At 44.0% G+C, this 69,173-nt stretch overlaps 2 long non-coding RNA genes across 5 annotated transcripts; both read left to right on the top strand.

Moving 5' to 3' along the window:
- Positions 1 to 14,553: 14,553 nt before the first annotated feature.
- Positions 14,554 to 20,992, top strand: LOC115343185. 4 transcript variants are annotated; one of them, XR_003926369.1, is made up of 4 exons: positions 14,554 to 14,617; positions 14,966 to 15,072; positions 19,130 to 19,223; positions 19,834 to 20,992. It is a non-coding gene; the product is annotated as an uncharacterized LOC115343185 (long non-coding RNA). The 4 variants fall into 4 exon arrangements; XR_003924682.1 differs by having other exon boundaries at positions 14,562 to 14,648; XR_003925250.1 differs by having other exon boundaries at positions 14,562 to 14,648; positions 19,786 to 20,992.
- Positions 20,993 to 58,319: 37,327 nt separating this feature from the next.
- Positions 58,320 to 62,449, top strand: LOC115347769. Its single transcript, XR_003925604.1, has 2 exons — positions 58,320 to 58,401; positions 62,010 to 62,449. It is a non-coding gene; the product is annotated as an uncharacterized LOC115347769 (long non-coding RNA).
- Positions 62,450 to 69,173: the final 6,724 nt, after the last annotated feature.

Raw genomic sequence — 69,173 nt, 5'->3', positions numbered from 1 at the left:
GGACTCGAGCTGCTCTAAAAAGCACAGAACAAAAGCTGATCTTAAAAGTGATCCGCAAAGGAATAAATGGCAGGCTCACTCTTTGTTATTCATGTATGGTGCTCAAAGAGCACTTGAAATGGTTGGGATTTTCTGCTGAACATTTTCTTTTTTTAATTCTGCTTGGGTTTTGGGGGGTTTGGGTATTTGTTTTAGCAGTGGCGCAGGCATATGTCCCTCCTGAAAATCATTATAGCTGGCTGGGAAACCCATATATTAATGACGTCAGGGGACACATGTGAGTGAAAGGGGCAGAAATGGGAAAAGCTGGGTGGTTGGGGGGGTGATACTCTCCAAGAGGCAGCCTGGCCTTTGTCTTGTACTTAATTTTATTCCTGCCTGCCCTGTGCTCTGTGCCACACGATTTACTCACTGAATCATGCTCAGCAGCGGTATTGACAAGCTGGCATAAATTTATTTTCATCTGCTGGCCAATTACACCAACTGCCTCAACTGTTGTTTATTTTCTTCTGTTGCATCCTCTTGAGTTACTGTTAACAGTGCCCCTTTTGAGTAGAGATGGGCTTTTTGGCACGGGGGCCTGTCGGCCTGCCAAACTAATGGACCATATCTGTTATCTAACTAGTTGTAAAGGCTCCAGTTTCAGGACAGCTTGCAGTTGCTGTGGCCACCTGTAGTGCATTGGCAGGGTTGGAGACCACTGCCCGTGTGGCACGTGTCACCCCAGCTCAAGAGTGTCCTTTGGCATCGACCTGCCCTCGGGGGGACACGTATGGGCTTTGCCTTGGAGAACAACTGCCCTTCTGTGGCTGAGAGTCTCACGTCCCCGCGGCTGGGTGACATGAGTCCGGCTGTGCCAGGGGAACCTCGCTGATCGTGCAGGGGACCACGATGTCCCCTGCACGCAGCTGCTCTGGAGGCTGCTCCTCTGGCCAGAGAGGGACCTGGTCATCGGGAGGCTGTGGGCAGGACGAGCCCTGCAAGGCGACAGCCCCTGGACTCCCAGGGCTGGGGAAGACGTTAAATTAAATGAGGAATTAAACAGCCTGAAAAGCAGATTAGGGTAAGGATGTCTTTCATGCAGTGCGACTATAACCCTGTCCCACTTTGAGTAGCACCCTCGTGTACCAGTGGTGTCAGCAAGGATGGGCTCCTACCAAAGCAGGATTCTTTGGGCGCACAGCACTTTACACCCTGCAGGATCTCCTCCGATTTCTTCTCCTAGCCTTGTAGGATATGCTGGGTTTTGGCCAACAAAGGCTATTTGTGCCTTGCCTACATGCAAACCTGGGGCCAACTCCACTTATATCACCCCTGGCTTGCGAAATACTCCGGCCATCTGAAAATGGCTCTGTTGCTTTACTGTCTCTCTGGTTCCATTTGCTGTGTTTGCTGTGGGTTGTTTACTGCCGGCTTTGGAGACTCATCTGGGAATCGGAAAGCTGAGCCGTCTCCTTTCTTTCCCAACAGCCAGGGTGTCCCTGTGCCAGCAGACGTAGCGGGGTGCTGGAGGTCGACGGCCTCCGTGAGCCACATCTACAGCCCAAGGGGCACTGCACTGAGAGCATGTGCTAGTGCTGGACCCGGAGGGGGGGTCCAGACCACAGCCTGCATTTGCAGGGCTGGCAGTCCGGAGGAAAACATTGTTTTGATGGTCGACAGAGTGCCTTTGAACTGTGCTTGCTCACCCACGCACTCCTCGTTGTACCACGGGGATGGTTTGCGTGTTCACATTTTACGTTAGGGCCCTCAGAAGGGCTTTTCCCGGGCATGGCAATGAGCATGTTTTAGCTGGTCATTTTGAACAGAAGGGTCCTGGGCAGGGTAAGGGTCCCTCAGCTACACCTGGGGAAAAGCCTTTCCTTCTCTCCTGGGCGACGGTTGTTGCTGAAGCTGTGGGAGCGAGGCAGGGGCTAGTCCACAGGGTCTCGACTCTCCAGGCTTATGCAGCAGCAGCTTTGCTGTTAAGCAGGGAGATGGGACCAGTGCCATGGCCCATTTCTGTTCCCTTGGGCAAAATCTATTTTTTACCTTTTTCTCCCCACCCAAGCTACTTAACCTTGTGTTCATCACCCTGACATCCCTGTCGAGAGCACTGGTGTACATGTGCAAGTTGTCTGTGCATCATCTTTTGTAGCATCATTGGTGGGTCAAATCCTGACCTGCCTCTGTAGAGATGGAGCAGCTTTGCACTTTCTCCTAGATTTCCTCCCATACCCTGAGAGAGAGGGATGAAAGACATAAGGTTTGGTGGCCAGGTTCTCTCCTCTCCAGAGGCTCTTGTTTTTTACCTCCCAGTTGGGCAGCCCAGATAGGTCCTTCCTAGGACACTGATGACGGTCGTGGCAGTTTCCCCCCGGCTGTGCCCATTGTCTGGGGTTACAGCGAGAGCAGACAGCAGAGCTGCCCCAAGAGGGGTTCCTTGCTGGAAGGTGGTGCCGTGGCCCCTTACTCCATGGGGGGACACAGTCCAGCCCGAGGGGGAAAATGTTACTTGAGCCCTGTGTCTCGCATGCTGGTGGGGCGAGGGTATGGATGTTGATGGCTGGCTGGGCTGGCATCCTTTGCGCTGAATGAGCGGGGACCGTGTTCCCTGAAGGACTTCATTGTGCCAGGCCTGGAGGGGAGGGTGGGAAGACAAAGAGATTTGGTTAACATGTGGATCTCCTTGCAGAGCCGCCAGATCCCTGCGCATGCTTCAAAGTCTGCACTTGTGCTCATAAGCCAAGCCACCATGAGCAGATTTACCTGTTTTGAGGGCAGAGTGGCTCTTGGGTTTGCAAACCAAGGTTTGGCTCCTATTAAAAAAATATCTAAACTCAGAACCCTACGCACATGCCTTTACTGCAGGAACAGGGGCTCTGCAAGCGCCACAGCAAATACTAACTCCTTGCAAATGCAATCTGGACAGGGGAAAGTGTTCCCATAACTATTTGGCAGCACGCCTGAGGTTTGTAGGCTGAAAGTGTTCACGCGTGAGCACGACAAGCAAACTCAGCAGCCTTGAGGTGCGAGATCTTCACTCCCTTTGAGTCGCTTTCATGAGAAACCCTGTGGGATCCCATGGCAAACCAGCCTCATTTCTAGGTGTGCTGTTGGCTCTACGACATCCATGACTCTGCCGGACCTGGGGGGGGTTCCATGTATCCTTTTAAGCGCCGTGGTTTCAGGGTGCATTTGCCTTCACTTTGAGGGCTGTGACGAAAAGCGGTGCTCTGCACGCCGCCTCCGAGAAGCTTTGCTTTCTGCTCTCCAGCGAGCGGCAGGACGTGCAGGCAAAGACGGGCCTCGCGTTGCCAAGTTCGGAGTCATTTCCTCCTCCCAAGTGCTCGAGGCTGTCTGGAGCAGAGGTTGTACTTGAGGCTCATCTGTAGCCCTCAGCAAACTTTTCATAAACAGGAAAGAGCCGCGGGGAGGACGACAAGACAGAAATCAGTCCTGCTCTGATCTTTTGTTCTTCCCCTCCCCTTTTGTCTTAAAACTAACAATGCGTCGCTTGATTTGTTGCACCGAGAGCTGCCAGATGGAAGTAAAACTCTTTCCTTCAAGGGCGCGTGGCGGTCCTCAGCGAGGCCTGGGGCCCGCAGCTCGCTCTGCGGCCATGGCCAGACCCTGTTTCCAGCTGAGGAAATGCCACCTACCGGACCCGCTCCCTGACTGCAGCTGACATGCTTCCAAAATTGCTGTGTGTAAGACAGGAAAGTAGGTACAACCACAGCCGCTGCCTGGAAGAGGGCTTCAGGGTACAGGGGTGGTACCACGGCGCTCAAGACCTTACCACAGCAAGTTTAGCAGAAATTAATTAGGGGTGTAGCGTCCTAAAGATGCTAGCAAGGGACAAGGACCTCGGGCTCTGCGGCTGGGGCATGTTCTCTTTCCCAGGCTTTCCGGCCTGGAAGAGCAGAGGGAACCCTACCAGAGGGTTAGACAGGGTGCAGGGTGTTATCTCAGCCCTGTGTCACTTTTTGTTTTGTTTCCTTCCGTAATGTCACTGCTGTGAAGGGGAGGGAAACCTTTTGTTTATCAAATGTTCTCTCCAGCTTTTCACTGCAGCTACCCCCCATGCTTGCTGGCAGCCTCCCGGAGTGCCAGAAGGTGGTCGGGAAATCCTCCCTTGTGCTAACGAGGCACTTGTCCTGCTCTGAGGGGGCAATGGGCCAGGGGCTCCATGGCAGAAAGCAGCTCTCTCAAAGTAGATCTCTTCAAAATCAAACAAAAAGAGCTGTTCCTCTTCTGCGTAATCTATTCCTGGCCCTTCAAGATTTAGCGGGCCGCTGAAAGTATGAATGGATGAGGAAATGAGTGGTGCAGTGCAGAGTTTGTCCTGGAGACAGGAGTCATGGTCTAGTGATAAGGATACCCAACTGGATCAAGACGTATGAGCCAGGTCTCTGCTGAATGTCTGATTTACCAGGTCTCATTTCTCTCCACCTGGCATCTTTCTAGCCCCACAAGACTTTCCTGTGTGGCTACCTGTTGGGCCAACTTCAACAGGACATGCCTTGATCCAGTAGTGCCAGTACCCCTGCGTTTAAGACACCTACCAAGCAACATGGGGATTTGAGTCTTTTCCAGGTGGGGGAGGAACTCTCATTTCTCACATCCCAGGTGAGCTCCTGCCAGTGAGTGGTACCGCACAATGCGGCTTCTAGCAGCTGTTCTCAGGTTCTGTAATGCCTCAGCTGACTTTCTGTAACTCACCTTCATCACTTGGGGCTGCACCCACAGAGGATCCTGACTCCTCTTTGGCAGCTAGAGTACCACTGAAACCATCATGAGAGTTTCCTGCCAAGACTCCTTCCTTTCACTCCTCCCCAAGACCCCAAAGGGGTGTGTGAGGGTCTGGACCCATTACACGTCTGCAAAGCACTTGGCTCTAGAGAGCCACATCATGTGGTTCTTAGACACTGTGTGCGCCTCAGTGGGGGTGAGGTGGTTAATGACTAACTTGTAAAACTGCTCGGTGCATGGGTGAACTGAGTAGGTGTTTTCAGAAACAGCTGTGCCAGTTTCCCCTGTCAGGATGGGCTTGGGTGCTGGCCAACTTTCCTGTCACACACTGTTTGCAAAGCTCTGTGGGGGTAGAGTTTTGGTTTCTGAAACCTGTCAGGCACAACTGAAACTCAGAAGTGGTACTTGGTTTTGCAGGACTCTATAATGGTCCTTTAGCATTCTGTAAGATGCTGAAGTCAAAATACTACTGCCAAGAAGCTCCAATCTGTGACTTATCCATTGATTATACCAAGAGGAGAAGCCCAAATCCATTTGGATGATGCTCATCATACCAAGAGCTTGAGGGTCTGCACATAGTGTCTGGAAACCTGGGCTTGTGTATGGGTGGGAGCTACTAACTTGACCACTTTGGCATCCTAGCTTTTAATGTCCTACATCATAAATCTTCCAGTGAATTTAGCACTTTGTATGAATGTCTTTCTAGAAAGGGCTGTCCACCAAATATGAATTTGTTCAGCTGTCACAAAAACATCTGGCAGTTCAGGTCCCTGCCTCTTACAGCAACATCTGGCCCAGATCTGGAGAAAGCTCTTGTTGATCCAAGGGGCAGACTGCTTTTCCTTCACTGGACTCATTACCTGGTAACAGGCGAGTCAGATTTTGTGCACCAGCCCCAATCTGGCCCATGCAATATAGTGTCCTGTCCACCGCTCTTGGTGCCTAGACCTTGTCTTCCAGGCTGTTGAACCTGTCATGTGCCCCAACGCTGATATTTCTGGAGAGAGCAGAGACTTCTAGAGTGATTTGTTCCCTTACAAAACTGGAAATAGGAGTTTCCTCCCACTGATACTATTTATAAGTAAATAGTAATGGCATTAAACTGGAATCCCTGCCATTGCTGATGCCACTCAAAGACCATGTGGTGGTTACAGTCCCATCATGGGGCCTGCAGGTGTGAAAGATGCAGCTTGTTTTGAACCGTTTCTCATTTATTCTTATCACACCCGAGCAGCTGTGAGTCAGAGGTCTGTCTCTTGCTTTCTTTCCTTCTCTCAGTCTACCTCCACAGACTGAAATGGGGGGTTTCTGCTAGACCTTGTCACACGTGTGTCATTAGGCCATTGCAGAATGACACAGCTAAATGGCCTCAGGCTGCTAATTGGCTTGTCCTCTGCACACGTTATGGGTGGCATCTGGGTGCACTGGTATGAATTGTGCAGTTATGCTTTTTGCAAGGAACCTAAGCCAGGGCTAGGGTAAATTAAACCTACAGATGGAACAGCCTGTTTCTGGTGTCATTGCATCTGGGGACCCATCCCTCCATCAGCTCTTTTCAAGCTGAAGAGTTGATGCAGTCACTTGGCATACAGATGCCACTACAGGTCTCTGATCGGCATTGCCCTCCTCTTTACCTTTTGTAGTTTTGCTGTTGAGAAATACTGACCAGGGCTATCTGAAATTTCCAAAATTTGAGGGTGTGCAATGGACTTCTTATTTTGTTGTCTGCCCTTTTCTGATAAATCTTATCACTCTCTTTTTCAAAGCTACTGAGCTGGAATTTTCAAACCATTATTCACAATTACTTCAGTCTTTTTCCTGTGTATGGCTAGGATGATTTCTCCCACATACATTAATCTGTGCTTATTAACGCTGAATTTTAACTGTGGTTTCATTGCCCGGTTACTCAATGTCATGAGATCCTCCCACAATTACTCACATTCAGACTTAGATCTGCAAATCCTGGATAACTTTTAGTACTTGATCATTGGTCATTTCATCACTCATCCCTTTTCCAGATCACTCTGATTGCATCAAAAAGCTGAAATTCCAGCACAAGTTGCAAGGTCTTTGGGGACTTTCCAGAAACTCTTCTTCTATTACACGTGTCAAAATATGCATATATACAAAAATATACACGCATATGTACACACACATATGTACGTGTGCATGCATATCATTATTTATGCCTAGTTTTAACTTCCTGTGTTTTAATCTGATATGAGTTTATGATAATCCATGACAATAATTTCTTTAGAGCCTTTACCTGCTGTCAATGCTTTTTGAAACCCAAGTGCAGTGAATCAGCCAAACTGCTCTGGCCCTCATGTATGGCAATCCTTCAAAAATATCTAATAGATTTTTGAGGTATGACTTACCTTTTAAAAAGCTATGTTGACTTCCATTGATTGATTGATCCAATGATTTATCTATTTACAAAATCATAGGCACACTGGTTGAAAGGGATCTCTGGAGGTCTCTAGTCCAACCTCCCATGCAAAGCAGGGCTGTTGCCAACAGTAAGTCAGGCCAGCTCAGCCATTCTCTGACCAAGTCTTGAAAACCTCCAAGGGTGGAATTTCTACCCCCTCCCCAGTTACAGGTCCCAGAGCTGCCAGTCTGAGCCTCCTGAGCTGCAACTTGGGAACCTCTTCTGCTACCCTTTATTACTGTACCGTGCTCTACCCTCTACCACTGCCAAGAAGAGTTTAGTTCCATTATTTATTACTCTTCTTCCAGTAGTTTGAGTTTGGGGACTCTCCATCCTTGAAGACACTCAAAACTGGAGCAGACAGCTCTGAAGCTGACCCTATTTCAAGCAGGGGTTGGAGGAGGGGTCTCCAGAGGTCCCTTCCAACCTAAATTATTCCATGATTTTGCAGTTAGGCTGGACTCTAATAGTAGGTTTCTCCTCAAGGGACATCAGTCCAAGATGACATATTAGGAGGTGTCATCTATTAAAGTACAATTCTGGCATCCCAGGTGTTGTTTGGAAATTCTCCAGGCAGGTGTACTTGAGAATCCTTGGCATGTTGGAGCAACATGAACAAAACAGCACAGGAAGTGTTTTTCAACTATTTCCTTCATGTGTTCAGTTGGTGTTTCAGGGATGTGCCTGTCTTGAGAAAGAGGCCATAAATTGATATTCTGCCATTCTCTTATCTTGGGTTGTCAGTCCATTTTTTGATCCGGTGCTTGTTATAATAAAATGGTGACTGGAAAACGAAGCTCGTGTCAGCCCTTACCAGCAGGGCGTTGTCTTGAAGATAAAGAGCTGGAAGGCAGCATGGTAGGAGCAGTGAATCCTATCAGAGCCAGCAGCAAAACACTTAAATGCTGAAATAATTCAGCATCTGCTCAGAGCAAGAACCAGCCATATGAAAGACACTAATCTGTCATAGACTTTAAGGCTGGAAGGGATTATGATGATCTTTCAGTCTGACCTCCTACATGATTCGGACCATAAGACATCATTTTGCATCAAGCTCATAGCTTCCAAATGAGCTTGAAAAAGGCATCTACTCTTGACTGTAGGACTGAAGGACCCCATTTTTGGGAGATCGTCGTAAGGTTATCCTCACAACTGGGAAAAATACTGTCTATTTCAGTGCTTTATTTCAGCTTTCACCCACTGGGATTTGTGATGGTGGTTTTTTTTTCTGGATTAAGCATTCTTCTACTGTCAGGGGAAGTTTAGCTTCCAAGAACAATTTTGACCAACTTTTTTACCTTTTTCAATACCTTCAGTAGGACCCAGAAGGACTATTTCTGGCTGGGTTGTAGACATTTCAGATAACCTTGACCTTAGCTTGTTTCTGCTAACAGTGATCCTCTGTAAAACAGAGATAATACTACTTCCCTCCCTCTCACAGGTGTTGGCTGGAAAAAAAAGACCGTTAACATTTCTCAAATGCTATAGTGGGAGGCAAATATTAAGTCAGTCAGAGATCAGAGGCTGGATATTGCATTCCAAAATATGGTTTAGTGCAGCAATCTTATCTACTGGAAACCAAGTCCTCTGATATTGCTAGAAGATGTGGGCTGCATTTTCATATATGGATATTGGTGTTCTGAATCAAAAGACATCATCTGAAAACATTTGTGTACAGCAATAATTGGATACACATGAAAGAGAGAAGGTATTTAGGGACAGTAGGGATTAATTGTTTCCCTTGTAAGGGACCTTGGGATAAGCCAATGTAGACCTTGTTAAGAGTATTTCTCATAGGAAAAGACTTATAAAGATGTAAAACCAGAAGCTGGTCTATTTGATTCAGTTCATCTGTTTACTCTAGATGGGGCTTTTACTTGTAATGGAGCCAGTGGTCTCAGCTATCACCCACACCATTTACAGTCAAAGGTTAGACCAAAATAGCTCCCAGATCCTTCTGATTTTCTATTTTTGTCAATGATCTACTTAATTGCTGACTACATCCCATTTAGGACACTCAGATCAATCTAACTGGCTAAGCATCAGTTAGCTGCACAGCGGCGGAGGACTAGATCACCTCTCTATATTTAAAATGAACGTATATGTGATGTCCTTGTGGTGGATGGCTACGGGCAGGCCTGGCAGAGCCAACTGCAGAGTCATGGCTGAGGACTGAGGAAGATGCTCCACCTCATTCCAAGGCTGGTGTCTCCCATAGTGGTGCTCTGTGGTGCTCAAGATGCAAAGTGCTATGGAGGGATGGGTGAAGAAAGTGGATGCTCTCCCCCTGTTGCCTCCCGTGCTGGGGTCAGCTTGTCTGCTGAGAGGTTACCAGAGATGGATTCAGCTTTCTTGGTGATGGGGAATGACTCAGTGGTGTGGGAGTGCTCTCAGCCACATGTCAGGGAAGCGGTCTCTGCTCTTAGATCAGCTATGAACCTCTCCTGAAGGCCCAAGGAAGTTCTCCCTGTTACCCACCATTTTCTGTTATTTGTAAGTGATGTAGGTGGATTGATTTATCTAGTGCCCCAAACGTGTGGTGCTGAGCTGGTATTTGGGCTTGAGTAACAGTCCAGAAATCCATCCACATTTTCATACATTACTGGACACGGACTGAAAGGCTAATGCATTTGTGTCTCTCTGCTACCCTGTTGACAAGTTATAAGCAGAACTTTCTCCAAGCCTGTCTGACAGAAATCATTTATCCTCTGTGTCAAAACCAGATACTGAATCAGAAATCTGAGCTGCCTTCCAGATTATTCTGGAGTGAAGGCTTTGGTCAGCCTTGTGTAGCTGCTCTGGATCATTTGCAGGTTCACAAAGAGTGGTTCAGCATTAACCTGCTGAGCAGAAATGCAGAAGTTGGGTCCAGCTATCAGAGCAATTACTCTGCACACTTGCCTGTGTAGTGCCAGAGTCTCACCTTCTGATTTTCAAATATTAAATACCATGCAGGAGGAGATTTTTTTAAATCCCCCCCCCCCCCGTCCCCCCTTGTTGTTTATAAGGCTAGCTAGACTCTAAAGAAAACAAATGAAAAAGGAAATTTCCTCTCTTCTCTATCTATTTTTAAATGTAATCAGCTAAAACAGATGAGTCCTGGGATGGAGTCATCCATGGGGAAAGGATTGGCCAGATGTGTGTTTGGGAGCTGTTGGGCACATCAGGGGGATTGTGCTCAGTGGCATTGGGTGCTCACAGCCTTGGCTTTGGTTAGAGAGCACGTGCAGTCCATATGGCGTTACTTAAAAAAAAAAATAAAAACAAACCCCAGCATCACAGGACCAGACACAGGAAAGTCCTGGTAGTTTGGCCACAGCTTCTAGGACAGGCCATAACTGACCATGGCAAAACCAACAAATTCTTTAGTGTTGTTATGTATTACTTTAATTAACAAAACACTGGGAAACCCAAGTTATAGCCCAGGTCTCTCCTGGGGTAGTAATCACAAAAACTGCTTTGACAGGGTCATATGTAGCTAGAATTGGTTGGTGGTGATTTTTTCTTTTTCTTTTTCTTTTTCTCTTTTTCCTTTTCTATTTTTTTTTCCCAGTGAAAAAGGTTTGTAAATTATTATTTCCTTTCAGAAATTTTTGAAGAAAAAATAAAAGGGCCTGGCATTTTCCCAGCCACCCATATTGGATTTCATTCAGAAATGCTGTGAGCATGACAATATTTTGGCTTTGACAAATGGGAAACTTTTGGATGCTAGTGTGGAATATAGGTGTGTTTTCTCTCTTCCTTCTGCTGAGGACATGCCCTATGTTTTTTTGCTAATGGTGGTGTTCCTGTTTTGGGCTTTTCTGGTATCCTATTAGCAATATACCACAGAATGTTTTAACTAACAGTGTTAGTTACAGGCGGTATGCAAACATGTTGTTTCTCAAAAGCTCAAAAGCTCTGCTTTAATACATGACAAAAGAAATATATTAAATGGATAATAACCCCCAATCCATGCAGTATGCAAACTAGACCCCAGGTGCTTACTTTACAGCAGTAACTTTCCTGGTGTTACCCTACACGTCATTCCAATGGCATTAGTGCAGTTGAAAAGGAATGGACATTTCAGTTTTATTTGATTATATGATACGGGGAAAAATCGTGTGGCATCGCTGGTTTAAATTTAATAGCATGGGCTTAGTTGATGGAGTGTTTCATTGCTCTTTACTGACCTGTTGTGCAGCTGAGGACACAGGAGCTCTGAGCAGGCGTTTCCTCCATCTCTCCTCTCTCAGAGAAAGGAAAAGCATTTGCCAAGGTGATCGGCTCGCAGAAAAAAAAACGCATTTGTGAAGTTAGCCTCACTTTGGGAATGGCTTTCATTCAAATGCAAGCCTTATTTTTAGTGGAGAAGGTACGTTGCCCCATGTTGCGTGAGAGCTGGACAACATGCAGACCCTTACGCTTCCTGGGGATTCTGGGCGCACCGTATCAGCAACTTCACTGCACTTTTCCATCCTTTCCCATGCAGCGGTGGCTGGGTGCCCCTGAGGTCATGGGATGTTCTGGAGGGATGGGTGGTCACCAGCTGAACCGGCTGCAAATAAATAAATAAATAAATAAATGCTTGGAGGGTGTATCAGGTTCAGGTCGCCTTGTTTGACAGGGAAGAGCACAGCATGCAGAATGGACAGGAGCAGATTTTGTTTAAATTTAGCAGCAGTGTTGTGGTTGGAAAAGATGAGATGAGAACTGATGAGAACTTGGCACCTAACCCTTCACCTCGTACTGCTCCCTCAGTAGGGCTGTCAGCCTCCAAACAGAGCATTGCTGGTGCATAGCCTGGGCAAGCACCCTTTAAATAACCTATTCCCTTCTGTGGACTGTTTTGCTGAGCCACTCTGGTTTCTTAGCATCCACAACAGCCTTTATGTGCCAGCGCTCCAGCGTGTGGAGGGGTCTCAGTCCCACACCGGGAGCAAGTCCACCGCTAACTGATGTGAACCTCCCTGTCAGGCCACCATCACCTACATTTTCGGGTATGTGCCGTCAGCCCTCTCCCACCCCATGGTCCAGGTAGGAGATGCATCTGATTGGGCTGATCTGCCATCTCTTGAAGCCGATACCTCCAGGTACCACGAAGCCACCCTGCGATGCACAGGAGCTGGTCCCACCTTCCTCTTCTCCTTGCTCTCTCCCAGCCCTCTCCTTGCACGGGGCAGGTGGGATCTGGGCTTGTTGTCACCAGCTGTTCATCATCTCAGCACCACTTCTAGGCTTGTCCCTCCCATACCAAGCCTCGCCGTTTGTCTTCTGGGATGTGATGCCTCCAAGCTGCTCTAACGCAACCTTAGGTCAGGGCACGCTGGCACAAGATTTTGGCATCTGGTCCCAGGTCCCCCGTGACTACCTCCTCCGTGCAGACTGTGAATTTTCTTAACTCAGAGCAAGTAAGGGTGCCCACTGGAAACTGTGCTGCCATCAGCTTCCTGTCTGTAGGAAAGTTGTGGATTCCCCCAAACCGGTATTTTGCAAGAAATTTACAGGGGAAATTATATTCCCTTCCCCAAAACTAGGAGAGCGCCATGCTCATTTAAAGGTCCTGCGAAGCAGCTGGGAAGTCAGCAAAGAGAAAAACATTATGCCCTGTCCATCCTTCCCACCTCAAAGGAAATAGCCCTGTGCGTTTTCTTATGCTGGCACATCATAAACACCAATGATGTCATGTTTTCTAGTTGCATCTTGAGCCTCTGACTTTTCTCCACAAAGATGCCGGTGCTGTCCTTGTCACCGCCTTCTGGTGCTGCGAACCTGCTGAACATGGCTGGTGTCCCCATCGCTGGCAGGGAGACAGGGCTATCCAATTCGTGGAGCCCTACAGAAAACACGTGCTGGCTCCAGTGGAAACAAGCAATGGATTTCACTGGGGAGGAGTGCTGCAGACTGTCAGCTCATCACAGCTCTTTTCAATGCTGCTATGTTTGCTTTATTTTGGGTGGCAGAGTTAATGACCCCTTAAACAAGTATTTACAGCGGCCTTTTTTTCAGCTTAATTGGAAAAAAAAAAAAAAAAAGCCGTTTCAAAAAGTTGAGTGCCCCTGTTTAGTGAAGCAACAACCTGGCTTTTTCCCCCTGCCCTTCCAGATTACATCCACCAGGCTCAACCTTTGTTTTCCACCCTTGGGATTCATTTGCAGAGTACGTTAAGCACCCTGAAGAAAGAACCCTCACTCAGTGTCCATGCTGCTTAGCTTAGGTCAGCAGGGTTTGTAATACAAGTGGACTTTGAATGCCCTTAGTGCTGCAGGTATCTTTGGACGCTCTTCCAGGGATGGAAGGAGAAAGCTTGGTCTCCCCTTTCTGTGCTAAGATGAAATCAAAATGGTGCACTGAGAAATCCAGAGGTGAACTTCTGGATGGAAGTTTTCAGAAGCCTGATGCTGAAAATATGAAGGTTTAGGCCAGTGTTTGTCTTCATACTGCAATGGCCAGGAACTGTGTCCACACTGAGGCTGTAGGACTGAACACCAGTAAACTGTGTATTACAGGGGCTGGGGGGAGCTGAGGATGTTGCTGCACTCACATTTTAAGGCCCTTTTCCCTATCCTCCTCCCTGCACAAGAGACTAGCTCAGGCTGCCTGGGGAGAAGACCTCTGTCAAAGCATACTCGTTGACAAATGAAAGCCCCCTGCGCCGAGATTAGGAGGAACTTTCTGGTCGTGGGAACCTTTAGAGAAGGATATATGAGCCTCCTCCTCCTGCCCTGGCAGTGACCCCAGCTCCATTCCAAGTCCTGCAATGTGCAACCATGACCGGGGCAGCTCGTGACTCCTCTTGGCCATGGACCTTAGAGCCCAGAAAGGCGAAATGTGAGGATGGAGCTCCAGAGGTAACCTCGCCTTGTGTGGTGGCCCCCATGAACGCAAGGTGGACAAAGTTGCTGGAGCATCCTCATGCCATGCGTCTGTTGAGGAGCAGCAGCATGGTGCAGTGCCTTGGTGCGGTGGGGAACGGCATCGAGAGCTGTTGGCCACCAGGAAGGAGACAAAGAAAAGGCGACTGTCTTTCCAAAATGGAGCATGTTGCAGCTGCCGGTGGAGCTGCCTTGCAAAACGATGGGGGGGGGGGGGGGGGGGGGGGGGGGGGTGTGCGGGGAGAAAAAAACTATTGAAAATAATAGCATAATTGGCTGTCTGACAGGCTAAAACTTCAGCAGAAGCTGTGATTATACTTGTCACTATATGTTAACCTTCAAAACAGGTGTTGTGCGTTTGAAGTGCCAAAATGGTGCTCAGGCTGCAATCTGTGTGTGTGCAGGCTGCGGTGATAGGAGCACGGGCTGGGGGGAGGGCCGGGGGGCTTTGCCAAATGGGCACAGGCACAGAAAAGGGACGGTCCTGGGCAGGCAGCGCGTGTGACGCAAATGGATTTGGCTGGCTTTGAAAGGGGGAGCACCTCCCGGCGGTGTGGGACCGAGCAGGACATGTTCTCAGCTGATGGCAGACAGTGCTCCAGTGAGGACCCCAGGGAAGGGACTCCTCTTTTGTAGGCTGATTTAACTGTTGAAGAGTTTGGGCCAGGTTTATTAAAGTTCTCAGGTTACTGAAATTCAGCTGGAGGAACCTTGACGACTGCCAAGATTCTGAATTTTTACTTGGTTTTAGGATTTAGGACTATAATGCTTTGTTGCACTCTCGATCCAGCTCAGTGACTTTCTTTAATATATTTGGGGTTTGTTTCTTTTTTATAAAAGCCATAAAAAATGTTAAAATTTTGGTTTTAATAATTTTTTGGGGGAAAAAATTAGAATGCAATATTTCAGTAGAAAAAAAAAAATAGTAGTACTTTTTTTTTTCTTCCAGGGAGTATTTATATTATCAAACATTGTGAAGACAAGTGTCTTGGGATCTTGCAAGGCTGTATTGCTAAGTAAGTCAACAAGCAATGTAACGCTTGGCATGTGTGGAAGGTGAGTGAACGACGTTCAAATGGGAAGATTAGGTAGGGCTCTGAAGAACACCTAAAGAATCTGAAATAAAAGGCTTTGACGAAAAATGTCAGGGGTGAAGATCAGAAGATTGTAAGGTGCTAATAATTGGCAATTGGCATGGCTTGCAAAGCAAAAAGACTGTCAACGCACTTAAAAATCTCCTCATCTTGTCTAACTAAATGTAATTAGCTTTAAAATGCAAAATCAAACTGGGATGAAAATGTGCTTACACCATATGTATGAACAAGATAATCTTGTGTCTGAGTTCCAGCGTGAGATTCCTTTTAATGCAATCCATAAGTCAAGCTATCTGATTGCTTTTTAAAATTAGTATACACCTGTATCGTGCCCTTGTCCCAAATGAGAACAACTGAGAAACATGTCTCATCCAAATGTGCGTGACAGTCATCAAGCAGAAATAGCTGATTGTTGACAGACTAACAGGTTTTATCTAATTGTTGATGAAACTCCAGAGTCGGTAATTTTTTCTCCCCCCCCCCTAGTGTTTATTAAATAGACGTTGGTTTGGTTGTGAAGTCGGCAGGTGTGGAAAATATGTTTCTATCATCAAAGGTGGTGCTGCAGGGTATTGTCTCTGTTTAGGGTCTTTTTTCATATTATATTCTGGAATATTGCAAATCATGATGCGATAACCAAGTACCTATAAACAGTCACTTGGCAGCATATCTTGATTATCAGAGATGTGATGCAAATGCGTCTTCACACCTTGGGCGTTCTCATACTGTGCACCTCCCACCCTGTTCCTGCAAGCGGGGGGAGTTCGCACCAAAGGTTACGGCTTAGGGTGACCTGAGCAAAATTGCTTGGCTTTTCTTAGCTCTCTGCTGCAAGACAGAGATGGCTCTAGTTTGGCTGTCTGGGGAGGGCAGTCTCGTTACAAGGGATTTGCATCCCCTGCAAGCCTGGCTCGGATGCAGTGTTATTTCTCAGCTGGAGCTGGAAGAGCACATGCAGCATTTGGGAGAATGCTGTCATTTTGCTTCCTTTGAAAGAGTCAACAGGCACATCCAGAAGTCAGGAAGAATAAAATCTCAAAGAGAACAAAAAGCAGAGAGAAATCAATGCAGAGCTTTGGTTTGTACTTAGTCTTGAAAACTGGCATGGTGTTTGCAAAAATCTGGGGGTAGCTGCAGCCTTCAGACGTCATGCATTAAGAGGACAGAGCTGTGAAGCAAAGAAGTTTCTATAAAGTTGAGGAACAATGGGGTCTTTGAAAGAACATTTGCTTTAAAGCAGCAAGCAATGCCTTCTGTATGGTCCTGAGGAGAAATTTTATTACAGAGAGAAATGTATGTTGAAATATTTCCTTGGAAAAGAGAGCTCTGTTTTCCTTCTGCAAAGCGCTGGATCCATTTCTCTGAAAAATTAGATATTAAAGGGGTTTGTGTGGGATTTAACCTGCTGATCAAAGTGGGTGTCTTCTTCAGGCAAATAGCTCTCCAGAAGTCACTGACTACTATGTTGACTACCTTTCCACTGACTGCAGCGGGAATTTGGACACCTCGCTATGCTCCTGTGTCCTAATCTGGGATTCTAATCCCATCCCTTGAGTTATGGACAGTTTTAAAGCAGGTGTGATGGTTCGGAGATTGAAAGTGAGTTTCATCTCCATATGGTAAAAGGGCTGTTGTAAAATGCAGAAATAACTGCACAAAGCAACCAGCAATGTGAACTCCAGTCATTCCCTGAACTTGGTAACCTGCCGTTGCATGCTCCATCTGGGAGTGGTGAGCATGTGCTGAGAGTATTTCAGAAAGTTCAGGACAAAAAGGGAATTTGTCTCTTCACCTCAAGGAATTTGATGTGCCTTATTTCAGCAAAGAAATGACAGATTACAAAAAAAAAAAGGCATTTCAGTTATTTACAGAGACCATGCTTCGTGCCTCTTTCTGATTTGGGTAGAAATTAGATGAAGTTTGCTGTTTCTCTTCTACTTCTTTCACAAATACTTTATTTCTTTATACTGGAGGTTAATTCTGAAACGTATGTAAAAATAGAGGGGAGAAGAGTATCTCATATGAGCTATGGGTTTCTGCAGCTGTTCTGGATTGCACTGCTTCAAAGCTTTATACCATTGCTAAAATATGATACTAACAAAAACTTGTTACTGCATCACCACGACTAACTAAAAAATTTACAGATTACAGCTAGTAATTTTCAATGAAAAATTATATCAAATTGTACCAGCCCTAATTAGGACCTCCTCCATCCTTCTGAGTTTGATAACAAAAGTTTTTTCAAGGAACATGTCTGAATTTTGTGTCACATTTTCCTAACTCCTGAATATTTCTTACCTGGGGCATAAAGTGAATATTTTTCATCTTTTCTGGAGATGAAAACAAGTGAAAACAATGGGTCCTATCTGTCTCTGTCTTTCACAGTGATTATATTAGCAACTGTTAGAAGCTCTGTTTTCCATAAATTTTTGCAAAATATTATTGTTTAGAGTACCTGCTTGAATTCTTTAGCAGTTACATCTTGTATCAAATTTTCTGTTATTACTACCCTCAGTAAGTGTCAGGCTGACAGACACATACTTACTTGATAATTTCCTTTACTGTGTCCAAACATTGCCATAATATTTGCTTTCTCTCAAGTTTCTGCCACGTCTGGACCTGAGTTACTAAAATCAGCATCCAGAGGAGCTTCCTAACTTGTTCTTTCAGTAATCCTGGTGCAAGGTGTCTGGTTGTACTGATATTAAAAAGTTCCTTTAGTAGTGACCATTTTACTTCAGTTTCAATTATGGCTAGAGTGGAGAATATTCATCATTTCCTTATGATACAAACACAATGTCTGGTTTTCTCCTGGGCAAGGAATGGATGTATTTGTTAAACACTTCTGACTTTCTGCATTATTACTGGCTATTCTGATGCTCTTGCTATTCATGAGCTTATAGTATTGGTAGGGTTACTCTGGGTCCCAATGGACTCAAACATCTGCTTCTTACTGTCTTTTTCTTCAGCCATATGTATTTCCTTATATACCTTTGCTTCCTTATTAATTTTACATAGCTCCAGGATGTATTTTCAGTGTTTACAACATCTGTCTTCTAAACATCTATCCATTCATCTTTATTATTGCTCATTTTGCATCCTTTTCTATCCTAGATTGTTTTTTGAACCATGCTTTCTTACTTACAGTCTTAGTTTGGTTTTGTTGTTGTTGTTTGGCTTTTTTACATCTAGCTAAATAATTTTGAATTATTCATTGCAGGCATCACATCTAGTCTTCACTCCTTCCTTACAGCTGGCTTGTACTTGATTCAGCTTTGTGAAACTGGCTGTCTTAGAATACCGTGTGTTTTTGACTGGCTTAGAGAGGAATCAAACATAATCACTTCCACCTTAGTTACCGTTAACTTTTACTTCTTGGTTAGAAAATTGTCATCCATGATTTGTAGAAATTCCAGAGAAGTTAGTACGGCTAGCAGGAGATTTTGATATTTATCATCCAGACCCAAGTTTGCCATGACATTCCTGCACCCATGGTAGATAAATGGCTTTGGAGCTGCCCACCTAATTTTGAGGGTGGTTTAGCATTTCGGGGCAGGCAACTCTTACAACATCATTTTGTACTTTACCCATCTGGACATGATCCATAAGCAGTCAAAATCATTTGCTCTTCAGCCATCACTGCTACAGAAGAAATTAATGCCAGCCTTGGTCTCCTTTGCACACCTGATTCTCCTCTGGAAGGTTACTGCCACTGCCCCCACCCACTCATAAAAGTAGATGTTTTCTCCGGGTTTTATTAGCACAAATGAAAAATAGCAATTTGACAATGAATTTTGAGAAATATTTCACAAATATTGATGAGCATTTTAAATTGTTCTTCAAAGGTTATAGATTTGAACCCATCCCCAAAATACCATTTTGTTCTCTCACCAGCTTTAGTTATAACACCTATAAAAATGCCTTGTCTTTTAATTTAAGTTTTCTTTTGAAAATTGTGAATGAGGGAAATAAAAGTCCATCACTTTCAGAAGGCTACTTTCTGAACTGTGCTCTTGCAGATCTCAAAGAAAACACCTGGTAAAGAGGGAAGCAATGACAAGAACTTCAGAGGCTAAGTCCTAGTTGGTGTGGCTTCGGCGCTCATCAGCAAAGGTAAGAGAAAACTCTCTCTGTAATCAGAAAAATCTTATTAAGAAATTCAAGTGATCCAGAACAGGACACATCCTTTTGCATTCTCCTTCTAGTTATTCGTAAACCCAGGCTCCCACCATCTTTTGGGGTTCAGCAGACCTCACATGGAAGAATTCCCAGCATTTTAGTATCAGTTTTCTGCACTCAAAACTGCTGATCCGGGAGGGCATACACAGGAGAGCAGGTACACCCTTGGGAGTAGGAGGCTCCATGGAGACATCGCTGTGCTCAAGGTGGTATTTCCCAAGCAGCATGCCCAGCACAGGGGCTAAATGTGCCTGAAGGACAAATACTGACTTCTGACAGTTTGAAGAAAATTATGTGGGTGTTTCCAAGAGTTTATGAAATAAACAGAAATGGGGATAAGTCCTAGGCTATCTATTTCATCAGCCAAGATACTGTTGACTGAAGCCTAGCGTGAGCCAAGTACCTACATGCGCAGTGTTTCAAAGAATTAATCATGTCTTCAGATGTGAAGCCTGCTAGTTAGTTTAATTACTGTCCTTTTTTTTTTTTCTTTCAGTAGCTAAATGGATCCAGTGACAATGAATCTTATTTCATTTTTTAATAGATGAAAGAGAAGCAGGCTTCAAAACAGATAATGAATTTCTTCTAACTCGTCTGGAGACTGAAGAGCCATAATTCTGATTGATCAGATATGGTCTGCTTCAGAGAGGCACCAGATGTGATCCAGATTTTAAATAGATGCTACTACTGTCAAAATGCATTCGCTGCCTCCTGGTATAACAAAGTGAAGTCCATCTGTCTGGAGTTGTGCGCTTTTTTTAGTAGTAATAACAGTTAACATCAACAGTAAGCTTTGTCTCATTAGTATCACATAATCCCTTCTACCAAGTCCCCAGTTTCTGGTCCCCATATTATCTGCCATGGAAAAAATAAAGACCACAGCAGGAGCTAAGAAGGTCAGTGCATTCTCAGGGTAATCAGCTGTAGTAAATTCAATTCTGACAAGACAAGGCTTGCAAATGTCTAGGGAATTAAGGGATCATCTATAATTTCATACGTTGAGTGGGAAAGTGTCCTTCCAAATATTTATTAATTACAGATGAGGATGCGTATGGTGGTCATCCTTGGAGAGATTTCTTCTAAAGCAAAGCAACAAAAATAGATTTAACTGTTTGCTGCTTCTTCTAAAGAAAAACTACTGATCTTAGCAATTGGCCTTGCAATAGTTTCAGTCAATATTCTTTCTCTCCCAGTTTTTATTGCTCTGTCTGTCTCAGCAACAGATGCTTGTCACCCTTTATGAAACTTTTTGCATAAAAGTTTCCCACTGTAATCAATGGAGAAGCCTTTCCTTGGCTTTAGTCTGGCTCAGTGCCATCTCTCCAGGTTTTGCAGTCCTTAAGAAGTAACAAGTAAAGAACAACAGACAAAAAAGCTTCGCATTTAGAATTGAACCTTTCACTTGAAGATCTTGGGGCACTTTAGAAACCCTGCTTACTCCCCTTTGAGGTCTGTATTGTCCTTTCTGTTTTACAGATGAGGAAGTTAAAGCACAGGGAGGTTAGTAGCTAACATTTTCCAACTTGGGCAACTGAAGGTAAGCACTTACATCCACACCTTTCTTCCTCAAAAGGAAGTCCTCAACACTTTCAAATTCATTTTTGCACCCGTTTTTTGAAAGTGTGGGCTATAAGGTTACCCAAGAACTCACCGAAAGTCACTAGAATTGCTGACAAGGACATTAAATTGTCTTAAAAAGAAGAGATTCAGAGTTTGTGCCTTATTTATTTCCCTTAGTGAAACCAAGGCTGAGGAGGAGAAATGAACACTAAATCCATCAGGGGGCTAAATATCCAAGAAGGAAAGGAGCTATTTAAGTAAAAGAATAAACTTGCCATCAGAACAGATTGATCTCAATCACAAATAAGCATGGACTGGAAATTAAGAAGAGGTTTGTAACCATCACAGGAGTGAGATCTGGGGACAAATGGGGAGCTTGGGGGCAAATATTGTCACTCGGGTTGAGGTAGAGTTGGATCAGAGTCCAGGAGGGATGAAGGGATTCAGTACCGGCACCTCCAAGGGACTAGATTTGGTGGTCCAGCGTGTCCTTCCCCATGTTGTGTTCACAAGATTGCAAACCAGTTTCCTAACCCCTGGACACATGTAAATGCTGAGACAAACTGGTCTTCCTCCCTGCAGAGGCCCCTGGGTATTTCGTCTTTAGGGTTTAGGTCATTTGGGTAGGAAAATGCTATTGCTGCAGCAGGAAGAAAATGAATACCTGGTGATATCAAATACCACTCTCCTTTTTAGACCTGCAGTGCCTCGTATGCCAGATTGCAGCTATTGTATGAAGAATTTTCAGTTCCTTTTTGTGCCTGGCGGCTGATTGAATGTTCATATTATTTATGGCAGAAAACAGCAGTGTACTTTTGAGCCTGAGGAAGCTGGGAAAGTGCAGTGGGTGTCAATCAATTAAGCTATTCAACTTATTTATGAAACAAGACAAAACAATGTCTAGGATATGAATTCCCATCTCAATAGGATCCTCCCTGATATAAAATGTCAGAGCTGAAAAAGGGTCAGCTCATGACCCTTGAATATTCTTTTAAACTATTTGCAAATCAATACCTCTTCTCTGGGTTTGTTCAGGGACCATCGTTCCCTTTTATTATAAGTCATGGGGCATAGACTGCTTATCAGCGAGTACGGAGACAGATCACTGCACTAAAGGAGCAGCTGGCTTTGGAGACTGGGCCTGATTCTCATTTATAGAGGGGCTCAGTTCACACTACTCCAGCAGTGCAAAGGGTTTTAAAGTTGGTATAATTATGGTTTTTTGCTGACTCTTGGGCTCCTTTATATCTGCTGAAAGAGCAAAGAAGTCCTTCTCTGTGTGTGCAATTGGGATTGTCTCCTTCTTGCTAGTGCCTGCACCAGCCACGAACATCATCTCCCATTTTCTCTTGCACATGCATAGTGTCAGGAGGTCCTTCTGCATCCCAATGTAGCTGAGTGTTGGGTTTGCAGTCCCAAATTTTCTCCATCTCTCTCTTAACAGTTCTGCTAGCAACAACCTGTTTGGTATAGGTAGAACTTGAGTGGACAGATGGCCTGATTCTCAGCTGAGCATCTGGTCTATTAAGCTGTCTAAAAAGACATCATCTTTACAAATCCCAGTCTTAATCTCATTGCCCACTGTGTGACCCATGGGGGTTTCAGATCAGTGCCAAAGAGGGGAAAGAGGAGGAGGAGGGCAGCTGGAGAACCCGTGGAGTCAGGGGGAAGGAGGGAGGTGCCTGCAGGACAAGTCGGCTGGGCTGAGCACTGGGGCTGTTGCTCATGATGAGGAGTTGGAGAAGGTCAACAGTCCTGGCTACCTTGAGCTCTCCTGCAAGGAGGACATACACAGAGTAAATCCTTGAAATATTTGGTCCAGGCCTTTGGATAGGTTTTTCTAAGGGACCTCCCATTGCATCTCCTTGTAGCATTTTCTTTCTCCATGGGAAACCATGATGTCATCCTAATGCCTTTCAGCAGCACTTGGGCAAGCTCAAGTCCAGGCACGTGAACTGAGGATAAAACAACAGAAGAAATGCCCAGTTATCTACTGAGTTTTATCAATAAGAGGAGAGCCTTTTGCAGGTGGGAGACGGGGAAGACAACAAAGGAGACGAGGAAGACAACGGTTTACAAGGGAGTTGTTCATGTCTATGATCCCATCTACTAACAGCATGCTGTTCCTCATAGGAAATCAATATACACATTTTTTGGCTAGAAGGCCAGCAATGTGGTATATCCGTAAGACTCCTGTGAAAAAGGGACTCTTCCTCTCATTTTTCCTGTTATAGAATGAACCTTGAGGCATATATTTGGTAGTGGTAATAACCTGAGAAAAAGTGAAGAATTTCCAAAAATTTGAACTTGCATAGTGCTGAGTGACCTGGAGATGATATTGAATTCGGCTCTGATCCCTCCAGTTATGGACTGGTTTTGAGGTAGATCTAGATTTTACAGATCTGTAATGGACTAACCCAAAACCTCAGGTCCAAATATAAAATAATTTGGAGCAGGCATGGATCAGATTCTTTTAGAATTAAAGATACTAAATTGACTATTTGAGTTCCCTGAGATTGTCCCTTGCAAAATTCAAAGGAATTCTTTAAAAATGAATAAGCACAGCTACATTAAGTTCTTTATGGTAACTAAGTATGGAGATGGTCCCATTCTGTTTTTTAAATCTTTCTTTCTTCAAGCTACTTTAATACCTGAGAAACTGAGTAGTTCTGAGATATAGAATTTGTGCTGCTTGAAAAAAAACTATCAGTGAAAGTCTCCTCCACATCTGTAAAAGAAAATTTGGACACTGCTTCATGTGCAAGTTTGTTTGCACTCAGTAATTCTGGTGCAGGCCTGTACTGATGTCTGCTCAGGTAGGTAACATGAAACAGAAGCCCCCAAAGAGTCTCTCGTTTGGGTTTTTTCTACAGGATTTGCCCTTAATTAGGGAATCTTGGAGAAATTGCTGTTCATTTGGATCTAAGAGGTGCAATGAATTCCTACATCAACCCAAAAGGGTCAAAAGGAAAATTAATCCCCAGCCATGAGCTGGACTGTAACACAAGCTTTCTCTATTTATTATAGAGAGCCACTCTTCAACTTTAAGCCAATTGTTCCAAATTTGTGGTTCGGGCTTCCATCTAGCAAAGTTATTTAGAGGCAGTCTTAAAGTTAAGTCATATAGAGTTTTGTAAAATACCATTCAAAAGGACTATTCACAGGTACAGCTTAACTTTGATATGCATAGGGAGGTGCTACATGCATAATATTTGCCCCGAAATAATCAATCAAAAATGTTTGGGATCAAAATAAAAAACAAGCAGCTCATTAGCTATCAATTTGTAATTAAGGTAAAGAAAGGAAGTCCAAAAATAAGAAAGAAACATCTAAGTTCTAATTATAGGCATAAAAGCAGTATATTTAATATGGCATTCACTGGAAAACTTTCTAGACAGCTCTGTCATTGAAAAGTGAAACAACATTGGGTAAAAACATCTCAAAGAATGGAATGTGAATGTTGAATAAGGAAATTTCCAGTCAGCCCAAGGTTTGTTATTAATAGACATTTGCCACACAATACTTCTTAGAAATAGATTTGGAGTTGAAAGTTCACCATGATGTAGCTATAAAAAAAAAAAAAAAAAAGAAAAAGCTGATGAATCGCAGTTGCTTCCCTCTAAATAAAGAGTAACTAACCAAGGAACCATCTGTTGGTGTATGATTACCAACTTTCTTTTTGTCTTTCAAAACAGCCTGAGAAATCAAGGGCACTGGGAGTAAGGCGGAGAGCACACACGCTGCAGGCTCGCCGGCAGCCAGCCCCAGAGGATCAGATCCGATCCTTGCCTTTTTGTCTTGGTGCACTAATTTCATACTGCTGGTTTTCATCTGGCATGCCTGTATATTTCAAATACATGCTAAACACTAATGGGGTTGTTCTGCAGTAAATGTGGCTAATTTTGGTACAGTTGAGAACTGCAGAGTAAACTTTTCTAAGGGAGGAAAATCCTTAAGTCCTCTCTCTCAGTTTGTGAAACCAACAGAATAATATTAATTCATTTTTTTTCCCTCCTATTGAATAGTAAAAAGCCTGGGATACCCTGAGAAAATATATTCTTAATGGTTTTCTTAAGGCTGAATGCCCTACTAGCAGTAAGAAAGACAAAGCAGTAAGATCTAAGGCCTCTTAGTCTCTAGAAAATTGCATAGGTTTTTATGCTGGAAAAATGAGGGATTTATTCCTTTTTTCGGTCAGATGAGTTCAGGGTCAATGTACAATTTCTCTTTTTGTTTCTATTCCAATGACCACCTATTTTGGGGTGTTTTATTCCCCCAAACTCCATCTGACTCTGATCAAACTCACTACATCTGGCCTTTTGTTGCCAAAGGCGCTTTGCAGTGTCTGTAGCCACGTACCCGCAGCTCACACGAAACCCAGCACCCCACAAACCCCTTTGTGAAGGAAGAGCGATGGACACCAATAGATTTGCCAGTGAAAACCTGCTCACATCCTAGCCAAAATTATATTTTCTATGTTATATTTTTACAAATTCTCCACCCCAGCCCATGACTCCATCCCTTGCCCTCCCTCATCTCCTCCAGCCATTCTCATGCCCCAAATACCTTTGCCCCGGGCTCCCCTCTCAGATTCTTTCTCCGCTGCATTTCCCCTTGTCCCCAGCCCTTAATCCACGCTTCTCATCTCTGGCCCAGTGACTGAGAGCAGGTGGAAAGGCAGGTGACAGTATAAAGATTTATGTCAGGAAGACTGCACCTGGAAGTGTTTCCTGAGGGATTTGTCACCCTAAAAAAAAAAAAAAAAAAAATCTAATCCCCAAATGCATGTACAAATACACGAAGAGGCATCTTTCCTTTGCATGGTCACCAAAACAAGGACTCCCTCTGTACAATCAGTAGTAAATCCGAGGTGCATGAAATTAAACAGACCTGAAGTTGCCAGGATCAGGTATTTGATGTATTTCTAAAGGAGGCTTACGATGGGAAGCCAGACAGCAATAGCTATCCTACAACTACACAAGTAAAGCAACTGTTTACATGTACATCGTGTCAGTTTGATATGTTGGTTTCTGACTCTTGTCAAGTGTAAATGGGAATACTCCCACTGAAGTTTCTATTTTTTAATGTAATATACTGATTTACATGTTAGTGTTGCACCAGCGAGTGCAGCATCTAGGTGCCAGTGAATATCCTGTGGGCACAGAATTAAGCAAATAAAACAGTTTGCAAGCAGCTCTAATAAGCACCATCCCATTGCATGCCTGGAAATTCTTTAAGACTCATTAAGCAGTCAGCAAATTAGACACATTTGTCTCCCATTAAAGAGTAAATTGGAAATACTGAAAGGAAACCTATGTATGGCTGTGATTTGTCAGAGAGCGTATTAACAGGAACAGCCACAGTATGTTTAGCAGTTGGATATGAGTTAAAGCAGGAACTGGAGTGAGAGGAACTATTTTAAATCAGCTCTATTAATACTCTGAAAGTACATTTAAAAGCATCAGCAGTTACAGCCATCTTCGACTCTTCCAGGAGGAAGTTGCCATTTGTTGCAAAGCTGCTGTTGCTTTAATTTGACACTCAATATGTGTTTTCCCCACAGTATTAGATATCTTGGGCTCTATCCAGGACACATTTGGAAATGAACTGATCCCTGTAGTTCCTATGCAACGATGAGATTTACTACTTAGGTCGACGCGTATCTTTGGTGAGTCAAATAAACATAAGGAGCGTTAATTAGGTCTGCTTGCTGAATTTAGATTGCATTCACACAACCTGATATGGGAGCTGGTGGGGCCAGGCTGGTTCACCCGAGGTCGCACGGGGTGAGACAGGCAGCGACGAGGGCCTGGATCAGCTGTGGGCTGAAAAATAAACCAGCCCTGCTGATCTCCTACCCCGGCTCTAGGCTGACTTTGGGAAACTCCTTGGAGTTTACCTGAATTTAAAGAATTAAGGCATTAAAAAAACAACCAAATAACCTTTCTGGGATAAGGAGAGGTTTGAGATCATTTAGGGACATAGGAGAGTGCTTCTGTTGTTAGAACTGATGCTTTGGCACACCACAGTAGTCAGACATAATATGTAAGTGAGTGTTATAGGTGTTAAAAATGCATCTTTAAAATATTTTAAAATCAGGTTTTAATTTAGGAAGTTTGTAAGAGGGGCCCGTAAGGGTTGTTGATTTCTGTTCTAAGACCATCATTAACTGTGGTCTCTAACGAAGGAGGTGACACCCTCTGGAGCTGTTTGCCTCCAGTTGCGCTGAAATAAAACATCCTGGGCTGCTGGTTCAGAAATCACAACAGTTTTCCCTTTCCTTGGCTTCTGAGTGCCAAGTCCTTGCAATCCCAGAAAGGAAGGACTTTGAGGCGGTACATGCTGGGATTAAGCTACTTCCCCCAAAAATGTGCTTGGCCAGTAGAGGCAGCATGCATCAATGTAATTGCAAGCATTTTGCAAATTATTTGACATCTTGTGCTAAAGATGAAAGTTACCTGGTGAGACCGAGTCAAAACTTAGCAGAATCCCTCTTGTTTTCACCAAACCCAAACTGGACAGAGGAAGTCTTTGGTGTCCTACCTGGAAGGTTGCGGTCAGTTCTCTTTGGTACCCTACCTGGACTGGGGCTGTGATCAGCTCTTTGTCTGCATTTTTTTTTTTTTTTATTGCTCCCTTACCCGTGGTTTCTAGGGCCACCTCTGGTGAGGTTACAAGAAATGGGTCTGGGAGCCCACTATCACTCAGGAGGCATTTCACCCTGCTGCTGGGTACGGGTGACAGCGCACTGAAAGGACTTCACTGCAAGAGCTGCGTTGCTGAGCATCATGGAGAGATCAGGTAAGGTTGCAACTCCCTCATGTCTTTGGGAAGTCAAACATGGGTGAACCTCTCTTGTTCAGACATCTGCCTTCTGCAACACGCACAGGGACACATCTAAAGCTCCCAGTACTTCCATTTGAGTTATCCTTACTGTGGGGCAGTGATTGGTTTTGCTTTTTATGTCAGATGTTCTTGCCAAAGGAGATACATGTTTTAAAGGTATAAACATTATTAACAGCTTTACTTTTGCCAGTGTCGTGTTAACTCACTGCTGACTTTCCAGAGGTGGTTTTGGGAAGTGTCGGTTCCTGCGTGCAGCGGAGAGGAGGAGCGGAGCAGGGCAGACCCACAGCCTTTTAACCTTGCCACAGTGGATCTGCATAGGCAAATGCTCGTCCCTGCTGCAGAAGATGACCAAATAAATCTCAAGCTGACACTAAGGTCTCCAGCAGACTTGAAAACTGGGGGCAGATTGCCATGTCTTTCCCTCCCTAACAGGGAGCAAGGACATTTCCGTAGTTTCCCGTTCCCTCTTTCTGGATGCTCCTTTGTCCTTGTGCTGGTGGAAACGGGGCCTGGGATCGAGGCCCACCGTTTCCCACCCATTGCTGTCACAGCGTGTCAGCAACATGGAACAGAGATAAGGGGATTTCATCTGGCATACCCCTGATACGGCCCAGATATGGGGCATACCCACTGTCTGTGGGTGCTGGAAGGACTGGGAGTAATTTAGGTGCCGTGTGGTTGATAAAGACTTGCCACCTGAGTGAGGTCCCGCACCCCGACAGGTTTGCTCAGCATGGCCAGAGGCGAGGAGCTGCAGCATCCCTCGCGGGCAGTAAGCACTTGAGCCAGGCTACATCGCTCACGGTTGAAGATCCACCTCTACCCACTGCGGATAGCCAGAGGGTAGGATGAGGATAGGAGAGTCCCAGAAGAATAATTTTAAAAAGGAGAATGAGGTCACATTACTGAGGATGAGATCAAGGAATAAAATAAGCATGTAGGGCAGAAAGGTTGCTGTGCTAAATGAATTACAACCACCGAGGAGTGTTAGGAAACAAGGAGAAAGGTGCTATAAATACAGTAAAGTAAGAAAAAGACAGCAGCAGGCAGAAGCCCATTACCTAATGAGGAACAGGAGAGGTACAGATGACCTACAGAAGGCCAACATATTTAACGTGTTTTTGCTTCAGTTTTCTCCAACAAAAAAAAGCTGTGATACAGAGATGGCAAGACACAAGACAGAAGAGGAAAAATAGAGACAAGGGAGAACATAGTTAAACTGAACATATTCACCAGAGGGTACAAAGGAAAGCAGGCAGCTTTGGGGTGCAGATATAATCTCTGTCCTCAAAGAAGAGACAAAGGTGGACCTGAGGTTATATAAAGCAGCCAGCCCCACCACTTACTAGGAAAGGCATTGGAATAAAAAATAATCAAACTGTACATACCTAGCAATCAATGCAGTGATAAGAAACAGCCAGTTGGATTTGCTGAGGAGCAAATATTGTCCAACCAATCTTGCATTTGTCTGTAAGAGGGTGGGTGGCTCAGAGAGCCAGGCAATGCAGCCGCACATCTCAGCATGTACAGGTCTGGGTGTAGTAAGGCTTTTGGTGCAATGCCATCCCTGAGAAATGCTTGTCTGAAGTGGGTCTGGATGGGAACCAAGGGCACCTGAGCTCATCCAGTGGGTCTGTCACAGCTTCTCACACAGCTTTGGGTAAATGCAACAGCCTTAACTGCTCTTTGTAGAAAAAGTGTGGTAATGAGCATCCCATATTACATCAGGGACAATGAGATTTTTGTCTCCTTTGACTGTAAACTGTTTGGGTCTGTTATGTGTCTGCAAACAATACCATCACTTGATTTTTAGATGCCCCCAAGTGCAACTAATAGGGATGGGTGTCCCCATGTGCAAGGTGCTGGATGCACTCAAGTGAAGGACCTTCTTGGGGGGTGCTTCTAGTCTGCTACTGTGAGCTGTATGAGGGAGTTGAGGAGGACCGTTCAATTAGATATACCTTGCTTTTATGCATGGTAGGTGTTTCAAAACGCTGAAAAAGTAAAAGAAGGCTGAAAGTCATGGATGACTTGGTGGGAGGGATTTTGCTGGTAAGTTTGGGTAAGAAGAAACAAGGGAGAGGGAGACCTATCAGGGCCTTTGAAGACAAAGGAAAGGAGATGTTTTTTAGGATTCACACTTCCTAGTACTTCTTCCGTCAGCACCTACTAATCCTACCACCAGCCTTCTATTTGCAGGTTAAAAAAAGTTCAAAACATTCTCAGAATTTCATTCCAAGGGCAGAGTGCTGTTTGGGGATTATGCAACAGGAGATACACGCCACAGAAAGACAGGAATCTGCACATTCAATCCTGCGTAGGATTAACGTGTACGTGACACCCTGTGCACGTGACAGCATATATGAGTTTCATGTGTTGCAAAAGCTTTGGTGTACTGATCAGAACCTGATGTATTCAGCTTATGGGCTGGCAGTACTCTTCTATTTATGTGGTCTAAGAAAAGGAAAAGAGAGAGGCAAGCCTTCAGGGGCAGTGACCCTTTCTTTATTCAAACCTGAACAGAAGGAGGGTCTTTACTTCCAAGAACCCATTTTTTTCTTTCTTCTTGCCACACAATGAGGGCTCTGAAAGAATAGGTCCTTGGAGCTAACAAGGTTGATCATCAAGGAAACCTCTGTGCCTTCCGAATCCTAGGGCTGTGGAAAAGATTTAGTGCTTTACTGAACCAACTTTTGGAAGCAGAAGTTATGGAAGCCCAATTTAAAGGCTGATTTTAAAAACTGGTTCTGCACAGACATTTTCTGCTCTTCCTCGAAACAACACAGCATGGACCTCTGTATGCCTTTATCTCCTGAAGAGCCAAATAATGCCCAACATTTCCTATATGATTGCAGCAGATGCCTTCAGCAGTCAATAGTGGGCCCAAGGTTAATGTTTAACATTCACAGGGGGGTAGAAATACAATTGCACTAAATTATGGTCATTATAATGGTAGGTTAAAAGCAGTGTTGCTGCAGAGAGGTCCTGCTGGGAATTCTCCTCTCGGGGGGTGTTAAGTAGAACAGCCTGCCAGAAGGGACAGCATGAAGAAATATAAATAACTGCACACAGGAGGATAGGATGTGCTTCAGAAGAAAGAGCAGTGCAAGGGTAGGGCTGGGCTTTGAATAATGTTAATGTGATGGTTTTATGCCCACTTGTTTTTTACACATGTAACATGGTGGCGAGAGCAAGGAAAAAGGCTGTTGGGTGATCTGCTGGTCCCTGCTTTCAAATCTCTGGGTGAAGGTAGCTATGCTGTGGCACTGGCTTATTTTGTCCTGTCTTGAAAAAAATAGACAAAGGTGCTAAAAAATAGATAAAAGTACTCACGTGACACTGTGTTCTAATTGTCAGATTCAGCTCTTCCTATGTTTCTTTACACAGCGGCTGCCTTCTCGATGCTCTTGAACGTGTTTACCGAAATGGTAGCTCCAGCATGGCAGTTATCTGCTTGGACACTGGTGGAAAAGCTACCAGGAGCCAAAATAAACTAGCTTAGGAAAAGTGTAGTTGAGAATGGCTTTAAATAAGTTTTCCTGATTCCTGTTCCCAGCCTAATTTCTTGCTGTCCAGGTGTACCACTGCTGTTTGAATTGCATAGCTGGGCGCTTTGCGTATCTAAAACCAGCAACCTGATCATCTACCATCTTGTACTCAGCTATAGGAGCGCAAATCACAAAGGAAGCAGGCCCGTGGACTCTGTCTTGAGCAACAGTGTTGTCAAATGTGAGAGACAGTGAGTGCAAAATGCTTGATGTAGTTGCAAACCCAGGAAATATGTCACTGACATCCCTGGAGAGTCAACAGCATAAAACCGGTGTGAGAGGAGAATAAATTCTGTGAGGCTCGCTGGTTGTATTTATTTATTAGTTTTAATTTTTAAAGTTTGCCCTCTGCTAACATCCTGATTCCTGCCGATCCCACTGGAAGAAACGAGGTGAGGTTGGTTAACATCAGGCTATTGCAGCGTCCGTCCTCACTAGCAGTGGGCAATACACCACCACCGCTACACTGGGATGCCAAGTATGTGCCAAGCTGTACCAAAGCGATGTAGCATTGGCATTGGCACATCAAGGAGGTGCCCAGGACAGTGGGCACTCTCTGGTGTGAGCCATGCTTGGTAGTGGCCCACTGTACCAGGGTTGATGTACCCCAGATACCCTCTTCCTCTTCTGCTGGGCCATATTTCACAAATCTCATCTTCCCCCTTCCGTGCGGTGTCTCTAACTCTGTCCCATGGAGAGAAAGGATGGAGCTGACCGCAGGTAGGAGCAATCTCCACACTGACCACTGACCCCAAAGGCCAAGGGCAGGAGCTGAGTTTCACATACTTTTGGGCCTTCTTAACAGCACAGCTCCTCCCAGTGCTGCTCACATTGAGATGAAGCAAAGCAGAGGGTCTGCAGGGGTCGTCGGTGCTATTTGTAGACAGATACTAATGACATCAGATGGGCACTGGGCGGCAGATTTGGTGGAGGCTGCAATAACACACACCTCCTCAGAAAGGTCAGTGGTACATGGGGCTTGACCCCGCATTCCTCGTGCACCCCTGACCCCCACTGAAGTCAATCAGACCTATTCTGCGGCACCATTAACTTAGAAGATTTATGTGCTTCAGCCAGTGGGAGGAGAGCTTGATTTCATTTCCAGCATAGTTTTTGCTTTCCTTACCCACATTCACGTTAATGATAACAGACGTGAATTCAGCTCAAGTAGCCGGGGAAACAGCTCAAGCTTGACTCTGCTCCCAAGCAGATGTGAACCGCTGGCTTATTATTTAACTAAGTTGTTGACAGCTAATAGTCTAACTGGGGGGGCAACTGATTTTGGATGACATTTTAAAACTGCAAACTCAGCTCGACAATTTATAACCCCAGTGGTGGTTTATTGCTTTGGCAAAGTGGATTGATCAGTCATAAACATCCATTGGTTTCTTGTTACCATGAACGATGTTTAATGCTTTGTTATTGATCTGGATCTATCATTTTCTGAAAACATAAGTTTCCTTTAAAAAAAAAAAAGCCCCCGCAGCACTGGGTGTTATAAAGGTGTTCTGTAGCATGCACATGCAGTTTAGCTTCAGGAAGTGCTGGTTCTCATCACACCTGGCCTATTTTTGGATAATGCTAAGTTGTTATGCAGTTTATTGAGCTGAGCACACTTCATTCCTCCTGCAGCAGGAACAGGAGGTGTTTAGCACTGGATGAGCATAAGCCTGCACTTTTAATCCAGGAATTATTTGGAGACAGTCGAATCTGCCTGAAAGACATGAAACAAGGGTGTGAGCGTGAGAACTGACTGTCATGTGAGAGGTGCAGCGAGAGGCATCCCAAGGCAGCCTGCAGTCTAAATCCCCCTTTCCTGAACCCAGGATGATCCAAAGGCAGTCCTTCTTTCAGCTGACTTCCAATTAAGTCCTTTATTTTAGAAAAGGTGGGATCTTTGGCACCAGTAAGAGGAGCTAGAGAAGAAATCCTCTCTGTGGTGAAAGACAAGTCACCCAACTTTGCTGCCTGAACTCTTCCCTTCTGCAAAATAAGGACAATAAAACCCGGCTGCTTCAACATGTTGTGAGGATTAATGGATTAAACAGGTCTGATCCTGCATGAATTGAAGGTTGCCAGTTGCCAAGTGTGTTGGACATGGCAACTCTATGTGTTGGTAAATATCCAGTCATTAATTCTTAATTCTTATTCTGAATAGTGAGGTTCTCCTAAGTATCTCCCAGGATTCACCCCACAGTCCCTGGGACTGGGCACATAAAAGGAACCAGGACAAATGTAGTCCATCCTTTCTGCCATGTGAAAACAGTCGGCACTTCAAACCTTTGGTTGTGTGAATCATCTTCACCACTCCACACCCACTGTAAGGTCTCTGGCAAAGGACGTTGTTGTGTCCCCTGCTTGGGAACATATTCTGGGGAGGTGGCCAGGTCCTTCCTCAGTGCCTCCAGACACAACTGCAAAATAGTCGTCTGCCCAGAGCAACCTGCGTGCCTCCCAGCAGGCTGCAGACAGGGAGGAAGGGTAGGTGGATGGGCACGAGGCATCAAGGTTGTGGGTCACACACACAGCGTGAAGCTTTGCACCCTGAAACCCAAAGAAACAACACAAGGAGAACCGAGGTGGCCTATGAATGAACTAACTCTGAGCCAGGGCGATCTTCGGCTGTGGTGAGTGAAGAAATGTGAAATCTGTGCCTCTGTGCAATATCTTTCCCGGCTAAACCTGCTCCAGCAGTGACTCCAGAAAGCTGATTCCCTGGCAGCTTTAGCTTGTGCTGCAGTCAGCTCTGGTGCTTGCTACAGAGCCCAAGATGAGAGCATGCACACCTACCAGAGCAAGGGCTTATCCGGAGACACACCAGATATTCACTGCAACACTAAATCGTATCAGGCTGAAAATGGCAGGCCAACTATTTTTGGGGTGACTAGTATAACTTTTCAAGTTCTGGTGTATTTTAATTTTAAAGTGCTTGGCACCGTTGAGGCAGGATGTTTTGGATTAACAATTATACAACTCAAGTGCAAAAGCAAAAGGGCCTGCTAAAGTAAGTGAGGGCTTTGCTTTGAAGTTTATTGGAAAAACAGCCAAGTCTATAGGATCTAAGGATATAGTCCTGTAAAACTGGTTTAGTGTGGAGAGTGCATGAGAAGAAACAATAAAATCAATGAGGCTTTACAGAGATCTTGGCAAATCTTGTATTATCTTGTTTTAAAATGCACTTTTCTGGGGAAAAGAGAGAACATATACACAATGCTGGGCCCTTTTCTATTTTGGATATGAATTGCAATCCTAGTCATCTTTACATTCAGAAAGATATAGGAGAACTGGCACAAAGAAAGGCAAAAAGGACAGAGAAGAGCAGAGCAACTTTCATGCATAGGCTGTGACCCTTCAGCTTAGAAGTGAGGTGGCTGAAGGCAGCGCAGTGAAGACACATGAAATCCTGAGCAATGTAGAGAAGGTGAATACAACCCAAAAAGTCAAGGGCACCCAGTCAGACTATCAGGTTTAAAAATAAATTATACGAAAGCACTAATTTTTCACCCAGTGGAATTGTGGAAATCATTGCTAGGGATGCTGTGGAGGCCAAAATTATAAATGAGTTCAAAAAGGCATTTTCAAGGAGGCAGAGTCCACGAACAGTTATTAAACACAATGTTCTTCCAGCTTGGTAAATCCCTGGATGACTGCACTTTGGGAGGGTACGTCATGGAAATACTTGACCTATATGTGCCATGCTTCCTTCCCCTAATGCACCGATACTGGTGCGCATAGGACTAGGTGGGGCGTTGCGCTGACTTGGGGTGGTCTCTTTTGGTCTTATTCCACATTTTTGCCCAGAAATGTCTGTGTAGAATGAGAAATGAATGATTGTATGTATTTTAACCTAAAAATATAATGTCCTGATACTAAGTTTTAACTACCTTAGACCAGCTTCCGCTTTACCCAGACATTCAGGATTGATTTCACACCTTAAACAGAAGCAGGACTCCCATATCTCATTAGCAGTGCCCTCCTTTGCCTCCTAAAAGACATGCAAAATTAAGATCCCTTTTCCAGTACACCCTCTAGAAATATGACCAATTTCTTCTTTGAAAGAACTAAATGTGATTGTCAGTACATCTCTGATCTATGACCTATAGTTTATCTGGGATATTTTCAGATGTGCTGCTCCATTCTCCTACTCTCTCCTTGGGTTTTTAGGTCAGGGAGCCCAACTCTGAACACATGCCTATCTCTTTTCTTGAAGATCTGAAAGCTTTAATGAGCAGGCCAGATCTTCATCTTGTGCAACTGGCAGAGATCCACTGCCTGCAGGAAAGCTACAGCCCTTTATAAAGTATTTCCAAGTACCTACATTCACGGCTCTTTGCATCCACCTCAACCATTTCCTGGAGTTCCTATGTGCAAATGTAGCCAACATCTGTTACAAAAGTGATATTAAACAGCTTTGGGTTAGCGTATTTACCAATGAAAACCTGTTTCTGCATGGCGGAAGCAGATATCCTTCAAAATTATTTTCTTTTTTCTGCCAGTTATCTTAAATCTCTTGGGTGAGAGATGGCTTTTCTTCAGCTGTTTCAGACATTTGCTCTCTGACCTTTTCAAGTTATACTTCTTTATTTTTCCCAGTGTTATATTCTCCTGGAGCTGGTTCTGATATCTAAGGCACTTGCAAAGTTTTTTCTTTCTCTTTACCTTTACTGACAAAGTCTAGATAGACTGTTGAAAACAAGCCTCTTTGAAGCTAAGGATTTAGCAAGGTTCTAGTAGGAATTGGACATTTTATATTGATAGCAAGTGCAGAGAGAACTATAACTCTAAAGCTAACGAAACTAGAGGCTTGGAAATACTATCAGACGTCATTCTTCAGTGTTTAAGTGTTTAAGTATAAAGATTTAGGATGAAATTGTCCTGGCAGGCAGATTATCCCACAGCTGCATGAATTTTCTCCAAAGCATCTGATGCTGGCTTACATGTTAAAAAATGTCTTGCATGGATGTACATTAGGTCTGATCCACGGTGTCCCTGTTGACTACTGCCCGATTCACTATTTTAAGCCTCTCTGTAGGAGCTTGTGGAAAATCACAGTGGGACTTTCTTATAATCTGAGACAGACCTCTCTTTTTAAGGAATTACTTCAAGATTTTGCAGTTGGGATTTTATCTTTTTTTCATCTTTTAAGGTTACTAAAACTCCGTTAGAACAGACACCAGGCAATTTATTATGGTATGATGGCAACAAAAACCCTTTCCTACCTGGAGCTGTAATAGAGCTTGCTCATCTTTTGTAAAAGCCAGTACAAACTGGTCTGAGATAGTTAAAACTGAGATCCAAATGCTAGATACTGCTGGTCTGAAACGTGTAGAATAAGTGACAATGTGAAAGAAACATCAAACAATATTTTTTCAAGTTAGGAAACCTCCTTTCTATCCAGTCCTGCCTTAAAGATGCTCACCCTTATTTTCTCAAATTTCAGATGAAATTAAGATTAACAAAGGGTATTGCAGAGTCTCCAGCACTGCAGATTTAGCAGAAGAGGCCAGACAGATGGAGAGCCATCGGGAATGGTCTAGGCAGATGGATTATCTGATTTCTACCCACAGGACTTTCAGTCCTTCGAAAAACTGGGGCCATTGCTTCCATGGAAAAACAATGTCTAATAGAGGTACATCCCTTAAACACATTTATTTATACATATTATAAAAACTTTAATAAAGAAAGAGGTGTCATGGCAAAGGCAATGGGTGTGGATGACTTGTAGTTCTGATATTTTCATGAACTGGCTCTGTAATCCTCAGGGAGATCGGTCTAAATCTCTGTGCCGTACCTCCGCAGTCATCACGTGAGTGACTCCATCGAAGTTTCAGTCTTCCTGGCTCTGTATGGAGATATTTGTTGTGTAAAGGACTCACTGACAAGGCATCTAGCACATGCTAAAATGGTTGTTTGGGACTTTTATCTTAGTAATAGATTCTCTGCTTCTTTGCTAAAGTACTGAAATTGCTAACAGCAATTCAGAGACCATCCCAGTATAGGGAGAATTTACTGGGCAAGGAAGGAAAGGGAGGAAGATAGGGACAAACACACATCTAAAAGCTCATAAAATGAGTTATCTTTACAGGGTTTCTCCTTCAAATCCCATTCCACTGTACTGTACCTACTTTCCTGCTGAAGGAGCATTAAGTGTTTGTTTCCCATTTGCAAAAATCTCCCCTGTGGCTTGATTTCATAACAAGCTTTGCTCAGTTTTCTCTTATACTTTTCCTACACTAGTAATAGAAGCTGCTGTAGGTTTTGATTGTAGTTGCATGTTTAGGGGCAGAACCTACATTGGCAAAACCTTGGTATCCATCAGCCAGCTCTGGCAATGCCCAGACAATTGGCCTCTGAGCACCATTGTGGCTCCATCCCATGCTGGGCCTGTGCCAGAGAGGCAGCAGTTCTGCCTTGTACAGATACAGTGGTGCTCTTTTAACATTGGCGTGACATGGCAATGAAAACGTGTACTTAAAACAAGGGCTTTCAGCAGGTCATCGGTGCCCCAGGATAAATCGTTTCTGCCACTGTGAGGCAGCCCATGAGCTCTGTCCTGAATGCAGAGGCATCTCTCCTGATGCTCTTCTGCTTCCACAAATGATTTCCTTTTCCAGGAATGAGCATTTTCTAATGAAAAGGATTTCACTGAGAAATATCTATAGAGGTAGCATTTCTCCCCTAATTTCTTCAAAAACTTGGGGAGGTTTTTTTTTTTTTTAATGTAGGTAAGAATTCATATTTATATGGCCATCATCACCAGGTCATCTGCATTTTGGACTATGTAAAGGCCTCATTCATCTTTGACTTGAAAAATTCATCTGCTTTCATTAACTGAACTTTGCCCATGCAGAAATTCTTGGTCCTGCAAGACTTGGCTTAAAATTCCCCGGTGTTGTGCCTATTTTCTACCATCTCATACATTACTCCTCGCTAGTCTTTACCTTTATAATAATTATATATTTTTGCTGCAGGGTCTTTGCACTGAATTCTTGCCAGCCCTCTTTCCTCAGCATTAACAGCTTTCTTCTGCAGACTGCTAGAAAATTTCCTGTTCAGGGCTGATGTAAAGCAAAGCCACTACAGGCTTGTGCCCAAGGCCACTGCTCTGGCACTTACACGACTGCATCATCTTTCAGCCCTCATTTATTAGGAAAAACAAGTGTCTAGCTCTTGTGTTTGTAAAGAAAGGCTTAAAATTTACTCTGAATGAATTTACTGTCATTAAATCTTGACCTGTTTTTTCATCATTAGGGATAGGCTCGGTCCCAGAGTTGTGGGGCTTAGCATCTCCTCTGGGACATTGCAGGGTATGAGGACCAAAGCTGTCCCATGCCTCGTCAAGTCTGACCGCTGCGTCCCCTCTCCTGTGCCACCCTCTCCCCTTCAGGCATAACCTCTTCTTTCTTGAGCTTTATTTTAAAATCTCCACCCACTTGCTTTTATCTGAAACATGGACCCTTATGAGGCTTCTCAGGGCAAGTTCCATGGGAAATATTTGTCTCACAATGGAGTCCTTTCCCATAGTTTTGGGAGCAGAGGGGCAATTTTTTTCTCATAAAGTGGACTATGCACCATTGTGCATACTGTAAACCTCTGTCAGAGGCCTGAAGAAGGACCGGTTGCCTCCAGCTAACAATACCACTGGGCTAATTGGTAGAAATAATTATCCCAAACGCTGGAAAAACTCAATTAGAAGCAAAACACATTAAAATATTGTTCCCAGATACTCTATCTTCATTATAAGAGACCACCCATGTGAGTCCAGTCCTCCCACTGTTATACAGAGGTGTTATTATTTTTAAAAAGTAGCAAATTTCACACAGGGTAGGGAAGAAGGCTAGGGGAGTCTCTGGGAGAGACACAAATCACTCTGTCATTCTGCACTGAAGAGACAGTGTTAGAGGAGTAACAAGCCATTAGTGAAAGCCAAGTGCCTAGACTTCATTTTTTTTGTAATGTGTGGTCCAAAGCCATTGTATTAAATGTAAATGGAGAGGGAAATTATATTCCATATACTCCACACCGTATTGTAGTTTCACAGACAGCTGGTTGCAGCACACACAGCCTGAACCACCTCTCTGGCGGTACATGCCATCCTCACTGAGGTCAGTATTATTTCTTGTCCTGACAAGGATTCTCTGCTCAAAAGACTTTAATTTTTTTTGTCTGCTTCAAGCAACAGCGGGGGGTATGAGCAGGGCATTTTTCTCAAGTGATGAAGTCTGTTCCCACGGCTGTGGGAAGGAAGATGGAGGGAGAGGGAGCAGGAGGCAGGAACAGGCAGAGGAGCAGGATATGCAGAGAGATCCGAAGTTTGGCAGGAAGATTTGGACGAAGGCACTGTAAGTAGGTTTAAACCAGATATGTTGTTCGAGAGCCAGGAGGCAGCTTCCTGCGCAACAGGTCTGCAGTCAGCAGAGTTTGCTCTGGCCTGTGCCTGAGATTCAGCTGATGAATTATTTCTCCTCTATTCCTAAACTTGCATGCCCATGTGAAAGCAAGGAGGCAGGAAGAAATCCTGCCTCACTCTCCTTTTTTTGGGTCAGCAGCATCCGCGGCTCTGGCTGCTCTGTAAATATCACTAGGAGAGATATTTAGGAGCCCTGATGTGCGCGGCGTGAGCTAGACAAGAGGCAGGGCTGCTGCCTGCCCTGACCGCTCACCACTGCTAATCATTCATATTATTGTTGTGCCTGGAGGCCCTGGCTGGGATCAGGGCTCCCACTGTGAGCTCTTATCTGCAAAGCTGCAGCCAGATGAAATCCCTGTCCAAATGGTTGACTAGCCCGGGCAGTCCAGGCGTGGGAGAAGGCAAATGTTATTTCCTCTTTATAGAGGGGGCATTTGTGGCACAGAGGTTTTCCCGGTGTCAGAAGGGATGTTGTGGCACAGCTGGGAGGAACATCCAGGTCACCGCATGCTCATTTTTGGTCAGTAGGACACCCTGACTTTGTACGCTGGTCTGGTCTTGGTGAGATGGCTGCATCTCTTCATCCCACGTAGTTCTACTAGGCAGCAGAAACACCTGGAGACGTTACTGGTTCTCACGTTGCAGGGGCTGTGGGGATGCTCTGCTCCCAGGAGCCCACTTGCTGCTAAAATCCAGATTCTGGCCTTCAGGAGAAGCATCCATGTGTGGTAGGGTGGTTGTGTCCTCGGTTCCTGCTAGACTGAGCCAGGAATGGGCAAAAGGATGTTTCTGATCAATGCCTCTTCCCCTGATCTCAGCCTCCAGGTAACTTCCAACACTGGCATCTTTGCCTGCAGCTTCCCCTTCCCCTCCCGTACCTCCCCCATCAGACAGGTCTGACAACCAAAGCTGCAAATAGCACTGTCCTTAGGTTGTGGATAATATCTGACCACTCCTCCTTGTTCTCAAGGGTCAGCAAAGTTCCTCATTAGTGAAACACTCCTTTTTTTCTTCATGTAACTTGCAACCTCAAAATGCATCTCGCCTGTAGGAACAGCGGTCAAACCCCTGGTCAAAAGCCCTGTAGGATAAGGCTGTGGTCAAATATATTCAGGAATTTGCACATAGCTGGAAGTGAAAGAGGTAGCAAAAAGTGTTGAGTTGGGTTTGGGGTTTTTTTTGAGATACAAGTGGGAATTTAAGAAGAAAACATTCATTCCTCCTGCTTAAACTTGAACTGGATCCACATTTTGGATTGCCATGTTTGCAGATAAAGTGGCTGTAGTTGTGTAATTGCCTCGCTCTGTGACTAGTAATGATATATTGTTATTGCAGTAAAGAACAGAGGTGTTGAAAGACATTTTACAGCTTAGAAATGGGGAAATTCTTCCCTTCTTTCTCCACACGTATATGCCATAATGTGAGCAAATATGGCAAAGTGCAACTATGTGGCACATGTTGAAACCGAAATCTGCCTGGTCTTCTCCCCTGGGACTGAATTTGACAAGGCCTTACTATTTCAGGAGTGCTAAAATGAAACAGTAATATACTGCTGAGTTTCATCCAAACCCAGTTTTATTATATGAACTACTTTCATCTACTGCCTATGCCTCTTCCCATCCAAATATGGACAGAATAAACAAAGCAAACCCACAAACTTCACTGCTCTGCTCAGAGCACACAGTAGCTATCCAGTACACTCATGAAAAAATTAAGATATCTCACCTCTGTATAGGAATTTTTATCTACAGTTCTCAGCTCGCTTTATAAAGGAGAGAAAAGCAATGTCTCTTTTACTGATGAGTAAGTAGGATGAATAAGAAGTAAACCCAATTTCTTTGGGAGTTTGAATCTTGCCTTCAGGATGGGAAGATATAAGTGGCTATAGGGAGAATATAAAGATATGTATTCAAATATGTCAGGTGCTGGAAATCTTTAGTAGACGTGGCCCAGCCTCTCACTGTGGAGGTGCTGCAATTTCACCTTTCCCAGCTCTGGGGAGAAAAATGCATCTTCACCCAGAAACTGGGAATTTTGTTTCAGTAAGGCTGGTAGGAATGCCAGTGGTAGATTCAGTAACATCCCCAAGCCTGCTGAATTCAGTGGGAGTCCTTCTAATGGGATCAGGCTTTAGTTGTAAAACAACTTCTAGGTTGTTTTGAAGAGAATTGTCAAAAAGCTCCCAGTTTAGGGATTTCTAGATCTCCTTCTTTCATGACCCTTCTATAGGACAGTTCTCCTGAGGCCCAGGTAGAGAGCAGCCAGATGAGCTGGTGGCTTTACAGCAAAAGGACAAATATGCTTACAAACAAGTTCTAATAGTGGCTGATAAGTAGTATAAATAAATAAATAGGATGCAACTAACAGTAATATTATGCAGACACGCATTGTAGTCATTTTAGCTGGATGAGCTCATTCAGTACCACGAAGCAAAGTTTTAATTGCCCGGGGGACATAGTGGGTGCCTTTAAGGGGCAAATGATATTAATGATGTTATTCAGAAAGATTAATGCCATCGTATCACAGAGTCCCCCATGACTCCAAAGAGCACATCTATTAATGAACTTATTTATGATTAAAACATGCTGAGCGAAACAATAGTTAATTGAGCAATGGAAAAAAATACAAGGGAAGATTTTATCTTTTCTGAAAGCAGATTTATACAATTTAGCCTGTGACTAAAATTGTCTTTGAGGTGCGTAGGATCATGTTTGCAATCAGAGAATGTCATCGCCTGTTGGACAGGACACAGGAACTGGCCACTGTGGGCTTCTTGCCATCCCAAATTAACCACTGCACATCTGGCATAGAAAAGCTTCACCACTTTCCTCCATTTTACTGTTGCAATACCTACACCATCTTGTCTGCTTGGACAGGCCCACTGAGGGCTACTGAAGCAAAAAGTCTGAGACAAAACGTACGAATATCAAATGTCTGTGGTTTTCGATAACACCCACAATGTGAAATCCAGGGAGTGGTTAACTGAAGGCAAGTCAGGGTGTTGCAGGGCATTTGCTGAGCATGATAACTCCTTGTGTTCCTGCTCCTGCTCCGTGGCGGGGAGGCAGGGAGCATTGGCCATGCCAAAGAGGGTCTCTGCGGACCCCAGCTGGAGGAACCTATCTCAGAAGCAGCTCGGGGCTGCGGACCTTGGTCTTGCAGGGGGACCTGCTGCAGGGTTGCTAGGAGGTAGCTGAGGTGGGGAAAGGGACCTTGCAGGCAAGGTCCTTGCCAGTGTCCCCTTGACAGCAAGCAGAGGAGGAGCCTGCTTCTGGAGGCCCATCATAGGGGACACACATTTCCATCTGCCCTTGCACTCCTGGAAGAAAGGGCTTGAAGAGTCCCAGGGGCCCTTTGGGTCTGGGTCCATGATGCATTTTTCTTGCGCACATGTGGTGTTATGTGTGTAAAGGGTACAGCTGGGAGTTAGTCACGGACTCCCCCGCCATCAGGCAGTTGAAGCTGTGAAGATGTTGGATGGCCTGAGTTTATGCAACCTGCTTTTCTAGGCAAGACCTTTTTCTGGGATCTTTCAACTCTTTTTATGAGTAACAGCCTGGCAAGATCTCCACTTCAACAAGCTACCTCAAGAAACAGTTGAAGATCTTACTGAAAACTTCTGAAATCTCCAGACCTGTCCTAACCTGCAGCTTCTCAAGTGGTTTCTATTATTTCAAGAGCCATGTGGCTGTACTGAAAGTTTTCTTTCACTTCCTGAGGCATAATTCCCAAAAGTCATCAGAGACAACTTGATCAAAGCATGGCTCTGGCCCTCTGGTCTCTGGGAACCTGCTGCCGGAGTATGCTGCCCTCTGCCTTGCCCAGCCCCAGGGCCAGAGGCGGGGTGTCCACATCTCGGGGTGTCCATCCCTGCAAGGGGAACCGTGTTTCTCGGGAGTGGAGCAGGGATGCTGGTGTCTGAGCCTCTTGCTCAGCTCTGTCCCTGGCTGTCTGCCATGGTCTCAGCTGGAGGTCGCCCCTTCTCCATGCCCTCAGCTGGATGAATCCTCTGCCCACATCTTAGCTGCTTTGGTGTGAACTCCTCCGTCTTTGCTCGAGCACTCAGAGCTCTTGGGCCAGCAGAATGCACCCTGTTCTCCTTTATAAGCAAACAGCTGCGGTTCATTTTCTACTTCATGTCCTCTTTCCCCTTATGGGCGACACTGTACATGGCTTTTCCTTTAAAAAAGAGCCCCTGCATGCGCATATCCCTCCCTCCATCCTCTGGACATGCCAAACTCCGCATGCGCTCGGTGTGCTTGCCGAGCCCTGCCTTGGCACCGCAGTGGGGCTCCTCGTTCTGGGGCAGCCGGTGTGATCTCACCCTGGACACAGGCATTTTCCTCCTGCTGGAAAAAGAACATTTGGGCTATTAGCAGAAAGGAAGCTCACAGTGTCATGCAAGTTTATATCAAACAATTGTTGTACCAAAGGAGCTGGAAAAACAATTTTTTTAAGCACCACTGTATCATTTCCCATTTTTTTAAAACAAAAGCTCAAACATTTCAGCTATAAAAAAGTGGACAGTGTATTAACTCTTTGTGTTGCTTACATACAAACAAAAAATATCTGGAGTTTTAAGCCCAGAATGCTGTATCTCTAGTCCTTCATGCTGGATCCTTATCTTAAAGTTGTGATCCAAAATAAGCTCTAATAAAAATTATGCACCAGCCAAGGCAGGAAATACAATACTCGCCCTACCCTTTCTATCTTGTTCCCCATGATTCCGTAATTGAGTGTGCTGTAAGGAAACACACAATAGAATGAGATCAAATAATAAATGGAAGCAATACATCAGCCATATACTCTTTAGCCCAAAACAACTTTCACCTCCAATGTCAGTCCATAAGGCCATGAACAGAACAGCACGTATTACCCTTTATGGGTAATAGGCGTATTACAGGTAAAGGAAAAAATGTCAGTTGATTTTGCCGGTGATCACATAACAGAGTTTCCCAAAGGAAACGTAAAGCTGAAAAGATGTGTGGATTCAAGTTAGGTATCATAACATTGACTTTTATTTAGTAATTTTTTTTTCAGAAGATGGGTATTTTATTGATCTCTGTGGACTTTTTTTAATTGTGGATGTGAAAAGCTGCGGTACCCTGAACCGAGTGTGTTTTCTCATCTCTGGGGACACTTAAGTCTCTACCAAGTATTTGCCCAGATTCTCTCAGAATTGGAGAGAAGCAAAACATCCTCCCATGTTTTTCATCCTGACTAAGCTTTGATGAACTTAGTTTACAGAAGTCTGTGCTCTGTACTGGTCCCCAAACTACAAGAATTGCTCTACCTTACTACAAAAAATCTGGGTTAACCCAAAATTGAGATGAAAGACTAGTGATTTTATCATTGGTTTATTTGCTGAAATATAGTGACATGTTATCTGTTGTTCATAAAACTTAACGGGGAACTGAATTACATGGTGTAAACAAAGTTACCTGATATGCTGATGTTAAACAAATTATGTCTTACACTGAATTTTTTTATGATGACTCAAAAAAGTTACATAAGGCTGTCTCTATTTGTAAAGCTGCAGCATTGTAATGAAACTTTAGCATTCACAATACAGTTTTACTGCTAATACCTTATTAGATTTTGCAGTCTAAAGGTTGATATTATAGACCGGGTGAAACATCATTTTGTCTGTAGAAGGTTTAGCAAAGGCTAAATATCCTTAAATTGCACTCATGGCAGTATAAATGTTTTGAGTTCTTTTGCAATCACAGTTTTGTTAAGCAGCAGAATTACTTTTGTTGAACTTGTAAACTTTCCAGTACAAACTTGCTTTTGTTGACAGTATGTTTTTTGTAGCATTTTCAAGATAAAAAACTATTTTGATGATCAGAAGAACCTGGCACCTACTTATAAGAAAAATAGGAACAACTGTTGACATTATATTTTGTTCTATTGTGGTAGGCACTTGCAGAGGATGAAGTCCATTAATGCATTGGAGCTGATGAGACATAATGTTAATAAGAATGATGTAAATACATAAGTAGATAATTGTCTGGAGTTAAGAGTTTTAAGCAATTATCTGTGTTTATTGACTGGTCCGTAAGCATCTGGGTCTACAGCTTCATGAGCATTACTGGCTAGGAGAGATGAGAAGCTGCTGAGCAACCGCGATGCAGGGGACTGCGGGAAGCTGTGAACTGGGCACTCAGCCTGGGCTGACAAAGGGGTTTTTCAGTGAGCTCTGACTTTAAATTAGGGCTGGGGTTGCAAGGGGAGGACCTGGTTGACTTGATTTCCAGTCATGCCCTTACTCTGAAACTTCATGAACCAAAACTATTGCTATCACCCTCTTTTAGCAAAAGCCATCCCAGTGTGGCTTCTTTGCGAAGGGGATGTGGACGCAGCTGCTGGGCCATGTAACAGTTGGTAGCCCTTTGCTGTGTATGTTGGAGAGGATGAACTAAATGCTCACAGCCTGTGTGCAGGAGGAGAAAATGACAGTAATGCATGTAGAAAAACAAAAGGAGGCAAGCAGGAAACAAATGAAAAAAATCCATGAGAAAATGGATTTTGTGGTGTATTTAACCATGGCTGGGAGGGGGTGCCTATGAAATGAGAAAGTTTGCTTGCCTGCCTGTAGGGTTTATTTGTTTTTAAAGTTTCCTTTAAAAAGAGCAGGAAAAATCGAGCAAAAAGTCAAGTTTCTCATCAGCTGGTGACTCAGACAGCTCAAGCTGCGACGAGCTCTGCAATTTCTCACTAAGCAGCATGTGGTTCTCTCAGCCTTGGTGCAGAGACCCCCTTGAAAAGCCCATTTGGACGAGCTAAAATTTATGCTGGTGTCTAAAGCTAGGCAAGCAGATGGATTTTTATTGGAAGAAGAATGTCCTGAATGAAAGCAGGATTAGCTTTGTGGAAAATCACCTGTGCTAAATAACTAGTTTGGGCCAGTGACTGATTTAGTGGTAGTGGATGGAAGAAGCCAGACATCTGTTTCCCTCGATCCTTTTTAAATGTTTCCCTCATCCTTTCATAGCGCCAAGCCTACAAGTATTTCAAGATCAAAGCGTTCAGCTTCCTGAGCATTTCCTATATTTAGCGAATACCTGAATGAAGCAATGACCTTTCTCAATAAGAGATGAGTTAGCAACTGAACTGTGATTCCTACACGTGTGCACAGCTTTCTTCCCTGTACCCAGCCTGGTCATGAGTGCCACGGTTACACGTCCCCGTAGTGTTAAGCTCATCTGGCTTAAGGTCTCACATCTGTCGATCAATGATGGGCAGCACTAGGATCTCCTTTACTAAAGACGCCATTGATCTGGGATGTGTAAGATTACAGGAGGGCAAGACTTGGGTTTCCATCCCATGTAAATTGCCAAAATTTTGACATTTTTTGACTTTAATTCCTCCTTTAGCATTTAGTGCAGACCACCTGAAATCTTCTACTTTGATCATTTTCAAGCATTTGTGAGTCAAGATACTATTAATTTGCTATATATTTTATAGCTACACATTGTAGAATACATATGCATGTATGAATATGCACTGATTTTTTCTTTCACTGAAAAGGTTAAAATGGGGCATTCTGACAATCCTGAATCTGAAATACTTTCCAAAACATATTTTTCCAGTTTCTGGAGAATTTCCCACCAGTTCCATAATGAAGCCATTCAAAATAGACTAAACAGGCAAAGTATTTGAATGACAATATTCCAAATGGCAGACACTTCAGAGAGAGGCATTGGTACATGCTATGTGTTTTTTGACACATCTAGGTTCTGCAGTACAGTATGTATTAAAAAACATTTCTCTTTTTTCCAGGATACTCTTTGAGGAGGGTGTGCTCCTTGGAACAAACTTGCTATCCAAATGCACTCAGGATGAGGACTATTGCAGTTGAACAAGCTGTATAATTGCCCTTTTGTTAATTATTGGCAATATACCATGCATTTCTTGATAGTTATGTTATGTTATGTTATGTTATGTTATGGGTTGTGGATTTTTTTCTAACTTTATTTTCTATTGCTAAGGCTTTGATTATTTTTTTAAAGAACAAGAAAGTTTAAGGTATATGTACCCATGTGCAGCTTCTAGGAGAGCTTAGATAGATTGAAAACGCATTTCCAAGAGCTGACTGAATTGGATAATTTTTGTTTTCCAGATTTTTTCTCTCTTTTCCCTGTCTCATCCATACTGACATGACTGTCATTTTAGTTACATAATATTGCACTTGTTCAAATTGCATTTCCCTGTTGCTGATGGAATAGCAGTTCTCCCATCAAGATGCATGGAAGTGTATACAGTTGTGGGTGGGGGAAGGAATTTAATATATTTTTATGCAGAACTCATCTATACTCCAAAAATGAGCCAATTTCCATGTGGAAACAGATTTGGCCTCCTTTAAAAACTGGCTGACTTCCCTGGAAAATGTATCCATTTTGGCCAACAACTTTTTAAACTAACAGAACTTTCTTTACGAACATTTTGAACCCAAAATGGAGTACAGAAAACTTTTCAGGATGAGTTTGTTTGCTGTTTTGTACTTCTTCAGTTGTCACCCAGCTATGAAATTGGCTTGGTGTCATGGTGAGCAGCTTCAGTCTTTCCAGAAGTGCAAAACAGCAACTACAGCCACAAGCAATTGAAAACCCAAGTTTATCCTCTCACCCGGAGCATGGGATCGGCCACAGCATAGAGCTCCCTGGTGCCATGCTGGGATATTCATTCTGCATTCATGAAGAGGGATGGCGAGCCCAAGCCAATCCCCAAAAACAACCTAGACCCAATCCTACCTCAGAGTCTGAAACATCATGATAAATCATCCAGATACACTGAAAACAGAGAAAAATGTATCCTTTTACTGCTGTTGTGAAGCTGTGTGAGTAAATTCCTGGGCACCACACTAAGGCTTTACTGTAGAGTTTGGCTTGTGCCAAGGACAGATGTTGATACGTGGCTGTAGGCTTGCTGAGTGCCTTGCCTTTGTCTCTAGAAATGCCCAGCCTGGTGGGGGATGAATACAGCTTTGTACTGTGTCCTCAGGGCTCTTACAAACAAATGATATAGGAGCAGCAGTAAGAAAAAGGGCATTTCTTCCCTTTGAGAAACGCTATTCTGTCAGTGGAGGGTGGGGCAATATATAGCCTAATACCTGATGTTTGTCTTATTTTTTAAATCACGAACTATCTTTCATTCTGGCCTCTCTATCATCCCAGTCCTATTAAATCTCACTCTCTGGGTAAATGGCTTTTGGTGTCTGGCATCTATTTTGCCCATCCCGACCAGCACATATTGGGCTCTGCTGTCAGAGCATGGTGAGGTCCCTACAAGGTACCAAGCTGGAGGATGCTGTCCTAGGAGCCCCACGCTCTAGCAGCAGTGCCCCATCCCTGTCAGCTGGCCCACTGCAGCTCTCCCCCGCTGTGACCCACTGCTCCACGTGTGTCACCCGCCAACAAAGAGGACACAAAGAGGTCCTCTGAGTCCCAGACCCAGCTAAAGTCTGTAGCTTTACTCCCCCTTGAGCTGCTCTTGGGCTGATGGTGACAGCAATGAGGTTAAAGTGGTTTGCTGTAGGTCACACAGCAAGTGAATGGGAGAAGCTGTTTTACGGCAGGTTCCTCTCAGCTTTAAAGCACACTGTTCAAAACCTACTCACTAGCTGCTTGAATAGGTAAAGAAAATACTCTTTGAGGATTTCTACCTTCATGGTGGGTTTTAACAGGCAATCATATCTTTCCCTTTTGAAAACTTACGTTAAAAACTCCAACATCATTTCTTTTCTTGCCAATGTCAGTGTAATAGAAGAATATTGTCATTTGGGTTGCTAATGTGCTATTCTGTGTTGTCATAGCAATAACATATGATTATTCTGTTCACTTTTTATTTAGGAATTGTCTTTAACCTTCAGATTTAAACTGAATTAACCAATTTTCTCAAGCAATTGGTGTCATACTTTGGACAGGAAGATACTTAAATGGAAAAAACCAGCCAGTTCAGGTATTCTTTCATCTTTCTGATAATTTTATGTCTCTTCTTGACTTTACCGTCCTTAATAGAGACATCCTGAAGCCGGTTCAGCTAATCCATATATTTATGCAACAGTCAGGAGCTGCCATATGGTGACATTCTCCTCTGAGCCTGTTCCCGACTCCTGGCTGGGTCTATTCCTGGATTTACTGAGAACCCTCTGACAATAACAGCTGGGTGTAAAATGATAGCCTGAGGGTGCTGTCCAACACACACTTCAGATTTTGGATTATTTATATTTTTAGGCAGATAGTGATAAAGTGGAGCTCACTCTCCTTATGGTTTCTGATTATAGAAAGCAGGTTTTTGTACAGGCCCCCCAAATGCTCTGTGACTGAGGGAGTGCGACAGCTTCCTGGAGGAATGTGGTCTTGGTATAGGCACGTCTACAAAATGAACCCACTGAAACCCATAATTGTGGACTTAAGGAGGTGGTTGTCTTTGGTGCTGGTTACTATTGTAAATACTGAGACTGCTGGAAAGCCCTGAAATCTTTAGTGGTGGATTGAACTTTTTGACTTATCCAAGGGGAATTCCTGGAGAAGATGGTGGAAGTGATGTCCCTGACCTCAATTCTTCACTGTGAGGGTGGTGAGGCACTGGAACAGGTTGCCCAGAGAAGTTGTGGCTGACCCATCCCTGGAAGAGTTCCAGGCCAGGTTGGATGGGACTTTGAGCAACCTGGTCTAGTGGAAGGTGTCCCTGCCCATGGCAGGGGGGTTGGAACTAGATGATCTTTAAGGTCCCTTCTGACCCGAACAATTCTATGATTCTATGAATGACACCAGATTGGGCTCCTCGGGTTTATTGATGTGCACTTTTGGTCTGTTGTATTGGTTCCATGGCTATTTCTGCATGTGCACAGAGCAGCAAAGTATAAACTAATTCACTTTATGTTTGGCTGCACCTGGCAACCACTTATTTCCAGACCTTCTTAGAGCTGTTTGTGTCACTTCCCTTCAGCACATGTTGTTCAGGACTATGGCCAAAGGAAGTTGAAGTCTTCCCCGGTGCAGATTTTCCTTCTCAGTCTGCGTTATGTCTACATTTTGTGGGAAGTGAACTGGTTTACAGTTCACTCTAGATGCAACTCAGCCTGAGAGGTTTGTTCCTACTCTGTGTACATTTCCACAGCATGTCCAGTCTCAGCGCTGGAGGTCCACAGCACATAGGAACCAACAGTCCCAAATGTTTGTCTTTGGTCTGGGAAAAGGTTGTCTGAGTGGGAGGAGTTACTTGCAACTTACTCTGCAAAAGGCTTCAAATAACCCCAAATTACTGACCTTTGGAAAACTTTTAAAGGACCCTACAAATTAGGGCAGTCTTTTTAAGTGGATGGGCAGTGTGGGGTGTGAGGGCATGAAGTAATGAGAAAGAGGAGGAATCAGGTTTTACAGATAGCATAGTAGTTTAGCCTAGTTGATAGGTCACCACAAATTACTTGGTGCTCAGTGGCCGAACAGCTCACACCTCTTCTGTGAGGATGCAAACTGCTATGGGGCACTTGGGATGAAGTGGTGCTAACGGGGCTGGATTTCTGCCCCCTGATGAATGTGTGCCTGGCACAGTGACCATCACTTGATGGGCTTCGTTTTAGTTATACGCTAGCCCCATTTCAGTCCAGGACCTTCTCACACTTGCAATTGTTTTCAAGATTGAAGCTGTAGGCACCACCCATAAATGATTCACATTTCTAGAAGCAATTGTTCCCATAAAAGAATGAGTTATATTTTGTACATAGGAGTGAATGACCCTATGGAGAGTAGAATATTTTCCTAGCCAGCTTATTTCTATGCCGGAAAACACTACCCTAAGATTAACTCATCCAAGGATTTCCAGATACAACTTCCAATTGACTTTAAAAGTAAGATGGATTTTCCAGGCAGACAGAGGCCAAAGGACATTTTTACCTGACTAGTCATTGGTAACAGAGAGATGTGCATGAACTGAAGAAAATAGCCTTTGGTATGTCACAATAGGACCTCGTAGTTCAGTTCTGTGCTCCACCATTAGTGGAAAAAAATGCCTGAAGTTCAATAACATCTACTGCCTTTTCCCTTTCTTAGTGCAGAGGGCAAAAAGAGAGAGTTTTAAAAAAAAGAGCCAGTTTCAAACACAGTTGCATGCAGACCTTTGAAGATTTATGCTGGAAAGTGTTTTGACATTTATAAGGCACGTTTAATCACCACAGGTGGTGTAGGGTAGATAGATACTTTACTGCTGACGCTGAGAAATTGCAGGAAATATTTCAATGTGGTCATGGTATAATGGGAGGTGTTGGTATCTCTTGAGGCTATGCAGTACAGTTAGTAGTTCATGGACATATTCCTGGTATTATTCATAGAACAGAGACAGGGGTTTGAGCTCGGTATTTTATTTTAGCTCTCTGTCCCCATCGCCTCCTGGAATCCAACTGCTGCCTTGACTTGGATGTTGCCTCCTGTCCCTTCAAATAACGCAGCCATAAGGGAGTGCAATTCAGGGCCAGATGGAGCACCTGGATAATATGGTGATCCAGGTTCTCTGGGATTCTCTGGGAACATATGATGAATATGTTCCCAGAGAATGTTACACTTTATACCTTAATCACCTATATGACCCAGAAATGATGCTTTCTACACATGTAAATGAGCAAACAGAATAAAAACCAGCAGCGTGCGGTTGGTTCAGATCCTGTGAATGGGATCAATCTTAAGGTCCTAACTTTCAGGAAGGGATTGAGCCCAGCCCCTGTCTGTCTTCCCTCAAACCACTGAATTATACCACTTCAAGGTGGTTTCTGAATAAAGATTCATTGCTGGTCTGTCCTTCAGTGATGCAGTGACCAGAGAACAAAAACAATTCAAAATGTAATTTAAAAAATTTGTTTCATATTTTAGGTAGCCTCGTATAAACCCAGAAAACACTAAACATCTTGAACGACCAATGCCTGCCCATACTTGGAATGAAGTAGGCACCTTCTCCATATGGGGAGAGGGGGCCCAAGGGGGATGAAGTCCAAGGTCCACCCAAGGGTCCAGTCAGGAGCAAAAGGAAACGGGACTAGAGGCAGGACTACCTACTGCATAAGTGAGGCTGGTACCGATGGCCTGGGGCTGAGCTGAAATGGGTCCTGGGCCATGGGCAAGGGTGTGTGTGGAGGTCTCAGGGGAAGCTGGGCAGGGACATTCACACCTACTGATGTCCTCAGGGCCTGGACGCTCTATGCTATTTCCTTTACATTTCTTAAATTATCTTCACGGGACTAAAGGACAGGGAGCAGCAGCTTGGCAAGGTAAGCGGGAATGTGCATTCAGAAGTGTCAGCTTGTTAAAGACTTCTCTGAGCTTAGCAGCTCTTGAAGGGGGGGTGAACCAAGGAATAGAAATTATTGAACCGAGCCAGTGCCTGAGGAGCTCTCTGCTATGCATAGCTGTTTATGGGCCTCAAGTAGCCTTGAAGATAGTAACCTGTAAATTCTGTAATTGATTTCAGCAAGAGTAAGGTTAAGGCTGTATGTTTAGAGACTCCTGTTAGGAAAAAGATTTTGCAATTCCCTTTGAAAACAGCAGCTTGGTGTGATGAGGACTTTCATCATTGCTGGATGTTTATTCAGAACAAGAACAACAGTTACATACTATATGAGTATGGCTGACCACATAAGAGGGTCTGTCCCTAGCTGTTTCATGGCTAAAATCCAAATATAGCTTCATCCCGTATATATGCCCATATAAACACAGGCACCTTGCTAACATGTGGGAGTTAGGAATGAATTTGCCATAGGCTCTTTTTGTAATAAATGGAGGTAGAGACAAATCTATGACTCAGATCTTGGTGAGTTGAACTAATATCTGGAGGGAGAAGGCAGCTTTGCTTTGCTCAGACTACTACTTTTTATGGGGACAGGGAGACTGACACCTATGTATTTCCTACACCTAAACCAAAGTCAGATGAATTCAGGCTAGAAAGCTGGTTCTTCTTGTCTTCCTTCCTCACCTAGAACTGCAGCAACTGGCTCTCCTGATGCAACTGCATTAATAGCACTGATGGGAGAACACTGATCCGGGAGAAATGTGAGCCGTGGGTGGGAGATACAAGCCAGAGCCCTATAGTTGGTGTAAGCGTAGGTGTTCAGCCTAGACAAAAATGTAGAAGTGTGTCTGTGCTGCCTTTGGATATAGGGCCCTCATGGGGAGTCCTAAGTGAAACACCATCTACCTTTGCTCAGCGTCTAAGTCCATTACTACACTTTGACAATAATGAGACAAAAATATTCTTCCCCCCCAAAGGTGTGTTTTGTTTTCTGACAGTTAAAGCAGTGAAGCAAATTTCCCAATTGGCAGCAAAATGAGATGCTGTAATTTCCGAAGTGTTTGGGCAGTTTGAAGGGCTTGGCAGACAGTGGAAACTTTTCCAAGAGCTGGAGGCCAGAAAGTTGCCTGGCTGCGTAAAAGTCTTCCCCTGCACCCCCACATGCCCCCCAGAACTGACCTTGCACCCAGGAAAGCTGGTGGAGGTCTGGCCCTTGTCCTCTTGGGGAAAAATAGCAGCCAGAAGTGGAAAAACACTACTTCATTGAGCCCAGCCAGCCAGAGTTGCCAGTCTGAATGAGTCCAGTTAGGAATGAGACGCCCCAGCTGACACCCTGTGCTGCCAGTAATATTTCTTTTCAGTCAGACTCTTCATATGAACTGCATTGGGTCTACTAATTTTCATCAATGTGTTGTGTAGGTACTTACTTTGCTGTGCATTTCTGTGAATGAAAAAAACTGCATTGCATCTACTATTTTCCATCAGCGTGCTGTCTGGGTACTTACATTGATACACACTTCTGTGAATGAAATCTCAGCAGAACGCTGATTCTAGCATCCCTGAATATTGGCACTGCTTGTAACTTGTATCCGAACTTAGTCCCAGTCTAGACCTGTCACGTCACCTTTGCCTTGAACAAAAACACAGATCCAAGCACTTTTTGTTCTTGCGGTATTGGATTTCTCGACCAAGGTTTCTTAGCTTAAGAGTTTCTTTTTCTTTCACTCTTTCTTTTCTTTCTTTCTTTCTTCTTTTCTCTCTGAGTTACATGGGGTTTATTTCTCATTTATTAATTTACTTACAGATGAGAAGCAAAGGCAGTCTCTGCTGATTAGTTACATGCCCTCCTTATGTACTTGGTTTTCAATCTTTTTAGTCTAGCTTTGCCATAGTATCCTTGATATTGTTCAGAAAAGATAATACAATAAATCAAGTCACATAGCCGAAGACTTTCTAAAACATTTACTAGCAAATATTTTCCCACTGTTATGACTGGTATGAGTAATGGTAGTATTACTGTTTGTTATTGGTTGTCTGAAATCAGCACTGATTTTACAAAGGGTGTTACTGATAGGTAATCTGTGAACCTGAAACCAGCCTTCATCTGTCTGATCTTCTTCAGCACTGATAGGTTGTTTAGGCTATCTCTGGGCTGGCATGTAGTTGGAACGTGAGTAATTATCTAACCGCAGTGGGTCCATCTTTGGTCAGAGTTGCATCTTGTACTGTAGACAAAGCCATACTTGCAAGCAGAGGGATCTGTAGTCTACCAAACAGCCATGAGAAACAGTTACATGCAAAACCTAGAAGCAAAAATGGGTCTCAGTGGCCTGTATTTCACTAGGAAGGGATCTGGGTCACTTCTGCCACTGTTCTCTTCTGAGTGCCACTGGGAGCTATGGTGTGCTTTGCCACAGTGTAGTTGCTGGCAAAGGTTTGGCATGCAGTGGCATGCAGATGTGCGATCATTTTTCTTCTCATTGTAAGAGATCACATCACCTGGATGAACATAGTTCATTTGAAGTCAATTGATTAGAAGTCAATGAAGCTGCACAGATTTCTGTCAACTGAAGATATGGCAAGTAGTTTCTTCTGCCAACTGGGAGCAAATGCAACTATCTTATGCTGGGCTTCCCAGTGTGGAAGCTCTTGAAAACCTCACTGCTCCCTTCAGTTCAGCATGATATTTCTGTTCCCTTGTGCATAGCGTGCTAAAAAGTATCTGCTGCCTGAGCAAATGTGAGTAATCCAGTACTCATGTAGGACCCTTGGAGAGATTCAGACTAGATTACGGCTTGCAAATGTGAAAAAATGAATCATGAAATAGCACAGCCTTTATTTGGTAATTAATCAGTAGACAAAGTGCCTCGAGGAAAGAAATCAACCAGACTATGTGTGTATATGTATATGCACATGTCTTTCTCTCTCTCATTATACATATGTGCAGTTATTTTAGTCACATAAGCCATATATACAGCTAAATTTATCTTTCTATGAGTCTGATTTGCTCCCTGAGCAGACAGAAGGTCTCAGATTGTGGAGGACTGTGGAACATCTGCAACCTCATTTCCTCGGTGCTTTGCCAGGTGCCCTGGGTTAAATAGACACAGCCCAGAGGCTGGTTTTGGTACCAGAGGAAAAGCGGGTCCCAGATACCTAAAAGCTGCAGTGAAGCAGAACATTTCCAGAACCACTTCCTCAGCAAGGCTTTTCTGGGACTCCGTAAGAGGGTGACAGCATTGGTCCTAATGTTGTCAGCCTTTCCCAGAGGAGAGCCCACACACAGGGCGTGAATCACCAGCCATGGACTGTCCAAAGGAGCACAATGGTATGGCAAACCTTGGGTTACTTTAATGGAACCCCATTAATGTAATCTTTACAGAAAGGAGGGACCACACAGAAAATATTTGTTGGTGGAATGGTACTGGTTCCACTGTTAAGGCATGCACTATCACATTTTGCAAGGATTTTAAAAATCTATGAAATGGGTATTGATAAATAAACAAAAATTACTAGGAAAAGCATGCTAAAAATCCTGAAAGACTTAGGTTTTGTTTATGCTTAGCCAATCAGTCTTTACGATCAGATCACAGAGCTGGGCAATGTGTTTTTAATATCCAACAGAATTGTTAATATATTTCCTTGACATTGTCCTGAGGACCAGGTTGAGGATCCCAGTTTCCACTGGGATTCCACTGGGATCACTGAGAGTTACGGGCACGCAGTAGTCTGTGGACTTTATAGAGTATAAGAACCATCTCACGCTGACAGCTCCCCAAAAGCTGTTGTCAGTGGGGGATTACTGAATAGGAGTGTTTCTGGAAGTGAGACATAGCAATAGGAACCATGTGAGTATTTGTCAGGATTTTTATGAGTGAAATGGAAAAAAAATTAAATTGCTGATAAGATTTGGGGAAAACTCTGAAATTGATAGTGTATCCAGGAATGAGAACAGGATGGTCAATCAGAAATGTCTTGATAAAATATATCGTAATGCAGCTGAATGCAGTACATACAGGAACAAAGAGAGCAAAAATTAATTCAGAATTATCCAGGGGCCATTGTGGAAACACTAATCAGCCTGAGTTCTGCTGTCATGGTTTATCCAAGGGGTTGGTATGGACCAAGAAATGCTTTGAGTTTAGTATGGAGATAATTTGACCTAAACAATGAAAAGCCATACTCAGTTTCAGTGCCTATAATTGGCAGAAATACCATTACACTGATTTGAGGAATAAAACAAATGCCTTCACAGGCAAAACATTTGGGACTTCTACATGTTCAGCCACCCCAAAGGAAGTGAAGTAGTTGAATTGGTCACAACATCTACATACCTCCACATGGAGAAAGTACCAGCTTTTAAAGTGTTCTTTCAGCTTGTGGAGAACATTATAATGAGGGTCTAAATGCTGAAGCCAGACAGTTTCAAGCTGACAATGGAGCATGAGTTTTAACAGTGTTTATCATTAACCTTTGGGGAAAAAAAACTGGCAAGAGAAACAGCCATTTCTCCATCTCATATTGTCTTCAGATCAAGATTAGTGGCCTTTCTATATTGCACAAGTGAAAATTCTTATCCCAGTATCAGATAACTGGGAGAAACGTAGTGCCCTGTGAGTGAAGAAAAGTTACGCAAATTGATTTAAAAGCCCTTTTTTTCCTTAAAAACCTATGGGCAAAATTGCACATTGGGCTACTTCAGGTTGAACTGTTTAAGCTCTCTGAATATTTTGGGCTAACAAGTTTTCCCAAATTGCATCAACTAGACAGTGACAAATACTGCGAAGGAATCCAAGGGCACATCTATGTCTTCAGGTACAAGCAGATGTCTATGAAATGTTGGTGTCTGGCTTTCCAGAGCACACCGAGTGCAATGGAACTAGAAACTCTGCACCTACCCATCGGATGCATTGTAGGTATCCTGGTTCCCCACATCCCCAGAGTAATCACTAGCAACATCCAGTGTAAACTGCTAGTCAAGCCACTACTAATCAAATGTAATTAGGGTAACCCGTTAATCAAGCTCCAGATTTCACAGAACTTGGAAGAGATGTGAGAGGTTACAGAGTAGCCTTCATGAGGGCTATAAAGTTGAATCTTAAGGAAAATTAATGTACTTACATTCATCTTCTATCTGTCTTGTTCCTGACTGGACTATTATTTCAGTCTAATTTTCCATTCCAGTTTCAAAATAGATTATTTGCATGTAATGTTTTGAGCACTGCATTTTGCAAGCTTATAAGAAGACAGTCTCCCTATTGCAAAGAGCATTTTCTGTGTCATCGGTGACGAGTTCAGACAACTTGTTTATTTTAGATGTCTGGCTCAAGCCAAAGGTGACCTCTCACTGCTTTCAAGCAGGATCCATCTTCTGGCTGACCAGTCAGCCTGGGATGGCCAGCAAAGCAGCATGTGCTTCTCCTGGCTCAGCAACAAGTAAAACAATACCGGGATATTGCAGAAGGTGAGGGGACACAGGAGATCAGAGATGGAGTGACGGTGCTGGAGGTATCCTGAGGGGAAAGACAGCGAGCGTGCACTCTGCAGTGAGAGGAGGTGGGAGCAAGATGAGGGATGTGGTGGAGCTGCTGGTTTTGGAGTGGGACGGTTGTACGGGACAAGGCAGACATAACCGTAATATCTGCTGTGCACTGAGACCAGGCTGAGGCTGCAAGGTAATGCTTCAAATGACAGCAGTGAGTATTTAGCACCTTCCCTTGCCGAGGCCCTCGCTGCTGATCCTTGAATATCTTTTCTACCCAGCCAAGTCAGCTTGTGCTTGGGAGAGATTTAATATCAAACGCAGTGTGAAATTCAATCTCTCCTGTTAGATGAGCTCTGACAATGGAGCTGCCATGTGCTTGGTGGGTCATGTCAGCATTAATTTACTGCCCCTGGGTGCTGTGGAAATGTCTCAAGACTGTCACACTCCCACACTGCTGAGCTCTTGGCTTGTACACAGTGACCAGGCAGAAGGTAATCACAGAGATGGGGCCTTTAAGAGGGGAAAAAAAGAATTCAAAAGCGGCCACAGACACCCTCCAGTATTATTAGACCTGTTTAAATTTATGTGGACTGGAACATTGCTAACACAGAAAGCCACCGAATGACAAAAATCAGAGCTGGTGAAAGAGGAATGCATGGGACATTCAAGGAAAAGAGGAGGGAGGGAATAAGTGTGATCTTTAATTTATAATCAGGGGAGACTGAGAGTTTAAAAAGTGTCAGATGACCCCTCCTGAAGTGTCAAATCCACTTAGACAGCAACGGAAGAGATTAACTTCTTTTGCCATCCATAAAGCATACACAAAACTTTAATGTTTTTTGGTGAGAATAATAATAAAAAAGAGAAATAACCAATAGCATCTTTCAGCTGAGCCAGCTTCAAGGTCTTTCTCATGCCCTAACCCAGGCGTTATTGCTGCTGTTTGATTCAGGCTGCTCTTCCCACAGTGTACAGTTACAGCACATCATATGAATTAATTCTGCAATTTTAGTTCTATTTCCCACTGCGCATTTTTTCATGTATTTCAAACAGTGCGAGCAAAGAGACATTGTTTTACTTGTAGAAACTGAGCATAAAGAAATCAGAACTGAAATAGACGGACACCCTCATTAAAGATAAAATTTAGATACTGTATGGTGCAGTTTATTAGGCAGACTGTGCAGAATTAAACTCTCAGACTGTGTAAGCTCAAGGGCCCAGGTGGATTTGCCTGTCCTCACACTGCCCCTCTCTGCAATTCAGAGATACCTTGTTTTGTGCCCAGTTCTTTGGCACTGCATTAAAGTCCATGTACTCCTTTATCACAGATTAGTGGTCTGAATGGGAAGTCAGGTTTAAATAGTTGAAAGACAGAGGAAATCTTTCTTTCTAAATAAATACCACAAAGGCCAAATACTCATTAAAATACTGTTTGTATAGGAAAGGAGCCAGTAAAATCATGCATAAAGGTGATGAACCACACTGTAAGCTTATTGAGTTGTCTGACCTAGACCCCTCTGATGTAGCTTGTGGAGGCTTCCTCAGCAACAGCCAGGACGACCTTCTTCAGCTACATTAGTCTGGGGAATGAAACTATGGTTTTTGTGGTGGATGTCCCAGACGGGTCTGCCAGGAATCCAGCTTTCATCCTCTGCTGTTAATCAAGACAGTGAAGTTTAGCTCAAAGGGGATCTGGTTGGTACACTGAGGATTGCTCTCACCCCTGCTCCCAGGACTTGAATGCAAAATATGTAGGTGGCCCCTTGGACACAGGTTCTTTGTCCTCTCCCCCGGAGCAATACCCTAGCCTCACTGCTACAGGATCTCTCTGGCCGTGTGAATTTTGTTGTCCCTTGTTACACATTAGCACAAGGTCAGTGGAAGATGTGGTGGGTCTGAAAAGCAGCTGTGCCCATGGCTCTCCCACGATGTGAGATCTGAACTGCCTCAAGCAGAGCTGGGAATTGAACCCAGGAGTCCCACAGTCTGTTTTCCCTGCTGTTTCCCAAGTAAAAACACAGTGTTGCTCCCTCTGGACATGACAGAGACAGGTCCTGCAAAGAACAGGGGGAGTCACTACACCCTTGAGAAGCATGTGCTCCTGTGTCTCGGAGGAGTAGCAGTACTCTTCAGCTCACTGATGGCAACTCTGTACTGCAAGGTCGCTGAAGTTGAGCCTATCTGATTGTGAGACTACCTGATGTCTTCCAAAAAAATCACAATAAAGTGACTTTCCCAAGGTTGTGAGGAAAACCTGTGGCCCTAAGGGCTCCTGTTTGGGGTGGAGTCTTACGTCAGCCTCTAGTTTGCTTGAAACCTCATAAAAAATCGTGCAGCACCCTGATCAGTCCTGACATGAAGTTATACTGGTACAACCTCAGGTTGGAAATTATCTCATTGGCCTTTATCCATCTAAACATTTGCCCTTCAACCTAACCTAGTTATGTATGGTCCTGCTATGGCCAGTGAAGATAGACACCTCCAGATGGCAAATCATTCTATCCTAAGAGAAATGTCTAAGCCACTACCTGCCTTTCCCCATGGACTGCAGACAGACTGGGTGACTGGTTTAGGCTTAGGATGAATGAACAGAATCCCAGCTTAAGCCACAGAGTCTTGGTCTTCATTGAAAAGCTGCTTTGGCTAGGTGAAAACAGCATTTTCTCTAATGCATGCACTCACCATGCGCTCACGGCTGCTCTCTAGGTAGCCCTGGGACATGCTTCTGGCTTCTTTGAGCTGGAGCAACCTTTAGATGTAAAGGTTATATTCAAAGCTGCTTTCCAACTTTCCATTTCTGCCACAAACAGGGCTGTACAGTGGTGAGAGGCTGTATTTTTTGTTATGAGATGGCATTATTCTTGTTTTATGGGTTCCATTACTGGGGCAAAGGTTTATGGAAGAGGTGTGTGTATCGCTCATTTGGCACCCGGTGCTGTCAGGCTTGGGAATGGTCTGATCTTTATTATCAAAGTGTTCCCCAGCCTCACAAATTACCGGGTAAAATCCTATTGCTCATGAAGAAAGTCATACTAAACAATCATAATGGTCCCTTCCGGCTGTTCAAGAACTTTTTCCTCCTTACATTAGCTTTATGCCTGTTTGATCCCTCTAACTATTTAATTTCGAAGGAGAATTGGACCTTCTGAAATCATGCCTTTAAAGCTGTCTCTGAGATGGCTGTGCAAAACTAGGAGTCACTTCTGATGAGGGTTTACTCAGAGGATCAAGGTGCAATGTGTACAAGTTCTTCCTGTACAGGAGCAAGAAAGTTATAGAAAAAATAATGTAAATCCTAAATCTATCAGGGAACATCATGCCTTGTTCTGTGTATAAAATCACTTCCTCATGCAAGTGCCACAGCCCTTTGGTTTTCCACCGATCTTATACAGGCAGGTTTTTCCCCCCTAATTTTTTTTGGTGCTGCCGTTCAAATTACACCACCCCTGTATGGCGCTTTCTAAGTATGCAATTCACTGTTGAATGGGAGGTGAAGTCGCAACCCATATCGCGGCGAGTTGACTCACAAACGTCTCTGCATCTCTCCAAACACCTTCTCCCTCTTCCTCTCCCCTCCTGGCTTTCAGCGCATGGAAAGGTTTTGTCACGGAGGACATTCATGGGCAGGAAGGAAGGGAGGACTGTGGGCCAGGAGCCATTGCGGCCACCTGCTTGGATGTTCACCTCAAAGGGCAACCAACCAACAACCCCAATGTGCAGCCAACCACACTGAGCGTATCTGCACACAGAGTTCACCCACTCTTTAAGGCTGCGGGCTACAAGACCTTTGCCTGGGCTGCGTCCAACCCGGGAGCCTCAAACAACAGCAGCAATAGGATGGTGCCAGCGAGAGCCGAGCCAACGTTGTGCTGGATGTGCTCCGCACTGCATTACGTCTGAGGCATGCCATTCTTCCCACATACATTGCTGTACCCACCCAATCATGAAAGAGGCCTTGGCTGCCTTCCCTGCTGCTCCAACATTTGCATCTTTATCCTGAATTAAACTCCAGTCCAAACTCTGCTAATATTCCTTTCCATTATTGCTGTTTGGAAGAAGAGGACTCTAATGGTTTAGCACCCTGGAAAGACTCCTAGGCAAGTGTCGGCACAGCAAGAGGGAGGTGGGCTTGTTGTTCCTGGTTTAGTCTAGCTCGTGCAGGCTAGGACCAGCAATGAAAACGCTACTAGAGAGACATTAACTGACGATAACAACCACGCTACTAAGTCAGGCTCTCTGGAAGATTTGTTTTCTGGCTGCATCCATGTGCTGTGGTCCAGGCCATCCGTTTCATGGTGCAAAATCATATTTTCTGAAGAGAAGGGTCACTCGCAAGGAGGAGGGAGGAAAGGCTGCTCGTGGGGGAGTGCAGTAGCGAACCGGTGGAGGATCCTGGGTCCTCCCAGGGAAATAGCAAAGGGGTCCCTGTCTTTCCTGGGGAAAGCCAGGATGACTTGACCTCCTAAGGTTAAACAAGCAGCCAGGTGCCTGCATGTGCTGGTCACACCTTCCTTTTACCACGCAGATATTTTTCCTTCACGGTTGATTTCTGTGCAGTTGCCCTTATTGTCTTTGCATGCAGAGTGTAACCTAACTCTGGGACCTGGCTCAACATCCTTTCTGTCCGGGGGCCATTTAGATAGAGCTTAGCAATTTACTGCATGAGAATACCAGAAAAATGGCCGATGTGAACCGACCATTGTACCTGGTGCCTTTGTGGACACAACTTCACGTGGATCTACACTGGAACTGTATTATTAAATGAAAGCAGTAAGGAAATGAGAAACGGAAAACAAAAAACCCTCTGTAAATGTTAACTCCTGCACATGTTCAAAAAACAAGAGAAAGATGGCTGTTATCAGCTCTTTTTATGCATTTATTCTAAATAGGGCCAAATATCACTGAAAATGTCGGTTCTTTGTGTTTTTAACTGGAGGGGCTTGTTCTAACACCAAGGTTAGCTAGTATATTTCCGGGACACCCTCTCCGGGGATGTGTTGAATAGTGTTATTCATTACAGTAACTGCTGCTCACCATGGTCTAGAGTGCCAGAAGCAGGTGACAAAGATGTGTAAAACAGGCATGACCTTTTCTTAATATATTTGGAAAGAGAATTTATTCAAAACTGAAGTAAGGTGTTGAGGAAGACCCATATGCTACCCCAGGGGCTGGTGAATGCCACGTGAACAGAGGGTGAAGGGCCCTGCATGTCAAATGAGAGTGCCATGAATTTGTGAGAGCCTATTTGTATTAGCTGGGTGTGTTTGAGTTATGAGATGCACCATTTGGCTCTGGATCTAAAGGTAATTGTTTATTGTGTATTTTATGACTGTTTACAAAAGCGGTTTGAAGAAAATAATGGAATATGTAACACATTGTCTTTCCCCAGGTCTTTAGTCCATTAACTTCGTATTATTTTAAGTGGCTAGACTAGAAATTTAAGTCATTGTTATTTATATTAAAGATGCAACTAAGGTTTCAGCTGAGCTCCAGGGTGCATTATGAGAGTTGCTGTGTCAGGGTTTGAGAATGGGACAGGTGTTGTCTTGATCTGAAATACAAAAGGATCAGGACAGGTTGGTTAATCCTGTGATTAGAGCTTCTCACAAGCCTTGTAAGAACAGGGCTCCACTCCTGGTCCTACTGCAAATTCCTTATGTGGCCATGGTCAGCCTTTTAGGATTAGTTTTTTGAAGGTATTTATGCCCCCCCATTTCCCCCTCCCCCAAATAAAACAAAAAGTATAGCCATTTAAAGTCTTGGCAGGGAGACCTAGATCCCCTGATAGATTTAAATGCCATAATATTGAGATTAATTTTAAGATATTTTCTACCATATGTAGTGTACCACTAATAAAAAGACACTCAGGAGTTCATCTAGGTCAGCCTGCGCCTCCATCCCCTGTTAGTTGAGGAAGCCCTATACAGCACTGCCTTGTACGGGGTAAACTTCAGCAATTCCCACCTGCTGAGATCTGCAGTCTTCAGTTAGTTCACTGAGAGATTTAGCCCGCATCTGTAATGACTGAAGGATATTGTCTGATTGATGTTCAATGGCTTATTTGACAACCATTGCTACTGAAACATCATTCAGGTTAGCAAAAACAGAAAAGAGAGATGTTTATGTTTAAGGAACAATAGAGGGATGCAGAAATTGTGGATGTTGCTCCCAGCTGTCCTGCAGCCTTGCTGCATGACTGGGAGGGAGTCTACTAATCTCTTGGTACGTCGGTTCACCACTTAATAATAATTCTTCCTTCTTCCTACTCTTTGTGTTGTCTATTTAGCTTGTCAAATCTCCAAGGCAGGAAACATCCTTGTGATGTGCCTTGGCTGGCATCATAAGGCCATTGTCAGGTGAGGAACTTTTGGGGGCGAGCGTGTTGGAATACCTCACATACATGATAATTATACTCAGAACCTTTGTCGAGCAGAAAGAAGAGGTGCCAAAGCTGGAATGGGCAGGAAGACTAAACTCGTCATGTTGAGAAGTGCTGCCCTAAGGCAAGATGGGAGAATAGTAGAGGAGCTTGCCTTGCCAATGCTTACACTCTACCTGTTCATAGAAGGTTGCATAACATGCTCTAGGGCTGGCAAGCCAGGACTTGTCTGCTTAAGAACAAATTCTGATAGAGACTGGATGCCATTTCTATGCCTCAGGCTGCTGTAAGCTATTCTCCTCTGGCAGCAATTCTCATAGGATCTAAATCCAAGGTAGGGTTCTAGCTATCCTGAAGTGTAGGATCCATTGCAAAATCTGCAGGCAAGAGCGCTGGCAACGTAGGAGTTGCCTCTGGGGCTGGCATGTGCTTAAGCTACTCATGAGCTATCTGGGCTGCTCAGCTTGATTTCCATCCCTGTTTGACTCATATATTATTTCAAGGATTGTTTGCATTTTTATGCCTCTGAGACTAGGTCCCGTGGGAATCCTTCCCAAACTCTCTACATTGACCTCCTGTACTTCCAGCACATAACCCCTTCTCAGAAGAGGTCATTTGATCCTCCACCATAAATACATGAATCAACACCTTATGCTTTTCTGGGACTTTTCCTGCTAGCTTTCCTTGCTAGTTTTCCAGCACCCCTGAAGAGTTTGTTTTGACCATGAAAGGCTCCCAAGACAACCTTACTTTGCTTGTAGGAGTATATAAGGCTCACAGCAAAAATGATTTGCCTATGCACAAGGGACTGACTGTGAGCAAGTTGAATTCAGTAACCAGTCAATTGGCTTCTCTTGGTACTGCAAGATTCCTCCAGGCTGCCTGGCTAACACCAAGAGATATGTTGTATATCAGATCACTGTGCTATAGTGAGGTTAGAGGGAAGAGGTCAGAGGAGCATTTTGAGAAATCTTAATGAACTCTCCAGTTAAATCATCAAGCAGTTAGTTACAGGTGTCAGCTTAGCCTCAGCCAGTTAATTAACTCAATACCTGTTACCTAAAAGACATCTCATCTAACCAAGTAGTCTACAGAGATGGGCACCTCAGAGTTGGGTAACAGGATGGGGTGAAGGTACTGCTATAGTTCTCTTCTGGCCCTGTGGGGAGGCCAAACGCCTTTCTAGGTGTTTATTTGTACATGACTGAAATGAGGTCAGTCCCACCCTAACTGTAGAGCGCAGTCTGTGAAAGCCATGCCTATGTATCCTTAGAAGAGTGCCCGTGAGTCAAAAAAATCATATATGCGTAGGAATTCATAACTAGTACCCACCAAAGCTCATTTTGACTTATCTGAAGTTTCAAAATAAATAATACATCTGCATGTGTGTACTCGCACTAGTATCCAGGCTTAGTTTTTCAACAGGAACCCCTAATGTCACAGGCTGTTCAGTGGAAATGTCAGTGCAAGTTGCTGACGGTCTTAATTCATTACACTTTCTGGGTAGATGTTACTTCCTATGGCTATGGACCAGGGCAGAGTTAGCAATACCCATAGATGAATAACTAATTTACAGACATTAAAGGCCTTTTTGCTTGTATGTGGTCCACTAGCTGTCTGTATGATGATATGTCTGGGCATGTACCGGATATTATGTGGTTAATCATCAAAGAATACATGTGCCCCTGAAAATAGCCCAAAGAAATTACGCTTCACTAAAATGAGATGGATGTGCTGGCCAAAGTCAGAGTACTCTTCCTGTGCCACTTATCTGTGCGACAAGTACCTTCATCTGTGAAATATATAAAAGAATACACACTTACAATGCTGGGATAATGGGCAGGTAAATTAACAAAAGGTTTGCAAAGATATGTGAAAAATCCTCCAGGGGGGTGGAAGATGAGTTGCTGGGGAGGTCTGGAGCCAAAAGTCTGTGCTAGCCCTTCCTGCTCCCTCCCTGCTCCACGAGCTGCTGGGCACGTACATCTGCCTCACACCAGGGAGAAACAGGAGGCTCAGGAAGGACTTTTGGGCACCAGTCCCAGCCTTTCCCACCTTTCAGTGCTCTGCTGCTTCAGGAGCTCTGGTGGGAAAGGACGGCTGCTCTGTGCTGCTTGCTGGGAAATGAATGGACAGGGCAACACCTCCTTGGCTAAAACCAGGGTGTCTCATGCTCCTCTCTGATGTGGTTTGCACTTTACCAGAAATGTTGCTGCTGCCGGACCCAAAGAACAGAGAACTCTAGACATTAGGGCAAGAAAACATCACTGAGTCTTGCTGATTTGCAATAATGTTGCTCCATCCTGGGTGTTATCCTGAGAAACTTAAATTCCTCAGTCCCTTAGGGCTTGTGGTGAAGTGAATGGCAAAGCCTCAATCACTTCAAGAGCAACAAAATTGGGCTTTTATTCAGGTAGGTGTTTTTTTCCCCTCCCAGAAATGCTATGAGGCCATATCCTCTACTGTAATCAAACAGTACTTGTACTTGTCAATCACAATTTCCCTGCCGCTGCTCCAGTATGCAAACCAATACACAGATACATGCACAGAGTCCAATCAAAAAAAACCAAAACACAACTTTCTCTGAAATAATTTTGGCCAGACTCCTTTTATTTAATAGGAAAGTTGTGATACAGTGCAACAATACATCTTGCATGCCAGAACAAGAAGAATGCCACTTTTGTGTAGGTAGGGAAATAGTTGTGATGTACAAAAGAGATAGTGTTTTTTCCATCACTTTGGCCAAACTTTACACTTAGCTTCTCATGTCGGGAGAGGGTGTGACAGTAGATAGGATGTAGCCTTTGAAACTCCATCTCCGCAGAGAAAAGACAGATGGAATCCAGCTGGCGGATATCACACACGTTTTCTGTTCTCCTCGATATCACAGATCTGATAAACACGGAAGAATAACAACCCTTTATAGAATGCAGATGAACAGAGGAGCCTATCTGTATGTAAAAGAGAAGGGCCTCAGTTGGCTGAATACTTATTTCTGCTAAATGAAAGTTAACTCCCACGATCTCATAAAGCGAGAATCTACCTGTTCGAGGCACATATTTGATTATATACTGTATGAATTTATTGACCTCCCATGGCTGTTGTTATCCTGATCTCATTTAACATCATGTCATGTCAGACTCATATTGATAGCAAGGAAAAGCAATGCAGGGGGAGGATGTTCAGCGGGAGTTCACTGGGTTGCGTGAATCTTTGTCTCGCAGAGCATGATTGGTAGTCTGTGATCATCCAAAGTCTGCACTCTGGCTTTTAAAATAAAATCTTAGAAACCTGGGAATAATGTGCTAAGACATGTGTTGTCTAGTGATGGGAACCAGGAAATGGTAGCTGCGAATACCTGAGTGCGAATGACTCATCCAGTGACCTCCTTTGGCTCCGCTGTGTCCTCCTGTAACCTCCTCATCTTTCCTGCTTCAGATGGAGCTGCAAGGCTTTTTTTACCAGGAGGATTTTGTGATGTGATTTTGTGCTCCCCAGCAAAACTGCTGCAATTAATACGAGAAGAGGCCTAAACTAGGATCTGTTGTTGCACAGGCAATTACCGTTGGTTTCACCTGTGCAGATATTGGGTCACATTCTAATATGTTTTTGGTTAATACAGCGTGAATTTTGATCTCCTTTCACCTAGTAAGGCAGCACTGGCTTAATGGAAAGTGAACCCATGACAGAACATGGCATTACGTTTGTTTAGATTTCCTCCCTATCCAAAGGAGCTGACACTGACCTGAGTTCCACAAAGAGGTAAATTTTAAGTGTATATTCATTTAATTCACCCTGTACTGGTCTGGTACTCACACTTCTTTCTGTTTTCTCCTGTATAAGTTACAGTGAAGTGTTCCCTTCCCTCCCCGCTATTCCCTTATGTATGAAGGAATTAGTGTCACACAAAGGAAATCACAGAGGATGGACCCTCTATCTGTATCAGCAAAAGTCTAAATTGCATCTTAGATGTCAGCTCTGAGCTTGGCCCACTGCTTCCATTTAAATCTATTTATAATTTGTGAGGTCATGGCCATAAGTGGTTTTTTTATTTCTCCTCAAAGGGAGCAGTGAAACCTGTTTTCAAAAGACTTCTGGACTCTTGAAAGACACACTGAAACATATATGAGATCACAGGTTGTTACAGAAATGTAGATTATTGGACCTTAAATTCCTGTCTCCAAGAGTGGCTACATCTGCTGCTCCAGAGCACACTGCAATCTTCTTTTACCCCTAAACCCTGTGAACTCCCTCTGATTTTGGCTGCTGGATTTCAAACCAAGAAAATAAACCTACAGTAGTGAGATAGCTAAAATCAGAGGCACTTTTAAGAAGATTTACCCAAAGCCAATTGTACTGAGTAGGCAAAATC

Source organism: Aquila chrysaetos, chromosome 1 (genome assembly GCF_900496995.4).
Source record: "Aquila chrysaetos chrysaetos chromosome 1, bAquChr1.4, whole genome shotgun sequence".
Classification (NCBI taxonomy): domain Eukaryota; kingdom Metazoa; phylum Chordata; class Aves; order Accipitriformes; family Accipitridae; genus Aquila; species Aquila chrysaetos.
This window is presented reverse-complemented; position numbering and strand designations above follow the sequence as displayed.